This window comes from Scyliorhinus torazame, chromosome 16 (assembly GCF_047496885.1).
Source record: "Scyliorhinus torazame isolate Kashiwa2021f chromosome 16, sScyTor2.1, whole genome shotgun sequence".
Classification (NCBI taxonomy): domain Eukaryota; kingdom Metazoa; phylum Chordata; class Chondrichthyes; order Carcharhiniformes; family Scyliorhinidae; genus Scyliorhinus; species Scyliorhinus torazame.
The window spans coordinates 135,402,051-135,474,139 of record NC_092722.1 but is presented as its reverse complement, the minus strand read 5'-3'; positions in this window follow the sequence as shown (position 1 = coordinate 135,474,139).

The following is a 72,089-nucleotide window of genomic DNA, read 5'->3' as shown; positions in this document are numbered from 1 at the left end:
AGCACAAACATTACATTTCCAGTAATGTATTTGTAAGCTGCACTAATTTGAGTTGGTCGAGTTTGCAGAGCAGGTAATGAAAATGATAGGGTGGAATTCTCCCATCCTGCCCGTGGCTGGTTTGGTGGTGGCAGTTGTGGAGACTCTAGTGAGAGCCAAAATTCGGAAACCCGCCTGCGTAAAATCAGGTCCCAATGGCAGGTTAATGTCAGGTCGGTCTTCCCGCCGGTTGGTGGCGCAAATGCAATTTGCATTAATTTGCACCTCATGAATGCTCCTGAAAACAGCTGCCCATCGTTGTCCTGTCAGGCCATCCAACCTTGCGTCCCACCAGCGGGAAATCACATTGGTCTGAAACTCAATTGAGAAAAGCTGATGCGCACAACGTGGTCCTCCGTTCACAGGAGACTCAGAGGTGAGTGCACCATAAACTTTCTGCCATAGTTGTGCACTGCTCCAATGCACACCCCATTGCCAAGGATACAACAGCAAAACCGATTTCTAAGTTTGCGTTTTTAGAGGGTTAGGCACAACTCAATAGCTTCACGTCAAACTTGGAAAAGCCACACGGTGGCACATTGGTTAGCCCTGCTGCCTCACGGCGCCGTGTTCCAGGTTCGATCCCGGCTCTGGGTCACTGTCCGTGTGGAGTTTGCACATTCTCCCCGTGTTTGCGTGGGTTTTGCCCCCACAACCCAAAGATGTGCAGGGTAGGTGGATTGGTCACTCTAAAATTGCCCCTTAATTGGAAAAAAAAAATGAATTGGTTACTCTAAATTTATTTTAAAAAAGAAAGAAAATAAGTTGTTGTATAAAAAAGAAATTCAAATTATGTCTCATTTTTTTTGGTGTCCTATTTTGTTTTCATATGCCTTCATTTTTTAAGTGTGGCTAGGGGCCTCAAAAGCTGCAAGTGGCCTGGGCCTCCCTGGACCTCTGAGAGAGCCTGATATTTACTATGTACATCCTGTGTGTCAAACATATAACTGGAGATGTCCACTGTTTCCAGTCTCTCCGTGTACTTTGGTTGAAAGGCCTCATACAGTGCCTTTCCCCATTGCGCTTCTGTGGGAGGCACCTCAAGATTTAATGTGACCCTCAGAACATAGTCCAGTCTGCAACACTGTCATGGGCAACTGAAGGACCAGCAAGTTTCGGGCAGAGTAAAGAGCTTTCACTGAGTTGATGGTCAATTCTTGCCCCCTGCTGACTTGCTGGGGTTCTGTCGACAATGACATCTCACTCACTTAGTTGACATATTAGCCCAGATGGTGATTGTAACAGGACATTCAGTTGTTGGGCAGTGAGTTGCTTGGGGTCCTGTTCTCACCTCACGCCAATACGAGAACAGATGTCCTCATTTGTAGGTTCAGATCCACCAATGCAGAAAGACTGTGCAACCAGCAGAATGTCACATGGAGATTCATTCCATTTGCCCCATGCTCAGTTCACACTCTGTGGTAATGCTTGGCCTGAGTGAGCTGGATTTGTTTTCATTTGATAGCTGTTATTGGGCTTCTCCCTGTTACCTCTTGGGATTTTCCTCTGAAAGTGATGACAGGCAATCAAATCAATTGTCCATATTTGTATGGATGTATTAAAAAGCTATATTAATGAAGGAACAATGTCATCTAACATACAGATCTTCACTAACACCTGAGCTATGCTGAGTCTCAGGAATGTAATTGGTGGCATGGGGTAGGGCGAATTTTGAAGGGTTATGTCAATCATAATTTATGATCAGTTGCCTTGATCATAGTCGATACTTAAAAACTAGTAAATTTGAAAAGAAAAATAATACTCCTCTTGCGTAGACCTCAGCAGTGACATTCCACTGCCCCATAGTGTTGTACCAGTTCATGTATCCTGGAATTCTTCCATGACAGAGCCTGGTGTCAGCCCCCAGTTTCTAAATTATTCTGAGTGCGCGAATCAGACCACAGTCAAGTGGCATTCTGCTGATGATTCACTTCCCTTTGAGGTAAGGGAGGAAAATCTGCTCCAAAGGTGCTCAGATCTTAAATTGAACAGTGTATTTGACGCTAATAAAATGCAAATGAATTCCCAGTCTGTTTGCTAGAAATACCCTGTTCATCAGACTTACTCTGTTAAATGAGGTGATAAACACCAGTGAGTTTTAGGAGGCCAGCACTTAACGGTGAATTGCCAGATTTTTGATTGCCACAATCTGTTCTAGCTCTCGGAGAGCAATACCAATTTAGTTCCATTCCCTTGCCCTCGACCACACCTATTTTCTTTCTTTGTGAAATACGTATATAAAAGCTATATTCGACTCTGCATACACTATTATATAAAGCATGACAACTCTCTGTAAAAAATACTCTCCGAACAAAATCCTTTGATCTTCAGCAGATTATCTCAAATTTATGGCCTATTAGTTAATGACACACCGAACTGTGGTATTAAGTTTTCCCAATTCATCTTTTCAAAAGCCCATATCATTTTGAATATCAGGGATGGATTCTCAGCCATCCACCGCCGATCGTGGGGTTCCTGATCCAGTATCAGGCTAAAAACAGGATCGGATCCCCCACCTGCGCGACAGTGAGCTACATGCCCTGTGCTGGCGGAAAGATGCAAATGGCTGGATTGGTGCAGGTACTTTTAAGTGTGGCCCTGATGCGGGGCCCCTGATCAAGGGGTTAGTGTGTAACTTCAGATTAATCATCAGAGGGGCCCCCCTTCCTCCCACAACGCCAATCCTGCTCCCAACATGTCCGCCCCCATTGGACCCCCCATCAGACCCCCCAACAAACTCCCCCATCAGATCCCTCCATTTTTCACCCAACAGGCCCTCCATCAGACCTCACCATCAGTCCCCCACCAGAAACCCCCCCCATCAGATCCCAAATGACAGCTCCTCAAAAACAGTTAAGTCCTTCTTGCTGTGAAAAAGAGGAAGTCAAATCACTTAACGACATTTGATGTGGTGAGGAACTGTCAATCACGGCAAGTGTGTTTTTAGCCATTCTGGTTAGCATCAAAGCAGGGTAATGGAGATATATTCAAGCTTGAAGTGAAAGATCAATAGACTACCCACCAAGCAGGGTCTCTGGAGCAATAAAACTGTCAATAACGGGCTAATGCAATGTATTGCTGTGTAAAATTGAATGGAATGCTTTGTCAAGGGATTTCAAGCCTTTTGAGGTAAAAGGGGCTTTGGAGGAAGCCCCTGACACATGTAACAGCTGCTGCTTTGTACACCTCTGGCTGAGGCTGCAGATGTTAAGAAAGGGTAAGTGAAAATGTCCTGATTTTTCAACCTACTACCTAGACTACTCTTCAGCTTTCAAGCAGGAGTCTCTGATGAGGGGGGGGGGGGGGGGGGTTGGATGAGGGTCTCTAATGGGAGATTATGATGGGAAGCTCTCTTTTTGGATTCTGATGGGAGGAGTCCTTGTTGGGGGTCTGATGCGGAGGTCTCTATTAAATGTCTCTGGTGGGAGATCACTGTTGCGGATCTCTTTTGGTGGTCTGTTAGGTGGCTCTGTGTTGGGGGCCTGATGGGTGGGGAGCCTATTTTGAGGTGTGATGGAGGGGTGCTTATGCGAAGTGTGTGGGCTCACCCTCATATGTGCATGTTGTGGGGGGGGGGTGACCATATTTCCTGTGGTGATGGTGGTGGTGGGTGGGGGGAAGGATGCCCCTACTTGTCAGCGGGAGAGAAGGAGGGTAAGTGGGGGTTAGCCGCCAGACTTCAGTATCGGGCCACCCGCTCAAAATGGCAATGCGATACCAGGATTCCGAAAGAAGACCATGAGCGTCCCTCATGCATATATTTGCAAAGAGAAGGGGAGTCAATGGCTCCCAAGTGCCTCTCCTAGTGCCAGCAGAGACCAGGAGCGGTTAGACTCCAGAATGGAGAATCCAGCTCCAGATCTCCTCTTACTTTCTTTGCTATGATGGAAAGATCTATAACTTTTGGTATTTTCCCTCCCATAACTAAGAGGGACAGTCAAAAGGCTGCCTTCGAATGACGTCTTCAAAAAGTGGTGGGCGGGTGATGTTTTTTTGGTTCAGCGGCACCTGGTTGGCAGTGAGCTTCACCCCTGAAACAGACGGCAGAGTTCTCTGCTTCCCTGCTGGAGCTAAGCCTCTGGGGCCATCGTGTTCTTTACTCATTGTCAGATAGATATGCCTAAGCCCGGGAGACACAGTATTATTCACTCTTAACCATCCGTGTTTGCTGTCTGTCTATTGACATCTCTGGTAGTATTTTCCTGCTCCCGCTCATTCTCACCGATTAAATCATGTGGAAAAGGAGTTTTGGAAACACTGTAATAAAATTATACAATACTTCTGTGCATTTGATCTGGGGCGGGATTCTCCGTGAACCGGCAGGGCGGGCCACTCTGGCGGCGAGGAGTGGCGTGAACCACTCCGGCGTTGGGCCGCCCCGAAAGTGCGAAATCCTCCGCACCTTCAGGGGCTAGGCCGGGGCCGGAGTGGTTTGCGCCGCGCCGGCCGGCGCGGGAGGGGCTTGTCGCCACGCCAACCGGCACCGAAGGGCCTCCACCGGCCGGCGCGAGTTTGCGCATGCGCGGGAGTACCAGCGTGTGCTGGCATTATCCCAGTGCATGCGCAGGTGAGTTCATCTCCACGTCAGCCATCACGGACTGTTACAGCGGCTGACGCAGAGGAATAGAGTGCCCCCACGGCACAGGCCGGCCACGGAAAGGTGGGCTCCGATCGCGGGCCAGGCCACCAAGGGGGCAGGCCCCGGGACCAGATCCCCCCGTGCCCCCCCCCGAGGAACCCAGAGGCTGCCCGCAGAGCCAGGTCCCGCCGGTAAATACCTGTCGTAACATACGCCGGCGGGACCGGCCGAAAACGGGCGGCCACTTGGCCCATCTTGGGCCAGAGAATTGCCGGGGGGCCGCTGCCAATGGCCCCCGACCGGCGCGCCGCAAGTCCTGCCCCCGCCAAATCCCCGGCGCCGGAGAATTCGGCAACCGGTGGGGGCGGGATTCATGCCGCCCCCCCCCCCCCCCCCCCCCCCTGCTGATTCTCCGACCCGGCGGGAGGTCGGAGAATCCCACCCCAGATACCTCACGTGGAAGAAATTGCCTCCGCAAATAGTCAGCATGGCTTTGTGAGGGGCAGGTCATGCCTCACAAGCCTCATTGAATTCTTTGAGGATCTGACGGGAAACATTGATGAAAGTCGGGCAGTGGAAGTGGTGTATATGGATTTCAGTAAGGCATTTGTTAAGGTTTCCCATGGTAGGCTCATTCAGAAAGTTAGGGGGCATGGGATACAGGGAAATTTGGCTGTCTGGATACAGAATTGGCTGACCAAAAGGAGACAGCGAGTGGTAGTTGATGGAAAGTATTCCGCCTGGAGGTCGGTGACCAGTGGCGTCCCGCAAGGATCTGTTCTGGGACCTCTGCTCTTTTATAAATGACTTGGATGAGGAAGTGGAAGGGTGGTTAGTAAGTTTGCCGATAATACGAAGGTTGGGGGAGTTGTAGATAGTGTTGAGGGTTGTTGCAGGTTACACCAGGTTATTGACAGGATGCAGAGCTGGGCTGAGAAGTGGCAGATGGAGTTCAACCTTGATAACTGTGAAGTGATGCGTTTTGGAAGGTCGAATTTGAATGATGAATACAGGGTTAAAGGCAGGATTCTTGGAAGTGTGGAGGAACAAAGGGATCTTGGGGTCCACGTACATAGAGCCCTCAAAGTTGCCACCCAGGTTGCTAGGGTTGGTAAGAAGGCGTATGGTGTGTGGCTTTCATTAACGGGGGGATTGAGTTTAAGAGCCATGAGGTTTTGCTGCAGCTTTATAAAACCCTGGTTAGACCACACTTGGAATATTGTGTCTAGTTCTGGTCTCCTCATTATAGGAAGGATGTGGATGCTCTGGCGAGGGTATAGAGGAGATTTACCAGGATGCTGCCTGGAAGGGAGGGCATGTCTTATGAAGAAAGGTTCTAGCTCCCTCAACCTTTCTCACTGGAGCGAAGAAGTCAAAGAGGTGACTTGATAGAGGTGTTCAAGGTGATGAGAGGCATGGATAGAGTGGACGGCCAGAGACTTTTCCCCAGGGTGGAAATGGCTGTCACGAGGGGACATAATATTAAGGTGATTGGAGGAAGGTATAGGGGAGATTATCATAGAATTTACAGTGCAGAAGGAGGCCATTCGGCCCATCGAGTCTGCACCGGCTCTTGGAAAGAGCACCCTGCCCAAGATCCACACCTCCACCCTAACCCCATAACCCAGTAACCCCACCCTACACAAAGGGCAATTTTGGACACTATGGGCAATTTAGCATGGCCAATCCACCTAACCCGCACATCTTTGGACTGTGGGAGGAAACCGGAGCACCCGGAGGAAACCCACGCACACACGGGGAGGATGTGCAGACTCCGCACAGACAGTGACCCAAGCCGGAATCGAACCTGGGACCCTGGAGCTGTGAAGCATTTGTGCTATCCACAATGCTACCGTGCTGCCCTGTCAGAGGCAGGTTCTTCACACAGAGAGTGGTGGGTGTGTGGAATGCACTGGCAGCAGAGGTGGTGGAGTCAGAGTCATTAGGGACATTTAAGCGACTCTTAGACAGGCACATGGACAGCAGTAAATTGAAGGGATGTAGGTTAGGTTGGTCTTAGATTAGGATAAATGGTCGGCCCAACATCGTGGGCTGAAGAGCCTGTACTGTGCTGTACTGTTCTATGTTCTGTCGTGTTGTGTTCTCTGCTCCATAGTCGAACCAACACGGTTGCGGAAGGTACAACTCAGTTTCATTACTAACAATATTTACAATGATAAACTGGTTACTGGGGTTCGTTCATTACCCTTGAATCTGTGGACCTAACCCTAACACTATCTTGTAGAAGTACTCAGCACATGGTGAATGTCTGAGTGGCTTGCTGTGAGCTCTGTGCCCTGAGCTGTCTCCTGCTGGGATGGCCCGGAAGTGTCGTGTTCCCCCTTTTTATAGTGTGTATGCTTTTGCCTGTGATTGGCTGTGGTGTTGTGTGTGAATTGATTGGTCCGTTGATTTGTCCATCAGTGTGTATGTATGTTTGCACCATGATGTTTACCTGAATATCATGACATGTTCTATGTTCTATGTTCCGCTGTAATGCCCATTCAACATTGGAGAGTGCAATATTGGGAGTCAATTCCTTTGCAGATTCAGGAATGAATGTGTGCACCGGAGTAACCATTGAGTGCCATACTGAGTGGAAAATTAACATCAATTTCCAAATGAGCACGCTGAAAGTAGTAAAGAGAAATGTTCTCAAATTATTGGCAGGAATGATGTGTTGCTGCCAAAATAAACTTTTACTGCCAGCAGTTTCCAGGCTTGAGCAACCCACAGACACAACGCCTTTAGGTTTTCCAGGACTTAAATGTGAGATCCCTAAACAATGCAGGTTAATTTACAGTGGGGTGGATGTACACTTGCAGTGGATATTTCCACGAGGATAATATGTTGAACATTCCCCACCTGGAACAGAGGAGAAAGCAGGGCAGCTGCAAGTGGAAAAATGAATGGATAAGGGTTGCCTGCGGTAACCAAGTGTGGTATTCAGGGTTCAGGAGGCATCTCGCGGAGGAAGAGGTCTGAGACACTGGGGATCTGTACTTTCTTTTTTATTTTCCCTCTATTTTCTTTTAAAAAATAAATTTAGAATACTCAATTATTTCTTTTCCAATTAAGGGGCAATTTAGCGTGGCCAATCCACCTAACCTGCACATCTTTGGGTTGTGAGGGTGAGACCCACGCAAACACGGGGAGAATGTGCAAACTCCACACGGACAGTGACCCAGAGCCAGGATTAGGACCCGGGTCGTCAGCGGCGTAGGCAGCACTGCTAACCACTGTGCCATCATGCCCCAGGTCCTCGGCACCTTGAGGCAGCAGTGCTAATCACTGCGCCACCATGCCGCCCTCACGTCTGTACTTTCTTTGTGGGGGTGGGGTGAACATTATTGCTGCCCTCCTTGTCCCACAAAGAGAAGTTAAGAAACTTCCCCTTAGTGCATGGGTGATGTTCCAATCCTCTTTGACAGCCTCAGGCTGAGGTCAAAGTGCAGTTTGGGCCTGATGATATCATCGGTGCCTGATCTGCACATTCAAAGGAGGACCCTGTTGGCTTTGGGATGGATGGCTTTTAGCTGCCTGTTTAGAAGTTCTGGTAAAAATCAGAAACAACAAGATCTGGGCACAAACATCAGTGGGTAAATGATTCAATGAATTTTAACTCTAGGCCTGATTGGTTTCTGCTAGGATGTTACAATTTACCCAATGCCCTTTGATTCACGAAGTACAGTCAGGTCAAACTTTGCCAATGTTCCTAACTCAGGGATAAACAAGGTTTGAAGAGAACATTTCTCCAGCATCACAATGCCATTTTCTAGGAATAGTTTTTGACAAAACTCCGTTGAGACTGATGCCCAAGGCTGCCTTATCGGCTTGTTTATTAGAATAAAGTCAGATTGGCCAGGTAGTGGAAAAGCATTTTATATGAAAGGAAAAATAATTGATTTATCATTAAACAATTAATTTACTCAAAATGTTATATCTGATTATCATTTTTGTTAAAAAAATGTTCAGTTTGAGGCTGACTATAAGGCAATTAATCTGTGGCCACAACTATTTCTCACCACTTAAACACTCACAAACTAACCTTGCTGTTTCAGGGACATTTAATTTAAAAATTGTGACACTTGGGATAGTGAATCCTAGCGAAACATTTTAGGTCTAGACATTATTTTATTCTTGCACAGAATGTGAGAATCGCTGTCTAGGCCAAAATTTGTTTCCCATCACTAATTGCCCTTGAGAATGTGGTGGTGTTGGGCGGCATGATGGCACCGTGGTTAGCACTGCTGCCTACAGCACTGTGGACCGGGGTTCTAATCCTGGCCCTGGGTCACTGTCTGTGTGGAGTTTGCACATTATTAATGTTGACCATTTAATAACCAATATATTATTCAAGTGCATTCTCATGGGTAACGTGCCACGTCTCAGACGAGTGTTATTGCCAAGTATTCCAAACAAACTGCAAGGCCTGGACACTTTGCCTGAACCCTCGGGGCATTAACACCACAGAGGCAGCAGCCAGCAATCAAACACCCAATGGGTGGACTTCAGCACTGATGATATCCCTGCAATCAGAGGGCATGTATGTGGTCAGGGTGGGTACATGAGCATGGTCTCCCGAGTGTTTCCAGCAGGAGTCTAGGGTCCAGGGGCTCCTGCTGTGGCCAGGGTTAGTGTACAGAGCTGGGTTTTCCAGCACTACTGGCTCGGTGGATGGCACTCTGAAGACAGGTCACGTAAGGGTGGGGGAGGCCTGGGGGATTTGAGAGTCGTTGGGGGTAAGCACTTACTGATTGGTAGTCTGTCTCCTTCTCCAGTTACTTACAACAACCAAGATGGATGGTGTGGATGACCCTGCAGTGGCAGCCCACGTGCTGGTGGCAGCCCAGGCGGCCTGATGCCGGAGAAGGCGGCAGCTGCATTGACCAGTCTAGAGGCAGCACCCCATAAACAGGGGGCCGCCGTACACCCCGCAGACCCGGCTGCCCATCCAGACCCGGCTGCCCATCAGGCCGAGGAGGAACCCAGAGAAGGGCGTCGGCAACGGCCCAAGGTGTACAGGTGTCATTGCACATTTGAGGAGATGGCAGACAGCATGTGCCGCAGGGAGACTCCGTCTCAACAAGGAGACGGTGCAACACCTGTGCCAAGTTCACAGACGGACGCCCAATCCAGGTAGCCATGAAGGTTATCACAGCCATGAACCTCTAAGCAATGGGTTCATTCCAGTGCTCGAGCGGGAACTTGTGCAGCATTTCCCAAGCTGCAGCCCACAAGTGTATCTGCGAAGAAACAGGGCAGCACAGTAGCACAGTGGGTATCATTATTGCTTCACAGCTCCAAGGTGCCAGGTTCGATTCCCGTCTTGGGTCAGTGTCTGCGCGGATTCTGCACGTTCTTCCCATGTCTGCGTGGGTTTCCTCTGGGTGCTCCAGTTTCCTCCCACAAGTCCCGAAACACGTGCTTATTAGGTGAATTGGACATTCTGAATTCTCCCTCGGTATACACGAACAGGCGCCGGAATGTGGTGACGAGGGGCTTTTCACAATAACCATTGCAGTGTTAATGTAAGCCTACTTGTGACAATAAAGATTATTATTATTAGATGGCCTGTATGCCCAGGCAGCTGACTGTATCAATTTTGAGCTGGACCAAGCCCATCAAGTTATCCGGGCAGCAGGATTCTCCGCCATCACCGGGATGCCTCAGGCCCAGGGGCTAATCGATGGCACACATGTCGTCTTGCACACACTGGGGCATCTACATCAGCTCTGGGGCACCCTTACCCAGAGGCTCGGCATCTGACTGGGATTAATCTGAGTCCTGAGATCCAGCAGACCGCCGACTGCTGCCTCCCTTGGATGTTCCTGCCTCCACCTGATGTGCAGCAGCAACTGTGCCCCAGAAGCCTGTCCAGTAATGTCGCCCACCGAGGTGTGTATCTCTGCGCTGGTTGAGGGTGGGGACGATAGCTGTGACACTTGATGGTGGTCTTCTTGGAGACCCCTCCCTTGGGTGGTGAGAGGGGGAGACCCCGGATGGCCTGGCCTCATCAGGTGGAGATCATGCGAGAGAATGGACATGTGGTCAGTGAGAGGGAAGGATCATTTTGTCTGGCATGAACAACTCACTTGAGACAGGTCACGAGGATGAAGGGGCAGTGGATTCTCAGCTCTGCGGCACAGGCCAACCTTGCTGTTGGTGACTGCTCACTCCTCAGGCAACCCCACAATCTCCATGGCCCAATCCTCATAGGGGGTGAGGATTCTGAGGTCTGGAACCCCGCTGCCTGTCCGGCCCGGTGGAGGCCATTGGTCTTTATGCACTGTACGGCGGGCCTCCTGGTCACGCTGCCTGAAATGACTGCTGCTGCCCCTGCCTCCCAGGTGGCGTTGGCGGCCATGTTGCCCACCCTCCGCACCCCTTGGGGGAACAGGGTATCCCATCTCGCCTCCACGGCGCCCAGCAGCCTGGCCAAGTCGGCATCCCCGAACCGTGGAGCAGGTCTACGTGGTGCCATGGTCGTGTGCTGCCTGGGAGGTACTCCGGGGGGAGTGTTTATGAGCAACTCCCCTTTCTTAGCAGGGAGCTGCCGGGCGCGAATCGGCTGGCGGGCAGCCAGTTCCAGCATGAAACTTGTGGGGTATAATTTCCGGAAATAAGTGCCGTTAAATACAGGCTGCGGTCTGTATTTCATGGCACCCAGGAAGTTGCACCTGACATGCCACTTAGAACTTTCCGCCTTAAATCCCCTATGTTTCCAACTCCTTAGGTTTCTTCCTACCTCCCTAACTGCCTTGAAGTCTAAGGGTCGCTTTGTCTTCCTTTACCACTCATTTTAAATCAGCAGTTGATGGAATACTAAAGGTCTCAAGGGCATTCAAAATGCATGTCTCCTTGAGTGACCATCCTTATTGCACGAGTGCGGACAGTAGGCAGTGAGGGCTAACTATTTGACTCCCATCACAACTGACCCTGCAGGCTCCTTCTGCCAATAACCAAATGCACATCTTCACAGCTGTGATTACTGGACTCAGGAATTGGAACCCAGGCTGATTATTTCCCCTGCCAATAGATAAGCTAACTCAGCACAAACCAAGGACAGAACTCCCGTGAGAAACATGTACTCACACAGACATTTACCTCTTTTTCAAAAGGCATGTGATTTTTAAAATTATTTTAATTTTTATCTAACTTTCTCTCCCTTTTTTGCTGTTGTTTGACTTGCTCCATAATTTTGAGTGTGATAGTTTAGTTTGCTGCATCCCATTGATATTGTATGGTGATTAAATTAATTAATATTGTCACCTTGACGTAAGTCACCAGTATTGTATCTCACTGAGGTACATGCTGAATGTGCTGACTGTATATTCTTGCCTTTGGCAGCCCGATCCAATAGCCCAGGAGCAAAATCATAATGTCCCCTCACTTGGCATGACCCAAAAACGGTTGCTTTGGATACTTGCTGAAAGAATAATACTTTTCATAAGTATCATCCCAAAACCTGTAGTTTTTAAAATGATACAAAAAAAACCCCACACTGTATACTTCAGAGCATAATATGCAGTTTTTATCCCTTAAGTCTTTTTTCTATAATGTTACAGGCGCATGGGAGTGAGTTAGTCTTCAACAATATTGCAAAATGGGAAATGGTGAATTTTTTGCCTTTTTGACTTTCATGGAATCAGAGAATTTACAGTGCAGAAATGAAATGAAAATCACTTATTGTCACAAGTAGGCTTCAAATGAAGTTACTGTGAAAAGCCCCTAGTCGCCACATTCCGGCGCCTGTTCGGGGAGGCTGGTACAGGAATTGAACCGTGCTGCTGGCCTGCCTTGGTCTGCTTTAAAAGCCAGCGATTTAGCCCAGTGTGCTAAACCAGCCCCTAAGGAGGCCATTCGGTCCATCGAGTCTGCACCGGCCCTTGGAAAGAGCACCCTATCCAAGCCCACACATCCACCCCATCCCTGTAACCCAGTAATCCCACCTAACCTTTTTCTTTGTTTTGGACACTAAGGGCAATTTAGCACGGCCAGTCCACCTAATGTGCACATCATTGGACTGTGGGAGGAAACCGGAGAACCTGGAGGAAACCCACGCACACACGGGGAGAACGTGCAGACTCCGCATGGACAGTGGCCCAAGCCGGGAATCAAACCTGAAACCCTGGAGTGGTGAAGCAACTGTGCTAACCACTGTGAAGCAACTGTGCTAACCACTGTGGAGTTGTGCCCCCCTGAATTGCAGTGCAGGTGGGGGAAGATGCACAGTTTGTGGTAAATCCCAGGTAGAGGCATTTTTGTCCCATTTTCTTCCCATTGGAAATGATGAGCCTCCCTCCCATTGCCCCCCCTCCACCCCTCCCCTCAACAACCCACAACAACAGCTCTGACAATGGCGTCTGAAAGGGAATGATGTTTGCAGGAAATCCTGGGAAATGTACCCAGCCCAACCCTGTCCTATTAGCTGTTGCAGATTGCAGATTGCTGAGACCAGATTTAATTGTCAGCATGGGGCTTGCAAGGTCTCAACTAACTAAATGAGTCAAGGAAATCTGTCCCAGTGGGAGCAATTAGATTCTTGTAGCTCCAGCAATCTTCTTAAAGAGTGAAGGGAGCTACTTTTACTTAAATCTTTTGCTTCTACAAGTGTCCTGGATTTCCTCTTCAGAGTGTTTTTTTACTAGCGCAACATTACCTGCTGCATCTCTGTCAAAGCCAGCCACCCACCCCATTCTGAAAATATTGCCATTCCAGGAATGTGAGACAGGGTCACCAGCATGCCAAAATCCTGACTGGTCCAACTCACCATCTTCTGGTCCTGAGGATAGATCAGCAGAATCTCAGGTCCACCTACTTCTGCTGATTTCTGACATTTCATATGGTAAAATATACTACTTTTTAATGTGCATACACAGTGCTAATTTCCATCAGCAAGGTACTAAAATTATCTGGATAAATCAACATCATTGAATAGTTACAGAAAGAAGCCACAAGGTGGCAGCAAATGTCAATATTTAAAATTATTTGTCCCCACTATGCATTCTCAGAAATATTTTGCTCTTCCAAATAGAGCAGTAGAATTAGAAATTTTATAATCACCCAGATAAGCTGATCAATCTGGAGTAGGATCAGGACCATCTATGTGTGAGCTTGATCTTTGACAAAACAGTTTAGTTTTAGACTTGTCCCTTTTGAACAAGATGAAGCATATTGTCCACACAACTCCGATTTATAAATCCGGAGCTCTCTGCATTTACAAAGGTTCTGGTCCTTGGCTTGATAGTCACCTCTGAAGTATTGCTGGTTTAATTTCTGCTTTTAGTGTTCTACATTGATTGTTTTCCCCTTGTAACCTGGTGTGTCAGGTTCCAGAGTTAGGCCATCTCTTCCTCCTGCAATCAGTACGATCTAAAGCCATGAGGCCTGGATTGCAGATATCCATTTGAGTTTTTGCACGGATGTAGCTGAGCTGTTAGCATTCTGCAAGATCAAGACTGGAGCAGTAGCTCCAGGTCAGATATAACACGTGCCAGATGCAGAGTGACGATTCCGTACTCAGTCCTAACAGGACCTCAACCCAGCTTCAGAACAGCATCTCTCAGCACAGCTACACAAATTTCCCCACTACTGGCATAGGAACAGGAGTAGGCCATTCAGCCCCTCAAGCCTGTCCCACCATTCAATGAGATAATGACTGATTTGTGATCTAACTGCACGGGCTGGATTCTCCGATTCTGGATGCTATGTCCCCATGCTGGCATGGGAACGGTGGCGTTTTACGGCATAATAAATGGTGATAAGCGGCCACCGATTGCCTGTTTTGCTGGGGGCTAGCAGGACGGCAGCGTAGAGCACCCGGTTCTGGCTGCCGCTATGCCCCGGAGACTTGCCGGGTCCGTGGCCGCGCATGAGCAAGCTGGCGGCCTGCATCGGCTGCACAGTGCTACATGCCGGGGGCCGCTTGCGGACCTGGCCCGCGAAATAGTCCCCCCCTTCGATCGGCTTGCGCGCCCCGGACCATCCCCCCACAGTGTCCCCGAATAATGTCCCCCCTGCCCACAGATCGGCCCTCCCCTGACTGTGGCAGCCCCTCGCCGAGTTCCTGACGGTTGAGACCACAAGTGTCCCATGCCATTGGGAACTCGGCCGGTCGGGGAGCGGAGCTTCGGTGGGCAGGCCTCAGGCAATGTCCTGAGGCTGTTGATACGTGGCGCGGCCTACTCGGGGAGGGGGACATTACGAAAGCGGCGCCACCCCCGATTTGGTCAGAATCGGGTATTCTCCAGCCGATCGGCAAAAGCGATTTTGGCATCGGTGACCGGAGAATCCCACCCCATATACCTTCCTTTGGCCCATTTCCCTCACGATCTTGGCTTAACAAAAACCTATCGATCTCATATTTAAAATTAACGACTGTTTTACCTTCAGCTGCCGTTTGTGGGAGAGAGTTCCAAACCTCGACCACCCTCTGAGTGAAGACATGCTTCCTTTTAAAAAGATTTTTCCAATTAAGGGACAATTTAGCATGACCAATCCACCTAACTTGCATCTCTTTGGGTTGTGGGGGTGAGACCCACGCAAGCAATGTGTAAACTCCACACGGACAGTGTCCCGGAGCCAGGATCGATCCGGGGTCCTCTGCACCATGAGGCAGCAGTGCAAACCACTGCACCACCATGCCGTCCCAGAAGTCCTCCCTAACATGTCTCCTGAATGGGCTGACTCTAATTTTTAGACTACTCCCCTTAGTTTTAGAATCTCCAATAGTTTATCTTTATCTACCCTGTCTTTTCCAGTTAATGGGCGGGATTCTCCAGTTCCCCATCGCGTGACTATCGGTAGCCTGCCGTTTGCTGGTGCTGCGATTCCTTCTTTCCACCGATTGTCAATGGGATTTCCCACTCAAACCACCCCACACCACCAGAAACTCGTTAGTAGAGCTGGGCTGCCAGCGGGAAAAGTGAATCCCGACGACCAGAGAATTTTGGTCAATATCTTGAAGACTCGCCTTAACCTTCTAAATTCTAGCGACAACAGGCCTAATTTGTGTAATCTCGCCTCATAACCTAACCCCTGTGGTCCAGATATCATTTTTACAAACACACGTTGCACTCCCTCCAAGGCCAATATATCCTTCCTCAGATGTGGTGCCCAGAATTGCTCGCAGTGACTCCAAGTGGGGTCTAACCAGAATTTTGTATACCTCCAGCATAATCTCTCTGTGTTTTTGTACTCCAATCCTCTAGGCATAAAGGCTAGCATTCCATTAGCCTTTTTGATTATTTCTGCACTTGTTTGTGGCATTTTAAGGACATATGCACATGAACCCCCTGTCATAATATACACCAGTATATCATGGTGCAGACACACACTGATGGACACACAGCGGGACCAATCAACACACACAACACCGCAGCCAATCACCAGTGAGAGTCACGCACTATAAAGACAGGGGGCATCAGAGTTCCCGCTCATTCGAGCTGCAGCTAGCTAGTAGGACAGCGCTCACAGCCTGCAGCACAGACATTCACCATGTGCTGAGTGCATTGACTGGTTAGGACAAGGCAAAGCTCTTTAGTTAAAGCTAGTATCGTGTTAACCCACAGTGAGAGTATGTTAAACAGTTAATGATTCAATAAAATAGTGTTGCACTATTTCAAGTGTTGGTGACCTGTATGTGTTCCACGGACCCAGAGCGCCCAACACAACATGATACCAGGAGTTGAGGGATATTAGCACTGCTTAGACCTACCTGCAAGTGATCTGCCTTCCGCCAGTGTTCCGTCATCCTGCTAAGTGGACAATATCTCCGCATCGCCGGCAACCTAGGGGCCAACTGGGAGATATTCAAACAGCGCTTCCAACTCTTCCTTGAGGCCACAGACAGGGAGGACGCCTCGGATACCAGGAAGATTGCTCTCCTCCTATCCATGGCCGGGGACCATGCCATCCACATTTTCAATTCTCTCACCTTTGCGGATAATGAAGATAAAACAAAGTTCAAGACGGTCCTCCTCAAGTTTGACACTCACTGCAGCATAGAGGTGAATGAAAGTTTCGAACGCTACGTGTTCCAACAGCGTTTGCAGGGTAAGGATGAACCTTTCCAATCCTTTCTCACGCACCTCCGCATCCTTGCGCAGTCTTGCAGCTACGGCCCAAATCCGACTCCATGATATGCGACCAGATCGTTTTTGGTGTTCAGTCGGACCCCCTACGACAGCAGCTCCTCAAAGTAAAGCAGCTCACCCTAGCGACCGCCATTGAGACCTGTGTCCTACACATAAATGCCACGAGTCGGTATTCCCACATCCAAGCGGCTGAAACGGCGCAACAAGGTCCCCACGAGGCGGAATGGGTCCAAGCAATTGAGCAACTACAGGGCCTCAGCCTGGATGAGGGTGGCCATTTTGCGGCTTTTCGCAGACCCCAGCGTTTGTGTGCACCAAATGAGGGGACGGCGACGTCGAGGAACGTAATGCGCAGGCGCGCACCACGCATGACCACACCGCGCATGCGCGGTGGCGCAGCGAATGTGCTGATGCTACGACGTGCGGCAACTGTGGCTCCGCCCATTTAAAACGACAATGCCCTGCCAAATCTCGACAATGCCTAAGATGCGGCAGACTTGGCCACTATGCTGCCTTCTGCCGAGCAGCTCAGCCTGCCAATTCATATCACTTCAGCCAGACTCGCAGGAATGTCCGGGCAATTCAACCCACGGTCACCGAGTTCGATGCGGACCTCCCACACAGCAGTGACACCGAGGACCCGAAGGCGCCTTTTCGAGTCGGTATCGTGACAAAAAACAGGGTGCCCCATAGCAAAGACACCAGCCGCTGTCAGTATACAGCATCGATCCAGACGATGAGTGGTGTGCCACCCTGACGGTCAACCAAAATTCGTCGCCCACCTCAGAGACTTAATTTGTGAACTTTGTGGACTTATAGACTTTCTGAATTGTTCTGTTCTTCCGTTTGATCGTTTCCATGGTTTGTATATAGTGTTCATCTCGGTTATTCTTGTTGCATACTGTTTTTCTGCACCAGGCACCTTCCCATGTAAATAGCTTAGTTCTCATGTACATAGTCCTGTAAATATGTCTTTCGCACACACGTAGTTAGGGACATTCTCACCATACACTATTTATTGCCACACATGTACATTCTTTTATAAAAGGGGGATGTCATAATATACACCAGTATATCTTGGTGCAGACACACACTGATGGACACACAGTGGGACCAATCAACACACACAACACCACAGCCAATCACCAGTTAGAGCACACGCACTATAAAGACAGGGGGCATCAGAGTTCCCGCTCATTCGAGCTGCAGCTGGCTAGTAGGACAGAGCTCACAGCCTGCAGCACAGACATTCACCATGTGCTGAGTGCATCAACTGGTTAGGAGAAGGCAAAGGTCTATAGTTAAAGCTAGTATCGTGTTAACCCACAGTGAGAGTATGTTAAACAGTTAATGATTCAATAAAATAGTGTTGAACTATTTCAAGTGTTGCTGACCTGTATGTGTTCCACGGATCCAGAGCGTCCAACACAACACCCCCAAGTCTCTTTGGACTCCATTGTACCTCTTTCCACTTAGAATGTAATCTGCTCCATAATTGTTTGGTCCAAAACAGATAACCTCACACTTCCTTACATTAAATTCCATCTGCCACAATTTTGTCCATTCACCTAGTCTATCAATATCTCCTTGCAATTTTATGCTATCATCTCGGCTGTCTACAATGCCACCTAACTTTCTATCATCCACAGATTTGGAGAGATGACTTTCTATGTCATCATCCAAGTGATTAATGAATAGTGTGAATGCTTGAGACTCCAACACAGATCCGTGCCAATTAGACTAATTACCCACTATTTCCACTCTCTTGTCTGCCACTCAACCAATTTCCTAACCATATCAATAATTTGCCCTTGACTCCGTGGGCTTCCATTTTCATTAACAGTCTCTTATGTGGGACTTTATCAAATCCTTCTGAAAGTCCATGTAAATAACTTCCATAGACATTCCCCTGTCCGCCACCTTAGTCACCTCTTCAAAAAAATCAGTGAGATTTGGCAGGCATGTCCTTCCCTTCATAAATCCATGCTGGCTCTCCCTGATAGACCAAACTTTTTCAAAGTATTCAGTTCCCCTATCCCTGATTATAGACTCCAGCAATTCCCCCACCATAGATGTTAGGCTGACCCGTCTGTAATTCCCTGGTTCCCCCCTTTCACTCTTCTTTAAAAGTGGAGTGACATGCAATTTTCCAATCCAGAGGGACTACTCCTGTAGCCACCTGGGTTGGCCACTTCCCGGCTTAAAATGGAGAACCGCAAAGACTGAAGGGAAATTCAGCCAACACAGGCAAAGACAACAAGTGCAGAAATCATGTATATTGAAATTTGCAAAACAACCAGACAGCACTGAAACCAGCAACCATCGCATAGTAATGCAGCAGCCATCTGCATAGTGATGAGCGATTCCAAGGCACAATGGCAACAGTTAAGGTGAATAAAGGCAAGCCAGACTCGTCGGCGCCAGCAGGAGCCAAGACAAAGGAAGGCCAACGGACATTTAGGGACTGCCCAGTGATCAGGGAACAGCTCCAGCATTGGAGAAATTGATCCAAGTGATCGGAAAGTAGTCCAATCATTTGGAACCAGGTACGGGGTCCGCCCCGAAGGGCGGGAAGCCCCTGGGGACTATAAAGTAAAGCCCCCAAGTTCAAATCTTCCTTCTTTGGCAGGGTCACTCAGCAACTTGAACTAACCCTTGACAGTGACCTGCCTCGCTGCCGCCAACCAAGTAAGTCTCAAGTCAACGCTCGCTACGAGATAGGCGCTCCTAGCTATCAGTCCATACCAGCTTTTGAATCCTGCAGACTTAGGACCTGAACGAAAGGCCATTTGTTCCCCTGACCTGGTGGGCCAGTCCGAAGCTAGGTATAGGCCTTTTAGTAATAGGAATAGCCTAGAATTCCTCCTCTTGCACCAGGCTCAGTCTAATACAGTTCAAAGTTACTCACAGAGCGCATATGACAGGGGCGAGGTTGTGTAGGTTCTTTGGGGTGGAGGACAGATGTGGGAGGTGCTCGGGTACCCCGGCAAATCACGTCCATATGTTCTGGTCGTGCCCGGCACTGGATGGGTTTTGGAGGGGTTTTGCCAGGACTATGTCCAAGGTGGTGAAAGCCCGGGTCAAGCCGAGCTGGGGGTTGGCATTATTTGGGGTAGCGGACGAGCCGGGAGTGCAGGAGGTGAAAGAGGCCGTTATTCTGGCCTTTGCGTCCCTGGTAGCCCGGCGGAGGATTTTCCTATTATGGAAATATGCAAAGCCCCCTAGTGTGGAAGCTTGGATCAATGACATGGCAGGGTTCATCAAGTTGGAGAGGATAAAGTTTGCCTTGTGAGGGTCTGTGCAGGGGTTCCTCAGGCGGTGGCAACCGTTCCTAGACTATCTCGCGTAGCGTTAGGAGGAGGTCAGCAGCAGCCCAGGGGTGGGGGTGGGGGGGAGGGGGGGTTCTTTTGGGGGGGCGTTTGGGTGGGTGGGGTGGGGCTTCCCTATTGGTGCTTTTAAATGTCATATGGGGGGTTATTGTATATGGGGGAAATCCAATGTATAATTTCTGTATAATTTTTGATTGTTGGGTTCTTGTTTCTTTCTTTTTGTTGGGGGGGGGGGGTTTGTTGAAAATCTGTTGAAAAATTTGAATAAATATATATTTTTAAAAAAAGGAATAGCCTAGAAAGTAGAGTTTATGCATGAGTAGTGATTTACTGTGTATAATAAATGTGTTTTGATTTGAATCTTACTAAGTGGTGTGTTGAGTTATTGATCATTACTTGAACTTGAACCTCGTGGCGGTACCATAAAGATACCTGGCGACTCAAGAGCAAAGGTTAAACAAACAGAGCAAATTACGATTTAAGAGCCAACCAAAAGTTAGCAACATATTACTGGCGACTCTGGTGGGAGCCGACTTAGAAGTGGCTTAACCACTCCGGGAGAACCCAAAAATTTGAATTAGAATCCAATTGGGAACAGAAAAACCCCACAAGTGTTCAAGCAGTTCTGATCAATCCTCATAATTCGGAAGTGTGTTAATGCATGCGTAACTAACAGAGTTACAAGGTAAAACTGATAGATTTTTGTTGCGACAAACTGTCGGGAGTTTGTATTTCGGAAAATAGTGAAAGCCATACCCGTAATTACAGCACCGCCTTAATATCCCTGTCCCAAATTTTAAGAGAAATATTTAGCGAGGAAAGATGGCAATGCAGGCAATGCAACATCTCATGAACCCCGAAGAATTTGTGGTCACAGCGACCAGCAGCAGAGTAGGACCGTGTCCCGTTTGGGAAGAGGAAATCAGAAAGAACCTCAAAGGGAAAGGATGGCCCCTTTGGAGCGAATTCTGTGACAATGAGGAAACAGGTCCCGGAAGTATAGGACATACTTGGTGGGAGAACCTGAGCGAAATCCATAAGAAAAGCTTGGGAAAAGCTTGCAAGCCGATGGCAATCATGTCCTGTTTGGCACAATTGTGAGGCACAGAGGTGGCCATTCGGACGCTCCGTAAAGAGATAGAAGGAGTACATCGAATGAGCAAGGTCGATGTAAGTGAGGTTGAACATAGAATTGAGAAGGAAGTTAGCAGCAAAGGATGGAGAGGTGGATGATGCCAAGTGAGCACACCAGTCTTGTCTGGCACATTTAAGCAGCTTCCAGACACAGTACGAAAAGGCCTATCAGGACACGCAACGTGCAGTCCTGGTAAGAGAGGAAACAGAGAACAGGTAGAGGCATTGCAAAGGCAGTGTAGCGACCTGAAAGCAGCATTAAGAGCACTCCATACCACCACCACGGAGCACAGACAGAGCTCACTAGATCACACAAAGTGCCGGAAGCTGATTACAGAACTACAGTCTTTGCTTTCAGTTCAGAATGGATTCCAGAGCACTTTTGGATCCCAGTTAGATGTAGAAGATGGCTCGGATTGGGAAGAATTAAATGAGACCGCGCATAGATATGTTCAGGGAACATGTGCGCAAGGAAAGCCCCAGAAGAGAAAAGCGCCCCAACCACCCACATCGCAGATAGTTCAGGCACCAATGAATTCAGTAACCACCCACCGCACAGTCACATCGGAAGGAGACACGGGCCTCTTAACCGTGACCCAATTACGGGACGCGTGCGAGAAAATCACACCGTTCCTCCCCATCTCAGACCCCCCCCACTTCTTTGCCAGAGTAAAGCAGCTGGCGAGCATGTACAGCCTGGATGAGCGTGAGCACGTGAAGCTCACAGTTTTGAGTTTAGACCCTTCGGTCGTAGCAGCCCTTCCCGACCCACAGAATGTAGGAGGAGGCACCCTTACAGAGATGCACACAGCAATCCTAGATGCGATCGGCTACAACAGAGGTGACCCCGTAGAAGGCCTGAATAAGTGCAGGCAGAAAAAGACGGAACATCCCACAGCGTTTGCTGGACGCCTGTGGATCCATTTCACAGCAGTTTTCGGCAATTTAGAACGCGCCCATTTGTCCCAAGACAGTATGGCCAAATGGACCCACACCCTTATCTCCCATGCCACAGAGGCAGTCCAAAAAACCTGTACGGATTATGACCCCTCAGAGGAAGCCCACAATGAGAAATGGGTTTTAAAAAGATTGTCCCGCACCTGGGAGCAATCTGTACAAAACAAACCCGCAGTTAGGAAACCTGAGGAACAGCAGGCAGAAGCAGACATCCAAGCGGTGAAAACGCACCAGAACCCCGCATGGGTGAACGAAGGCAGGAACAGCCCCCCACAAAAGCCACAGGAGTGTTACAACTGTGGACAGTTAGGATACTTTGCACGAGAATGCAATGCCCCACGAAAGCCACAGAGAGCCCAGCAGGCAGGCACTCTGAATAAGAATAGAACAGGGCCCATACATAGTGTGAGCACCCGTTCAGAACAGACGGACCTGAACGGAACGGACTGACGGTGTTCGGGGTCCCCCAGTTGGGTCTGCGACACCCTTTGGGATAGGTCCGGATGACCAGTAGTTGCAGCAAAGATACGGGGACAGCCCATCGAATTTCTCTGGGACACAGAAGGGTCCCGCACCACAATCAATTCCTCCACCATATTCCAGAAAGACACGTGGCCCACTACAGCCACCATCACCCTCAGCGGCTTCACAGGCCACTCACAGCAGGGACACATCACAGCCCCTGTACCCATTCAGATTGGCAATATAATGACAAAGCACCCCATAGTTTTAGTCGATCTACCCCACACAGCAGAACACATTTTGGGAATTGATTTTATGAATTCCCACAACCTGTCCTTTGATCCAGTCAACCAATGTTTGGAGAATGGCAAAATCGGCAAGAGGCCCCCGCAACGCTTACAATAGGAGAATATGCAAACAAGATTAGCGCGGTCGGCGAATTTTGGTTTGACCCAACCACAATTAGCACAGACAAGCAGGTTAGGGCAGTTTTGCAGAAGCACAGGACAGCATTCGCGACTCACAAACACGACTGTGGCCGGATGACTGGTTCCGTTCAAATCACAGGACCTGACCCTAGACCCCAAAAGCAATACGGATTTCCCCAAGAGGCAGAGGGAGAAATCGCAAAAGTTATTAACAGGTTATTAGAGCAGGGCATACTCAGATCAGTAGCCTCCACTAATAATGCCCCGATTTGGCCAGTGGGAAAGCCTGATGAATCATGGCGACTGACCATCGATTACCGGGAACTCAACAAAGTCACCCCCGCAGCAGCCCCCACGGTAGCCACAAGTCCCGAGACCATGCTCAAACAGGGACTCAACTCACAATACTTTACGGTTTTGGATGTCAGTAATGGATTCTGGTCCATTCCATTGGCAAAGGCGTGCCAGTACAAATTTGCCTTCACTTTTAAAGGTCAGCAGTACACGTGGACATGCCTTCCACAAGGATTCCACAACTCCCCCTCCATTTTCCACCGACAGCTGGTAAATGGTTTGTCAAAATATTCTCGCCCTGACTGTCTGGTCCAGTATGTGGACGACCTATTACTGCAGACAGACACCAAGGCAGAGCACATCGAACTCCTGGAACTCTTACATTCAATTTGATGCAAAGTAAACCCCAAAAAGGCCCAGATTTTGGAAAACAAAGTGATATATTTGGGTACAATTATCACGCACGGTAAACGCGAGATCGAGCACAAAAGAATTGACTCGATTGCCAAATTGCCCCTTCCCCAGAATGTTTCAGCCCTCCGGTCATTTTTAGGACTGGTTGGCTATTGCCGGAACCATATTGACGGTTTCGCCAGCAAGGCAGCACCCCTCTCGGAACTCCTAAAGAAAGGAGCCCCTTGGGAATGGCTTCCGCAGCATACAGACGCTGTGGATGCTTTGAAAAGAGCCCTCATTGCAGCCCCCGCACTACAAGTTCCAGACCCGCTTTCCCCCTACGCTATAGAGATAGCTAGCACAGACCGCACCCTTTCGGCCGTGCTCCTCCAGGAACGGCATGAACAGTTAAGACCCGTGGCTTATGCATCCAGACTTTTTGATCCTGTGGAGCAGGGATTTTCGGCCTGTGAAAGGCATCTGCTCGCAGTTTTCTTGGCTGTTCAGTTTTTTTCCTACATAACCAGACTAAACCCCATCACAATCCTCACAGAACACACCCCCACCCAACTTTTACTTGACGGACGACTCAAGGACGGTACAGTTAGTCAGATTAGAGCAGCTAAATGGACCCTTCTTTTGCAGGGACGGGACATCACTGTTAAACGGACCAAGACCCACACTTTCTTAGCAGATAACCTTCAGTACCCAGGCACTCCCCATGAATGTGAAATCATCTCACCGCACCACAACACAGGCCCCTTTATTGCGAAAACCCCCCCCAGAAAGATAGGTAGTTCACCCCAGAGCCCCCAGCACACAGACACGTGCGCACCTTTAAGTATATATGTGGATGGTTCTTCCACTATATTAGAAGGGAAGCGCATTACAGGATGCGGCATTTATGTCGAGGATGCGCAGGGACGCGCCCTGGAAGAAATATCACTAAAGCTACCAGGCCACTTAGGCGCGCAGGTGGCAGAATTAGCAGCCGTGGCGTACATTATAGATCACCCAGATTCCTTCCCCAGCCCAGCAGACATATACTCGGACAGCCTCTATGTCTGCAATAGCCTTACAGAATTCCTACCCCTGTGGAAAGCAAGAGGATTTGTTTCCGCAGACGGAAAACCCCTCCCTTCAGCCCCATTGTTCCACCACATTTTAGAAAAAGCACAGAACAGGACATTCGGAATCGTTAAAATTCGTAGTCACCACCGTTCCTCCCCACCTGAAAATGTAAAAGCCGACGCACTGGCAAAAGCAGGTTCCAGGTACGGATAATTTTGGACACCCCCCGAAAATGCCCCAGTGAATGCAGATCAGGTCTCGCAGACTAATATCGAGGATTTAGTGCAGGCCCAGAAGCAGGATAGCAATCTCAGGGAGATTTTGAAAGGAAAATTTACAGCACCCTATGATAGATTTAAAAATGCACTGACCACACATGACGGTGTGGTGTTAAAAGACACCCTTTATGTGGTTCCTGAACAAGACAGGAATCAACTTATTTGTTTATTCCATGACAGTCATGGACATCAGGGAATTGATCCCACTACAGCCCACCTCAGGCAGCTCTGTTGGTGGCCAAGTTTAAAAGAAGATGTAACGCACTACGTTGAGAATTGCCTTATCTGTGCCCAGAACAATCCGGACAGATACGCAAAGAAAGCTTTACTTATTCACACCCGCCCCGTTAACGGCCCCTGGGCTAACCTCCAGATCGATTTTATAGGACCATTGCTCCCTTGCAGGAATGGTTACAAATATGTATTAGTCGTCATAGACACTTTTACAAAATGGGTAGAGGCATTCCCATCCAGAACTAACACGGCAAAGACCACAGCCAAGGTCTTAACCCACCACATCTTTACGAGATGGGGACTCCCCCGCAGCATTGAATCCGACCAAGGTTCCCATTTTACGGGACGTGTCATGAAGAACGTCCTCACGGTATTTGGCATTACCCAAAATTTCGCATACCACCCCCAGTCAAGTGGTATCGTGGAGCGCATGAATCGGACCCTAAAATCAACCCTCCGAAAAATGGTCCAACAAAACAACACCACTTGGGATTCAGTCCTTCCTTTTGCGCTGATGTTTTTGAGAAATACTGTCTCAACATCCACAGGTTACACCCCACACACTCTCATGACCGGACGCCCCATGCAAGGCACAGAATTTTTATTAGGATTGGACTTGACCAGCCCCGAAGTGACGGCCCTCACACACGAGAACGCAGTAAAACAACTAGTTGAGAATGTAAAAACGGCTCAGCTAGCAGCCACAGTAAGATTAGGCACACGGAAGAAACAGAGCAAGGTCTGTTTTGATAAGACAGTGCATGCAACTGAGTTTGATGTAGGACAGCAGGTCATGCTCTCAATTTACAACCCCAGCACATTCCTGTCACCGAAGTATTCGGGTCCGTACTCCATTACGGACAAAGTAAGCCCCTCCGTGTATAAGATTAAGTACCCCAACGGAAAGACTGCGTGGTTCCATATTAACCAGCTTAAGGCATATGGCCCACAGTCCAACCACGCACATCATGTCATGCACGACGCAGCAGACCACACCCCGCCCACAGCCAACGTATCCCTACCCCCCCCCAACACGCCCACCACATCCACGGACTTGCCCTCGACTCCACCCCCGAACTCTAGACTCCGCCCCGGAACGCCCACAGACAGCAGCAGCAGCGACAGCGACTGTGACTCAGACAATAGCCACAGCACGCCTCCCTACTGTCCCCATGCAACAGGACCCACACCCAGCGAATCTGACCACGATTCGAGTGATCCCTTCCTCATCACTTTCCTCAACAAACCCCACCAAACACCACCGCCCTACGATGACGATTCCGTCCCCACAGAACTAGACACCACCTTTTGGCACCGAGATAACTCATACAGGCTCGTCCGGAATGACGAGATGGACCCCAAATTGTACCATGCAGCCCTATCAGCCCTTATACATTCGAGAGTATGGCATCCGGGAGAAGATGACGACTTTGAGTCTGACTCCCAAAGCGAGAACCCCTTTGCGACCCTGTTCGCAACCGATAACTGAGGTGTCCAGATGATGTTTTAAAAGGAACCGCTTGGGAGAAACGGTGTCCTTTCTGATGGAACCTGCAGCATGTTTAATGTTGTTTGTAGTGGTATTGTTAAATGTTGTTTGCAAGATCGGAAATTTTTTCCACGGCCCCACGCCTTATTGTCTGCAGAAACCTATGAGAACTTGCCAGCATGCTCATCGGCAGAAACCGCTGAGAGCTTGCCAGCCCCCATTCATAACTGCTCTTCTGGTTCGAAGGTAGAACCTTTACGGCAACCCCCCCACGATGATTACATTTTTTGCCCGTTCTTGTCGGTTGCTCAGGCAGTGGAGAAACGGCTTGGGACCCGCCCTGCCTGAGGACCCCCCCCCTCTGGTCAACTACACTCGGGTAGAGCACACACGGCATTGGTCGCCGTCCTACCCGGGGATTCCATCCACTTCTTACCCGTCGCGGCCCATACGCACCTCATTTCGGCACTTCTGGTTCAAAAAGTTTTGTTTTGTTTTCAGGCGACCCTTAGGTTGCCATCCCTATGCTATTTACATCCTCAAACATTTGGATGGTAAATCGCACAGCCTGCGAGACGGCTCGCACTGTTTCAGTATTTTTAAGTGTGTCTTGTCCTGAATATTCGGTTTAAAAAAAAAATGAGGGAGTCACACATGATGACAAATTGTAAAGGGAGAATTGGCACTGAAGGACAGACATACCAACAGACGAGATATTAAACCAAGATAGTAACAGAAACTATGCTTGATCCCACAGAACCCCAGAAGCTCCAGGAAAAGAGACGAAACGGAAAGGAAGAGAAGAGAAGAGAAAGAAGACAACAATGAAGACGGCATCAGTGTTTTTCGTTATTGCAATGTGTACCCGGTTGCGCATGAACGCGAATCCCCTGACCCCAACCCCCCCCCCCCCCCCCCCCCCCCCAGCCGCTAATGATTCACTTCCCCATAGCACCCAGAGCCCAGTAAAGGCAACACCACACCATCATGGAGTGATAAGCTCATAACATGGTACTCCCTTTCCTACGTAGACGAATCCCTATTAGCGTTGGCGATACTCTGCAGCATCGTGCAGACTATCCGCATGAGGAAATGGAGAAGGAGAGCCTACCGCGCTCGCACCCCGGTATACAGAATGAGATCCCCTATTTTCGGTTTTCACCAGGCCCCCAAACCCGTGGATCTATAATAAAGGACATTCGTTTGCGTTTCTCTGTAAATAAAGAAATGGAAATATTGTACACCCCTGAGCTTGACTGCCAAGCCAGGAAAAATGTAAATGCTGCTATTATTTTTGTATTGTTAAGGAAGTTAATATGACTGAATGTTTTAGTGAGTGTAGTGTATTGAGGATAGTTAGAGGTACCGTTTTTTTTATTTTGTAATGCATGTCCCTGTTTTGACATAGCGCCAGATAGAATGTTAGTTAAAATTTTTCTTGCATAGTTATGGTCAGTGTAGAGGCCATAGAAGAGTGCTTGCCCATCTGCATAGTAATGCAGCAGCCATCTGCATAGTAATGAGCAATTCCAAGGCACAATGGCAACAGTTAAGGTGAATAAAGCCAAGCCAGACTCCTCGGCGTCAGCAGGAGCCAAGACAAAGGAAGGCCAACGGACATTTAGGGACCGCCCAGTGATCAGGGAACTGCTCCATCATTGGAGAAATTGATCCAAGTGATCGGAAAGTAGTCCAATCATTTGGAACCAGGTACGGGGTCCAGCCCGAAGGGCGGGAAGCCCCTGGGGACTATAAAGTAAAGCCCCCAAGTTCAAATCTTCCTTCTTTGGCAGGGTCACTCAGCAACCTGAACCAACCCTTGACAGTGACCTACCTCGCTGCCGCCAACCAAGTAAGTCTCAAGTCAATGCTCGCTACGAGATAGGCGCTCCTAGCTACCAGTCCATACCAGCTTTGGAATCCTGCAGACTCAGGACCTGAACGAAAGGCCATTTGTTCCCCTGACCTGGTGGGCCAGTCCGAAGCTAAGTATAGGCCTTTTAGTGATAGGAATAGCCTAGAAAGTAGAGTTTATGCATGAGTAGTGCTTTACTGTGTATAATAAATGTGTTTTGATTTGAATCTTACTGAATGGTGTGTTGAGTTATTGATCATTACTTGAACTTGAACCTCGTGGCGGTATCATAAAGATACCTGGTGACTCAAGAGCAAAGGTTAAACAAACAGAGCAAATTACGATTTAAGAGCCAACCAAAAGTTAGCAACACTCCCGAATCCAGGAAACTCTGAAAGATTATAGTTAGGGCATCGACAATGTGTTCCCTTACTTCCTTTAACATCCTCGGATGGAAACCGTCAGGTCCTGGGGATTTGTCCATTAATTTCCCAGTTACAGATGCTGTATTTATGTTAAGTGTATTAAGTCCCTGTCCTTCATCAACTTATTGATTTTTTTCGGGACCTCCGGCAAGTTATCCTCCTTTTCAACTGTAAATGCTGAGGCAAAATAATTGTTCGACATGTCTGTCACTTCCCATTTTACTGACAATATCTCCATTTTCAGCTTTTAGTTGGCCTACATTTCTCTTGACCACCCGCTTTCCCTTTAAACTACAACATTTCTTCTTATTGATTTTAATGCCCCGTGCAAGTTTCCTTTCATAATCCCTTCTAGTAGCTCTTATAAGTTGCTTTGTGATCCTTTGCAGGTCTTGTATCTATCCCATTCATCCAGATCTGTGCTGGGTTTTGCATTTTTGTAAGCCCTTTTTGTTTTATGCTGCTCTTAACCCCTTTTGTTGTCCATTGCTGTTTTCTTTTGTGAAGTGGAGCCTTTTCCTCTCAGGGGTACATATTCGCTAAGTATTTCATTAAATGTTTCTTTAAATATTCTCCACTGTTTTTCAGTCATTTAACCCATTCACAGATCTTCCCAGTTTACCGTGGACAGTCTGTCTCATCCCGTTAAAGACAGCTTTACCTGTACCCAAGTGTAAAATGCTAGTAGCTGATTAGCCATTGCTGCGGGTTGCACGGCAGCCACCTTGCTGTGCATCCACTGACCATCCACCTTGGCCCCATGATCTGCAGAGTGACACCAGTCATATGGGTGACCCCATCCCTCCTCCCCATCCTCTGCCACAACCCCCCCCAGCCGGTTGCCACCTGCCAGCGGCTCACCCAGGGCAATGGCCACATAAGCCCCTATGGGAATGCGGCGCTGGGCCGTGGAGCGTACCCCTGGCAAGGGCAGTACCAGCTGACAGTACCCCTGACATCAGGGCAGACACCAGGGCCAAAGGCCCCCACGGTGCCGGCCACTGACGAGGCCAGGGGTGCGGTAATGGCGGGGGTAGGGGGGACATGCGCGGGCAGATCCTGCAGTGCCAACCGAGGTTACCGTGTAGCCCATTGGACCTGGTTGGGCATGGGGGCATGCACCCTGCTAACATGTTGGCCTTTCACCCTCTGCAGACAATGGATATTGGGATTCAACCAGCAATGGTGGCCTTCCTGCTAGTCGCCGCAGTCCTGGGGGATGCCCTGCGAGCTGCTCAAGGAGGAGGAATGTACACCAGCAGAGTGTGCTGCAGCGGAGTGTACTGCAGCGGAGTGTGCTGCAACGGAGTGTGCTGCAGCGGAGTGTGCTGCAGTGGAGTGCGCTGCAGCGGAGCACGCTGCAGCGGAGCACGCTGCAGTGGAGCACGCTGCAGCAGAGCGTGCTGCAGCAGAGCGTGCTGCAGCGGAGTGTGATGCAGCGGAGTGTGCTGCAGCGGAGCGTGCTGCAGCAGAGCATGCTGAGGTGGAGCGTGCTGCAGTGGAGCCTGCTGCAGTGGAGCGTGCTGCAGTGGAGTGTGCTGCGGCGGAGTGTGCCTCAGAGGAACAGGGGGCAGCTGCCCCGGTTGGAGAACCAGCCGCTCAACAGGACGAGGAGGAAGAGGTGCCAAGGAGGTGCTGCTTGAGGCCTCGAGTGTACTGACTCCGCCTGTCATTCGAGGACTGAAGACTCCGGCTGAGCAAAGAGACAGTGCGACTTATCTAGCAGATGGTAGCACACCTGGCACCACGGGGCTATGGGGGAGGACACCTGCTCCCGGTAGCCGTCAAGGTGACGGTCGCCCTGAACATTTACGTCACGGGGTCCTTCCAGGCGCCGAGTGGGGACCTGCCCGGCCTCTCACAGACCTCGGTGCATAGGTGAATCTGTGCCGTCGCGCATGACCAAAATGCGCAGGCAGCTCAATACATCCATTTCAATGTGGATTGAGATCACTAGGGTGCCCAGACAGTGGGGTTCGCAACCATCGCCAGGATGCCCCGGGACCAGCAGGGGATGTACGGCATGAATGTCACCCTACAAGCAGCTGCAGATGACAGGCCGCTCTACACCAACTGAAAGGGGTACCACTCAATGAACATGCAGCTGATATGTGACTATCAGCTGCCCATCATACAGGTCTGTACCTGATACCGACTTAGTGTGCATGACACCTTCATCCTGGCGCACTCGACGACTCCTGACATGTTCGAGATGTCCCCCCAACTGGGAGGTTGGCGCCTGGGCGAAGGGCTATTTGCTGTGGCCGTGGCTGATGACACCTATCCGGAGGCCGCAGACCGTTGCAGAGACCCGCTACGACACCCATACAGCAACCAGGCGCATGATCGAGTGGTGCTTCGACCTCCTGAAGATGCGGTTCAGATGCCTGGACTGCTCTGGGGGACCCTCCATTATGACTCAAAGAGGGTTGCCTGCATTGTGGCAGCTTGCTGTGTCCTCCACAACACTGCGCAGCAGAGGGATGACGTGCTGGAGGAGGAGGAGGAATGGCAGGCCTCGTCAGAAGAGGATGGGCAGGACATGGGATCCAGATACGTCATGTGGCACGGGAGGCCACATTGCATGTGCGACAGGGCCAACTCGCACGGGACGCTCTGATCGCCTCCAGGTTCACCACCTGGGGGCGGGGGTGCACTGACCAAGGGCATGGACACCGCATCCCACCCCTGCTGTTGCTCGGGTGTCCCAGGTGGCGTGGTGTCACCCTGTTCTGCCTGCTGCCCACCAGGGACTGGGGGGGAGGAGTGCGAGTCCAAGGTGCTGCTGTGTTCCGGCACAACCCCTCGACAGTCACCGCACAGGCCCCATCAGCTCCTCCTCCCTCGGGGTGCCCGATGGCCCCCGGGCAACTCCATGGGGAGCTAACCCCTGAGGCTTCCCCGCCACCTGGTGCTGCCAGTCCTGGATGTCCGTTCTGGTCTCAACCAGGGTCCACACGCTCATGGCCATGGAGCATAGGGAATGGACCATCTCCGTCTGGGACTGCGCCACATCACTCATTGAATGCGCCACCTTCTGGGTTTGTGTCACATCAGCCAGTGACTGTGCCATCTCCTTCTGAGTCTGGGTCACCTCACTCTGTGTTTGAGCCACAACGGTCAGCGCCTGGGCAATGCCACCAACCTTCCCAGCCATGGCCTGCTGTGACTGGGCCAGACTCAGGAGTGCCGCTGTGATGTCCAGGTGCCTCTGGCACAGCATATAGAACTCTTACTTGGGGTAGGCCTAACCTGTCCTTCAGCACTGATGCTTTATTTGCTTGTTTATTATTTCTCTCTTCTGGTTCAACCAGTGTACGTCACGTAGTTTTGCCGTTGCCTGCAATTCCTGAAGTAGAGGTCCTGCCTATTCCTTTACTCTTTGCCCTGCTATTTATTTTTGCAACTATATTGACTTCCGCCCCCCCCCCCCCCCATTTACTAATTTAAAGATCTTATGATCACCCTTACCTTGGTGGGCAAATGTGAGGTACCCTCAATAATGACGCTTAGATTGTAAACGGTAAAGAAGGCCTTAATAGACTAAGAACTATGCTAGAGCTGAGACATGTGCTAACTGCTGCACAGCCCACAAGGCAGCCCCTTATATATGACTCACAGATGGGCGGAGCCAGAGGCGGAGTCCCCAGGGTTCCAAGCCGGTCTTAAAAGGGACATCACCTTACATGATGACAAGGCAGTAACCATTCATCACATTCACCCCCTGTTTAAAAAGAGTCCGGCGGGGGTGAAGTGCCATCATAGGTCCATCCGTCTCGGTGGCCGGATCATCCTCATCGACCTCCTCAGTTCGGGCGGTGGTGCGGCGGGCACGGATGTCCCGGTTGAGGGTACATCTGGGAGCACAGCGGTCGGAGCTTCTGTCCGGGTCGGGGCAGGGGGACTAGGCAGGGCCAAGGGTAGCGGTGCCGGCGCCGGCGGGGTGTGTAAAGGGGGGGGGCGCGGTAGATGCTCACCAACGGGGGGTAGGGCCGGAAGGGGGTGTGTTGTAGGGGGCGCCGGGTCCTGCAGGGGAGCGGCACGGGAAGGGGAGTCTGTAGTGGGGGATCCAGCGGGTGTCAGATCCCGGAGGGAAACCGTATCTTGCCTGCCGTCGGGGTACTCAACGTAGGCGTAACTGGGGTTGGTGTGGAGCAGTCGGACCTTTTCAACCAGGGGGTCCGTTTTATGGCTCTTCGTGTGCCGCCGGAGAAGAACAGGTCCCGGAGCCATCAGCCAAGGTGGAAACGAGACCCCGGAGGTAGACTTCCTGGGGAAGACAAACAATCGGTTGTGAGGGGTCTCATTCGTGGCCGTGCAGAGGAATGACCTAATGGAGTGTAGGGCATCAGGTAGGACCTCCTGCCAGCGGGTAGTTGGGAGACTCCTCGACCGCAGGGCCAGAAGGACAGCCTTCCACACTGTCGCGTTCTCCCTCTCCACTTGCCCGTTTCCCGCGGGTTATAACTGGTCGTTCTGCTCAAGGCGATGCCTGTGCTGAGCAGATACTGACGCAGTTCATCGCTCATGAACGATGTACCCCGGTCGCTGTGGATATAAGCGGGGAAACCAAACAGAGTGAAGATGCTGTGCAGTGCCTTAATCACGGTGGCTGAGGTCACGTCGGGGCAGGGAATGGCAAATGGAAAATGGGAGAACTCATCGATAACGGTGAGGAAGTAGGCATAACGATTGGGGGATGGGAGGGGCCCCTTGAAGTCCACGCTCAGCTGCTCAAAGGGACCCGAGGCCTTCACGAGCCCAACCGTGTCTGGCTGGTAGAAGTGCGGTTTGCACTCCGCACAGATCTGGCAGGCCCTGACCATGGCCTTGACCTCCTTGGTTGAGTAAGGTAGGTTGCGGGACTTGATAAAATGGATGAGCCGGGTAACCCCCGGGGGGCAGAGGTCATTGTGGACGGCATGCAGGCGGTGTCCTGCGCGTTGGCACATGTGCCGCGGGACAGGGCATCTGGGGGCTCGTTGAGCTCCCCTGGACGATACTTGATATCGTACGTGTAAGTGGAGAGTTCGATCCTCCACCTCAAAATTTTATAATTTTTTATTTTGCTCCGTTGCGTGTTATCGAACATATAGGCGACTGACCATTGGTCGGTGACGAGGGTAAACCTCCTACCGGCGAGGTAGTGTCTCCAGCGCCGCACAGCCACCACAATGGCTTGTGCCTCCTTTTCAACTGCAGAGTGTCGCACCTCGGAGGCGATGAGGGTTCGGGGGAAGAACGCTACTGGTCTGCCTGCCTGATTGAGGGTAGCAGCCAGGGCGATGTCTGATGCATCGCTGTCTACCTGGAAAGGGATGGTTTCGTCCACCGCGTGCATAGCGGCCTTGATGATGTCGGCCTTGATGCGGTTGAAGGCAAATTGAGCCTCAGCCGAGAGGGGAAAAATGGTGGTCTTTATGAGTGGGCGGGCTTTGTCCGCATACTTGGGGACCCACTGGGCGTAATAAGAGAAAAGCCCCAAGCACCGTTTGAGGGCCTTGAGGCTGCGGGGGAGAGAGAGTTCCTTAAGGGGGCGCATGCGGTCGGGGTCGGGACCTAGGACCCCGTCTTCCACGACATAGCCGAGGATGGCCAGCCGGGTGGTGTGGAAAACGCATTTGCCCTCGTTATAGGTCAGGTTAAGGGCTCGGGTGGTCTGGAGGAACTTTTCGAGGTCCGTTCATCACAAAATGACAATTTAGGCTGAATTGTTGGCAGTTCTGTTTCATATACAACACTGCAGTAGTTGGAATAAATCCTTTCCATGTCTTGTGACAGATGTTGTCAGCTTGGAGATTGAGACAGCACATGCACAGATCTGAACAGTGTACACAATGCATTAAAGTCAGTTTTATCAAACACAAGCATTTTGCTGACCTTTTCTTCTTCTGAACTTGTGAACAGTAGGGAACATAAGCTTCAAGTAAAGCTGTTACAGTCATCAGAAAGTACTCCATAAGTTCAATTAAAGCGAGTCCCTGCATTACCTTACCTTGCACAGCTCCCTAATCCACGGAAGGTAACAAATAAAAGGAATGGAACTTCAGGTATTGGGTCATCTGGAGTCCACTTCAGGGGCCTGGGCTCAAAACAACATTAACTTACATTTGTATGGTGCCTTTAACACAGTGACACGTCTGAAGGAGCTTCACAGGTGTGTCATCAGACAAAACTAAGCTCAGACCGATGTAAAATATTTTGCCTTTGTACCCCTCATGCTGTCTCTTACATTTCACACCAGGTGTGCTTTCAGCAGGAAGGCACATAAAATATGTCAGGTGCCTCGCTTGCTGCCTTTGTGCCCTACCCCGATCCACTCCCCATCATACACCCACTAGCCCACCCACCCTTAGCTTTATTGAGGCCCCTAAGTGGCCAATTATTGCCCATATAAGGCTCTCACCACGTCCACTGCCTTTATACGCTGGGTTGGCAGGCCTGAGTGGGAAGGCCATTTTAAAAGTAACTTTGATGAAATGGTGAGTGAGCACATCATTCAGGGGTGGCTTCGAGGGTGCCGACCCAAGATGTTACCCACCCCTCACTTTACACCTCCCTGCCTGACCTCCAAAACCCAACTCCCACTCCCTGACGTGACCGATCCCTCCCCATCATAAGCGCCAAGGATGTACCCGGGCCCAGTTTCTATCTTTGATCTCCATGGACCTCCTTACAGCCTCAGCTACTGAGTTCTGGTGCTGCCGGGACTGCTAACGCTGATGCCCAATCAGGTTGGTCAGCAACTCTTGGGGGCAGATATCCGACCCTCAGCTTGTTTAGACTGATTCCAGCACATTATCGCTGTGAGGCAGCCTTCTCCACGAACCAACTTTCCTTCCGTTGGAGTGAGCAGTACAAATTCCCCCCCTCCAATCCAATAAAATCCAGCCCCCTGCCTGGTCCATTCCCTGGGCCAGATAGCATTCCTGGGGTAATATGACAGGCAGATAAAAGAACACAAAGCATTAATATACTGTGTACAATTACCTGGGTGTAAATGACATTTTACACTCTTATTATAATAACAGAAGTGTAGAATTGTAATGGAAAGGATAATGCTATAAATGGGAGATTATACAAACCAGTTTAAGGAGGAGATAGGTAGGTTTTAAATTAGTAGCTGGAAGAAGAGTTATGGAGAATGGGCAGGAAGGTGGAGATGAGGCCCAGATGATATCAGCCATGATCATATTGAATGACGGAGCAGGCTCGAGGGGCTGAATTATCTACTCCCACTTCTGGTTCTTATGTTTACATGACTAGCAAGAAATACTGAACAGGAAGGAGATCTGTGATCAAATAGTGGTCTTTCAAGCCATGAAGAGGTTTGACAAACATGAATTAGAGAGGATGGGCAGACTTTTCTTGAAAGATAGCACAGTGTCAGGTTCTGACTGAAAACCGACATGTTTCGTCAGGTTTCAAAGCAATGACGTTCTTTGGAAACTGTCGCCACTGTCATAAAAAGCAGGGGGCGTGTCAGTCTGGTGGAGCAGGGCCTCACAGAATCAGTTAGCCCAGCTCTACAGAGATCATGGGCGAAATTCTCCCCCAACGGCGCGATGTCCGCCGACTGGCGCCAAAAACGGCGCCAATCAGACGGGCATCGCGCCAGGCCAAAGGTGCGGAATGCTCCGCATCTTTGGGGGCCGAGCCCCAACATTGAGGGGCTAGGCCGGCGCCGGAGGGATTTCCGCCCCGCCAGCTGGCGGAAATGGCGTTTGTTGCCCCGCCAGCTGGCGCGGAAATGCGGCGCATGCGCGGGAGCGTCAGCGGCCGCCGACAGTTTCCCGCGCATGCGCAGTGGGGAGAGTCTCTTCTGCCTCCGCTATAGTGGAGGCCGTGGCGGAGGCAGAAGGGAAAGAGTGCCCCCACGGCACAGGCCCGCCCGCGGATCGGTGGGTCCCGATCGCGGGCCAGGCCACCGTGGGGGCACCCCCCGGGGTCAGATCGCCCCGCGCCCCCCCCCAGGACCCCGGAGCCCGCCCACGCCGCCTGGTCCCGCTGGTAAATACCAGCTTTGATTTATGCTGGCGGGACAGGCAATTTCTGGTCGGGACTTCGGCCCATCCGGGCCGGAGAATTGAGCGGGGGGGGGCCCGCCAGCCGGCGCGGCCCGATTCCTGCCCCCGCCCAATCTCCGGTACCGGAGACTTCGGCGGGGGCGGGGGCGGGATTCACGGTGGCCAACGGCCATTCTCCGACCCGGCGGGGGGTCGGAGAATGACGCCCAAGAGCTTTTTTAAAGAACGCCTCCATCTCAAAGTGAAAGTAAGGACCCTCTCCCTACCCCCACCATTGCCACCATCGGGGCTTCAGTGCCTCTCTGCATGAGCATCGGTGGCATTGGGTAGGCTTCAATGCCCCCCCCTGCCCAACATTGCCCCCATCTCCATGGGGTTCCCTGGAGGCCCTGCTCCCAGCACTGCCAACCTGGTAGCGCCGGCCTGCTCCGTCAGCAGGGCGGGGTGGGGACATTTGACGCCCTAGAAGCAATGGCGTTAAGCCATTTAAGCCATTTAATTTAAATTTATGAAAATCAATTCACGGCCAGAGAGGGCATGAACCTGATTATGTCAGCGGGGAAGCCCAGGAACATTGCGTTCTGACCTCTCGCTGGCACAAATCCTGTTATGAGTCACTCACGAAAGTTAGCGGCCCTAACGGGATTTGCACCCACAGCGAACAGGCCCAGGTTTCCACCCACCCCTCCCCCGGCAACTGGTGCACATGTGGGGCAGGTCCACACTAGGGGCTCAAATCCTGGACTGTGCTGACCAAAGGCCTCATCTGAACCAGTGCCTGTCTCCTGAACCCCTCTGTCAGCACAGCCATTCATACCCCATCCTTCCCTACGAAAGATCAGAGGGTATAAGAGCTTGGGGGGGCATTGAAGCCTACCCAATGCCAACATTACTAAAGACCAGTGGGCTGACCATTCACTTTAGTAGCTCCAGTGTTTGGAATATTGACACAGCATTCAACAGCTTTGTGTTCTTTCATGAACTTTTATGTTTTCTGTTCCTCCATATTTCATACTTTCTCTTTCAATGGCAATATTTATTGACAAGGGCACAATGGAATGTGAGAGAAAACCCGGGGGATTGAATGTAATAAAAGGTAACATTAATATCATTGGAATGCAGCTGATATGCCAGGAGTTTTGAAGATAGAATGCAGGGAATATATCAAGGAATTTTGATTTGACATTCCTCCTGGAGATTGCACTCCCAGGGACAGTGAATTTTCTAGTGAAGGAAATGAAATTGCGCTGAAGAATGAGTGAAGAATAAATCAGAGGCCTTACCTTGACGGTTGCAACAAAAACAGTTCATATGATTTCCTGTGTACCTGATAAAAATTAATTTTCTAGAAAATGTTCCATTTTAAGGGAATCTATTTTGAGTGCGACAAATAAAATACATTAAAAAAACACTTTGGTGCTGAAAATCTGAAATTGAGGCAGAAACGGCATATCGGATCCCTTCAGCCTCTGTAAAAAGGAATGGGAAATAAATGTTTTGGGGGTGGATCTGCTTTCTTTAGCATTGGAGACTAAAACTGAAAGCAACAGTGCCTTTCAGGAGTTAAAGTGCTTTCAAAGCAATGACGTTCTTTGGGAACATGTCCTTGTTGTAATATAAGACAGGTGGTAACCATTTTGAACACGATAACTATTTGGATTTATAAAGTGCTTTTAACATTGGAAAATGTTCCAGACCACTTCACAGGAGTGTAGCCTGACAAAAATCTACTCCAAACCAAAGAACAAGTTATTCGAGTTGCTTGAGAGCTTGGTCAATGAGGTGGATTTTGCAGTCATGGGGCCCGCAGGAAACCAGGCATATAGGCTAGGCCCGGATCTTGATCCTCCATGGCATGCTTTAGACGCGCCTACTTGAATTTTCAAAGCTGCAACCAATTGACAGCCAGGGAGTTGGCATTGTTCAATCAGGAATGGAAAGTGGGTTCCTGATGCTGGAGGAAATGGGAAGCTCTCCACTTGGTAATCTGCCAAGATGGGTGCTGGCAATCTGAAAGTGTTCAGAGAGAGGAAGGAGGCCAGGTAAGCTTTTCTTGCTGTTTAAGAAAGACAGAGGTTCCTGGCCTTAATGCTGGCTGGGTAACCTCAGCATCGCAACCACACACACACATCCCCGCCCTCCCCCGGTGTACCCCAGGGGATACCCAGCTGTGGCATGGTATCTTGGTATCTGTTATGGGTTTTGAGTTATTATCTTGCATGATCCTGGGCCCAACTGTCTTCAACTGCTTTATCAATTACCTTCCCTCCATCATGAGGTCAGAGTGCGGATGTTCGCTTTTGATTTCACAAAATGTTCAGCACCATTAGGACTCCTTAGATATCGAAGTAGGCGGTGCCCAAATGTAGCAAGGCCTGAAAGAAATTCAGGCTAGGGCTGATATATGGTAAGTAACATGCGTGCCACACAAGTGTTCGGCAATGACTGTCTCCAACAAAATAAATCAAACCATCGTCCCATGACATTCAATAGCATTACAATCGCTGAACGCCCACTAGCAACATCCTGGGGTTACCGTAGACCAGAAACTGAACTGCACCAGCCATGTAAGTACGGTGGTCACAAGAGCAGGTCAGAGGCTGGGAATTCAGTGGAAGGCAACTCACCTCCTGACTCCTAAAAGCCTGTCCACCGTCTAAAAGGCACAAGACAGGAGTTGGATGGGATACTCTCCACTTGCCTGGATGGGTCCAGCTCCAACACCACTCAAGCAACTGGACACCATCTAGGACAAAGCAACCAACTTCTTTGACACCCCATCCACCTTACTAAGCCTTATTAATGCACAGTAGTGCCAGTGTGTACCATCTACAAAATGCACTGCAGCAACTCACCAAGGTTCTTTCAACGGTATTTTCCAAAACCACGACCTCTACCACCTAGAAGAATAAGGGCAGCAGATGCATGGGAATAAAACCCACCTGCAAGTTCCCTTCCAAGTCACATATCATCCTGACTAGGAACTATTTAGTCGTTCCTTCACTGTTGCTGGGTCAAAATCCTGAAACTCCCTTCTGAATACCAGTGTGGGTGTGCCTACAACACATGCACTGCAATGGTTCAAGATGACGGCTCACCATGACATTCTCAAGGGCAAATAGGGATGGGCAATAAATGCTGGCCTCGCCAGCGACACTCACATCCCACAAAATAATAAAATCAATTGCCTCCCTCTTCACTTTCCACTCTGAGCCCACCATGTTGGCCATTTATTGGCCATCTAAGGACCTCACTTGGTCCACAGGTGAGTGGCTTTCCCAATGCCTTTCCTGTCACCACTTATAACATTTCAGCAGGGGCGGGTGGGTAGGCACTGGGATTAGCACCACTGACGTGGCATCCAATTTTACAGCTTCCCCCTCCTGCCATCTAGCCCCGGGGGTTGGGGGCTGTAGAATTTAGCCCCTTGGCTCCAGCGCTAAAATGCCAAAGCAAAACTGGTAACAGGTTTTGTTCAATGCTAATGAGAGCATATTGGGGCAATGTAAACTCACAAAGGTAACGTGAGGATGGCTCATTCACGTAAAACAGAAACTGAAATAGAGGCTTTGTATTTTAAATCCCGTAAGTGGAAATGCGAGACTAAGCTTAATTGAGGAATGCAATCGGTGCCATATTTTAAATTGGAATTATAAATAATAGAATCTTCGAATGGTTACAACACAGAAGGATGCCATTTGCCCATTGTATTTATGCTGACTCTCTGTATGTGTAACTCAGCTAGTTCCACATTTTCCCGATAGCCCTACAACTTATTTTCTTCAGGTGCTTATCCAATTCCCTTTTAAAAGACTCGATTGAATCTACCTCCAACACACTGTCGAGCAGTGTATTCCAGAACCAAATACTTACCTATTGTGTACTTCTGGCCTCCTCACGGCGTGTTTATCGGTGGCGGGTGATGACCCACTTTGGCCGGGGGTGGGATCTTCTGGTCCTCCCACTGTCTATAGGATTTCCTATTGAATCCACCCCATGCTGTCAGGAAACCCGTGGCAGGGAAGCGCCATTGGCGAGACCGGAAAGTCCCACAGGTGTGAACAGCCAGATCTCACCTCATATCGGTGTTCTCTGATTCTCGACCCTTGTGCCAATGGGAACAGTTTCTGTCTCGACCCTTCATGATTTCGAACATGAGATAATCGGTGAAGAGTTTTCAGTGGTGGAGGTTTTTGTTTTTGGGCTGTTACTAAGGTATATCCAATCAAGACAGACTGTATGGAATTCTCATTCGTCGTGCTATTGAGCTTTCCTTTTTAAATTCCAGAACCTGTCCATGGCCTGCCCTAAGCCAATCCGACCTAATGCAATTAATTCCGCAACTAAACATTTTCAGATTGGGAATGTTGTTTAGCGGAAAGCTCCACAGACAGGCAGGAATTGTGACATGCCCAGCTGCATCATGGGTATAACTTGCAGACTCTTTGAACATTGAATGCTAGGATACAATAATAATAATAATCTTTATTGCAACTTGTGTAGAGTGAGTGTCAGCTTGGTTTTGAACCAATAATGGGGTCAGGTGCAGTGTATCCTTTGGCTCAGATAGTTCGAGGAAGTTGAAACAAACGAGACAACAGGAACACTTAATTCTTCCGATAACAATTTTGAGAATTCAAACTCTAGTGCTAGCTGAGGCAACGGGTCTCTCAGGATAAAGCATTAAGTTTTTAAGGACAGCACAGTGGCGGAGTGGTTAGCAATGCTGCCTCATGGCGCCAAGGACCCTCGTTCGATCCGGGCCCTGGGTCACTGTCCGTGTAGAGTTTGCATGTTCTCCCCATGGCTGCGCGGGCCTCACCCCCACAACCCAAAGATGTGCAAGGTAGGTGGATTGGCCACGTTAAATTGCCCCTTAACTGGAAAAAGAGAATTGGGTAATCTAAATTTATTTAAAAAAAGGTTTTGAAGGAGGCACTGTGTCTAATTTCCATTCTCTTGATTATGTTGCAATATTTGGATTTTTGTACTGTTCAATATCTTCTCCTTCCCTAAGACAATTTCTGACTCTGTTCTCAAGAGGAGAAAGTGGCCGTGAATTAATGGAAAAGTTTCTAATTGTGGTAGCGAGCGGGAACTGCCGTGAGCCTCCCACGCTCAGCCCGGTGAGGCCATCGCAGCTAGAAAACATTAATTGGACCACATAACGAGGCTCCATGGGCTTCACGCCACAAATGACTGCCCCACCGGCTGATTCCCGGGATCGTGCTTGCCAGCCCCCTGCTAATCAGGGAGAGCAGCACTTAAACCACTCCTGCACAGGCAACACAACACAGCCTGCAGACATGTCACAGAGGAGACCAGCCTCATGATTCAGGATTGTCTTCACCCCCCCCACTACTCCCACCCCCAATACTCCCCAACACCCACATACTCCCCACCCCACAATACTCTCCATCAACCCCAATACGTCTCCCCTCCACACCGAAACCCCTCCCACCCTTTTGATGAACGACATGTGCAGCTCACAATGCCCCTCTGTATACGCATAGGAAAAGTTGGCCAATAACAGCTAGGAGAGGGCCCAGACGGGCGGCGGGGTGCCGGATATCGAAGTCCTCATTGCCTATGAGAGACAGGTGGTAGACGCCTGGGGGTGGGTGAGGACAGATCTGTCACCGACAAAGAGGTTGGCCTACGGCTCAGATGTTTGGTTACATTGGCCACCACCCAGATGACTTGTCACTTGTGCGTTGTTAATGCCAAACCTCCCATTCCTCTCACTGACCTCGTGTCCATTCTCCTGCAGGATCCTCATCCGATGGTGCCGGCCCGTCTGGGATAGTTCCCCGCAACCCCCCCACCTCCCATGGGAACACCTTGAGGGGGGCTCCGAGGGGGCTACTGTATTTGCAGCACAGCTGTCATCCCCACTCTCCACCAGTGCAGAGACACACACCTTATTGAGCGACAGTAGTGGACAGGCTTCTGGGGCACATTCTGGTGAGCACCACACAGCTTCTGATACACATCAGGTGGAGGCAGGGACGCCCAGGCGAGAGAGCAGCCGGAGGCCTGCTGGATCCCAGGTCCCAGCTGGGTCCCAGTCAGCTGCTGAGCCTCTGGAGTAGGTTTATCCAGAGCTGATGCAAATGCTAGAGTGCGGCCATGATATTCAGTGGGGGATGCCAGCGAGGCCAACACGGCTAGGGTGGCAACCGCAGTGGAGCCTGGTGCATGATGTCAGCGGCATGATGGAGGTGTCCAAGACATGGCTCAGTCAGTGCCAGCCATGGCAGAACACCTCGACAGCATGTCCCAGTTGCTGGGGGACGTGACCCAGTACCAGATGGACCTTGATGAGGAGCTGGGGAGTATGTCCCAGTCTCAGGTGGGCATTGCCGTGGCACTGCGCAGCATGTCCTAGTCACTGAGGAACTTCACCAAGGAGATCAACACCGCAGGGCATGTGCCACCAGCAAGTGCAGTGTGACCCTCTGGCCCCAGGGCTCCCAGCGGACACTTGCCAGGGCATCGAAGGCCACAAGATGCAGTAGGCAGCAGGCTGCCTCCACCTCTGATGTGCATCCTGGGGACACACCTAGGCGGAGTGGTAGAGCACAGAAGTCACAGAAGCACGTTGAGGATCACTGAGAGGGCACTGGGGATGGAGGGGGGTTGGGGGAGGGTGCGATCTTCTGCCGCCTCTGTTGGATGATCTTTCTCCTGTTTGTCACCAGATGGGTTCTTCGGCTACCCATAGTACAGTAAAGATGACTGAGTTGACTTCTCCCAGAATCCTCTTCTACCACCTCTACTGGATGTGGTAACCTCGACTGAGGTAACCAAGACATCTGGATTTGTCCCCTTTGCTTTGGGAGATCTTTGGCAAGCACCGTTCAGTACTTGTCCCCAGATGGATGGCACTCGTGGGCGTCTCCAAGTGGATTGGAGGCCCTCAGGTGCTTGCCCTCTGGGTTCCCTTCTTGGTGAGTAGGACTTTTGGAGGGATTCGGGAGTGGTGTCCAGGGGTCCAGAAATTTTAATATGGCGTCTCGATCTCCCCCTGCACTGAGGACTTTTGGCGAGCGGGGTTCATCTAAGTGCGGCCTTGGCCGCTCGTTCCCCGCTGAGGCCCCGTACCTTTCTTTAAAATAAATTTAGCGTACCAAATGGTTTTTTTCCAATAAAGGGGCGATTTAATGTGGCCAATCCACCTACCCTGCACATCTTTGGGTTGTAGGGGTGAAACCCATACAGACACGGGGACAGTGACCCGGAGCCGTGCTAACCACTGTGCCACTGTGCCGCACCTGAGACCCCGTATCTAACTGAAGTCACGTTAGATAGCGTTGTGTTTCTCAGTGCTGTGAGGCCTGGAAGCACACCGCTAAATGCGCTCGGTATTGGACACAGCTCCCATTTGCATTCGATCGTGTTCATATAATCATAGAGAAGGAGGCCATTTGGCCCATTGAAGCTGCACCAACCCTCCAAAAAAGCACTCTACCGAGGCCCACTCCCCCAACCGATCCCTGTAACCTGGTAACGCCACCTAACCTTTTGGACACTAAGGGGCAATTTAGCATCCACCTAACGATCATTTCATTTTAGATATGATTGAAATCAGAAGGGCCAAATTGCCTCAGCTCCAGTGGTAGCCCAATGACAGAAGCACAAAAGAACACTTTTGTTATATTAATGGCTTTATTTTGTTTCCCACAATTAATTATCTGGCTCTTTTTATTGCCAGATATAATAGTATTTTAAATGGACAAGTGCCCAATGATAATTTATAATATATAGATTAAGGGAGGACAGAGGAGCAGAAAATTGAAAACTGTCTAAGTTCACAACCTTATTGAAGTTATTTTGAGGACATGAGAAAATCACATTTAATTATGTAGATAATGGGCGGGATTCTCTGCTTCCCCAGCCTGGTGCGTGTTCCTCGGCTGTGCACCATTTGCTGGCGGCGGGATTCTACCTTCCTGCCGCTTGTCAATGGGATTGTCCATTGTAACCACCCAATGCCGTTTGGAAACCTGCGGGTGGGGGTTCGCTGCTGGCGGGAAAAGTGAATCGCAATGACCGGAGAATTCCGGCGAATATCCTTTATACATGGGAAAGTTGGAGAATGGTTACTTTTTATTTAAGTTATAAGGCAATAACACAATCTATGTGGGTTTCTTCAGGTTCCTCCGCATTCCCCCCACAGTCCAAAGATGTGCGGTTTAGGTGGATCCGGGTACCTGGGTGGGGGTGTGCCCAGGTTGGGTGCTCTTTCAGAAGGTCGGCGCAGACCCGATGGACTGAGCAGCCTGCTTCCGCACTGTGGGGATTCTATGAAACCACCGGACAGTTTAAAGTTTATTACAGCCAATGAAATACATTTGAAGTGCAGGCATTGTTGTAGGTAAGTCCCAGGTGACCATGGGCCCCTGCTTTGAAGGGAAGAACTGACAGCACGGTAGCACAATGGTTAGCATGGTTGCTTCACAGCACCAGGGTCCCAGGTTCGATTCCCAGCTTGGATCACTATCTCCCCGTGTCTGCGTGGGTATCTTACGGGTGCTCCGGTTTCCTCGCACAGTCCTAAGGCCGATGGAAACCTGCCAGAGTTAAATCTTAATGTTAGGCTAAAATGTAAGGCTTCCAATCATTTTGATATTCAAATTGCCAGACTCAGCTCCTGGGAGCGGGTTGGCTTCTCTCCCATGACCCTTCTCTGTTTAACCCGCATGTGGCTGGTTGGACGCAGGCAAGGTCGGATTTGAGGGTTTTACTTTTAACATCTCCTCTGACCTCGATTGTCTGTTTTTGAGGGGGTGGTCGTTGTGTTTAAGATGACGTGCTTTGTCCTCAATGCAATTTTAAAGTGATTCAAAATTCAACGTCAGTAGAAATATTTAGCTGAAGCAATGTAGGACAACAAGCGCGTGGCATCAGCTACACTGTGAGTGCCCCTGCCAAGAAGCATGGGTTGTAAACCTTACCTGAGAATATTTAATTACGATAGCTCCCTGTTCTGGCATTTAAATACTGACGACTGAGAAAGAATTGAGTTCCTCAACTCTTTTCTACCATTAAGGGATTTGATTTCCAGCCAGAAGCCTATGAGTCATACTTGGTTGTAACACTAAAGGACATCTGGACAAAGTTCTCCTGTTCCCCAGTCACTCTGACAGGAATGGGCAGTGCAACTAACTACATTCTTGAAATACTTAAGAATGCTCAATACTGTCATGTAAACCATATCGTGATTTTTCATCGTTTCCTGCAGTTAAAATGAGTGCTGTGTGATGGTGCAAAGGCATCAACCACTTTATGGTACAGGATTGCATCATAGGTTCCTCAAAAAAAATCCCTGATTTCTATTTTAAATGTTATTTCATTACCTTTTACGTCAGAATGCCTCCTGACAGTAAAATACAGTTTATGATAAATGTAATTTTGCAGCAAAATATATCTCGGTACCAAAGCCTCATCTTTAAAAAGCTTCTTCCTATAATTATTCACTAACATTTGAGATGAACTGCTCTGCATTCACTAACTACTGTAACTGCCATGCCAGCAAATTCCTTAGCCTGACATTATTGTACGTGTCTTTCCTGGGTTTCTGTTCAAAAATGTGTTACTGGGAGATAACCAAAGTATCTAATTTAGGTATCAGTGAAGAAGGAAGCATAGCGATAGCCTTTGCAGGTTCATTGCCCTTGCCAGAGCTCATCAACTGCCAGATATTTTGTTCTGAACAAGAATAGCTTGTGCCACTGGTACTGCTGAAACATGAAGGGGACTGATATGGGCGACAGTATTCTTAGCCGCATGGGGTCTAAACCTTCATCAGCGCCGACAACAAAACAAGCGTTGAATAATGGGCGAAAGGAAAATATTAGGCAGGAACTCAAATTTAAAGTGGCATTGTGCTTCCAAAGTGACTTGCTTACTATTTTACTCCACAGAAGTGAGCACTGAAATCCCTTATCGATCGGTGACATTTTATAATTGCTAGTTCAATTTTAAATAGAAATAACACAAGTGTAAGATTCTCCGGGCAAGTAACACGGTGGCTCTGAAGTGGAATTTTTATCATTCGCACTTTTCACCGTTTCAGTGTCGAAAAACCCTCCAGAAACGTGCCGATGTAAACTGAAATGTGATTTTTTTGGGGGCAGTATTTGTACCAGGAGATACCACAATTAGCAATGAGATAAATGATCAGTTCATTTGGTGCTTGTTTCCGGGAGAGGAATATTGGTCCGTCACCCCAATATCTTTAAAATAACGTGACACCACTTTTAGCTTTTAACAACAGGAATGAAAGAAACTAATAGACATAGAACATACAGTGCAGAAGGAAGCCATTCGGCCCATCGAGTCTGCACTGACCCACTTAAGCCCTCACCTCCACCCTATCCCCGTAACCCAATAACCCCTCCTAACCTTTTTGGTCACTAAGGGCAATTTATCATGGCCAATCCACCTAACCTGCACATCTTTGGACTGTGGGAGGAAACTGGAGCACCCGGAGAAAACCCACGCAGACACGGGGAGAATGTGCAAACTCCGCACAGACAGTGACCCAGCGGGGAATCGAACCTGGGACCCTGGCGCTGTGAAGCCACAGTGCTATCCACTTGTGCTACTGTGCTTCCCATATTAACTTATATTATTATTAACTTATATTAACTTGTTACCTGGAGAACTGTGCCTCCAGTAAGGCACATTCCCTCCATACACTCCGTAAACCTCAGCCTAAATTCTGGGCTCAAGTCCTGAACTAGAGCCTGAATTCCTCAAGAGGTGAGAATGTTATGAACATAGGTAGCAATGTAGGAATAAGATTAGGCCATTGAGCTCCCCAATCCTGTTCCACCATTCAATTAGATTATGGTTGATCTGAGCCGAACTACAGAGGGATTTTATACCCCCGTTTTCTGGTGGGGGGTCAGGCATGGCAGAGGGGGTGACAAATCGAGCAGCAGTCCCAAAATCGCTATTATGCCGGTGGGATTTCCCCACTCGATCGTCTCCACCTCCCTCCAATGGTCTAACGAAGATGCCAACTTTTAAAGTCGGGAGCCCACTTTACATCTAACTGATTATGCGTATCAGGCGTTAGATGTTGGCCCTGGCAGTGGGCAGTGCTGGGGCCAGTGCCAGGGCAGTACTGGGGGTAAATAAATTGGGTACTCTAAATTTAAAAAAAGGTATTCATAATGAATAGCCCTTAGTGAAATGTCAAAGAACTCGATTGAAACTTCTCAGACAGATGTTAAACCAGTTAGCCTGTCAATCAAAGCAGTCAATCAAACTTTAAAAAGAACTGGCAGCTGAGGTCGTTTTTAACACATTTTAGATCATGACAATTAAACAGACCATGTTCACTAGTTCCGGGGAATAGTGCTGGTGTGGGGAGAGTTTTTATTTTTTATTTTTTTTAATTGCCGCCCCAATCTTTTAAAAACTTAAGTTGCTGGCGGGGTGGGCCTGCATGACATCGTGGAACTCGCCCCTTCCATTTCTTTTCTCCAAATGTTAAAGGAATACGATGGGAAAAGCCGACACGGCAACCGACGGGCTTCCCTTCACATTTCCCGCACAAGGCACCACTTTGAAAAAAAATCGGAAAACTCTACCTTACATTTATGCTCCTTCATTTCGTTGCCTTTTAAAAAATAAATTTAGAGTACCCAATTCATTTTTTCCATTAAGGGGCAATTTAGCGTGGCCAATCCACCTACCCTGCACATCTTTGGGTTGTGACGGTGGAACACACACAAACACAGGGAGAATGTGCAAACTCCACATGGACAGTGACCCAGTGCCGGGATTGAACCTGGGATCACGGCGCCATGAGGCAGCAGTGGTAAATACTGCTCCACCTTGCTGCCCTTTCATATCGTTGCCGAAAAAAGATCTATCATTCAGGTTTGAAATTTTCAACTGAACTAACCTCAACAGGTTTTAGAGAGTTCCTGATTCCACCACCCTTTGCTGCCAACTGAGTCAGAACTCACATTTAAAAAATAGCCAGAAAGGAGGAACACATGTGAGCCACACTGGAATCACCCCCAATAATAATGGCTTAACCAGCATATGGGTGATGTTTTCACTTTTTTGCATTTTTCATTTTGCATGAATGCCTGAGAATTAAGCGAATATAGTTAAACTGGAGAATAGCCAATGTTGTTCCTCTGTTTAAGAAGGGTAGCAAGGATAATCCAGGGAACTACAGGCCGGTGAGCCTTATGTCAGTGGTAGGGAAATTACTGGAGAGAATTCTGCGAGACAGGATCTACTCCCATTTGGAAGCAAATGGACGTATTAGTGAGAGGCAGCATGGTTTTGTGAAGGGGAGGTCGTGTCTCACTAACTTGATAGAGTTTTTCGAGGAGGTCACAAAGATGATAGATGCAGGTAGAGCAGTGGATGTTGTCTATATGGACTTCAGTAAGGCCTTTGACAAGGTCCCGCATGGTAGACTAGTACAAAAAGTGAAGTCACACGGGATCAGGGGTGAGCTGGCAAGGTGGATACAGAACTGGCTAGGTCATAGAAGGCAGAGAGGGGTAATGGAAGGATGCGTTTCTAATTGGAGGGCTGTGAATAGTGGTGTTCCGCAGGGATCAGTGCTGGGATCTTTGCTGTTTGTAGTATATATAAATGATTTGGAGTAAAAGGTAATTGGTCTGATTAGTAAGTTTGCAGACGACACAAAGGTTGGTGGAATTGCGGATAGCGATGAGGACTGTCAGAGGATGCAGCAGGATTTAGATTGTGAGGAGACTTGGGCGGAGAGATGGCAGATGGAGTTTAATCCGGACAAATGTGAGGTAATGCATTTTGGAAGGTCTAATGCAGGTAGAGAATATACAGTGAATGGTAGAACCCTCAGGAGTATTGAAAGTCAGAGAGATCTAGGTTTGCAGGTCCACAGGTCACTTAAAGGGGCAACACAGGTGGAGAAGGTAGTCAAGAAGGCATATGGCATGCTTGCCTTCATTGGCTGGGGCATTGAGTATAAGAATTGGCAAGTCATGTTGCAGCTGTATAGAACCTTAGTTAGGCCACACTTGATGTATAGTGTTCAATTCTGGTCACCACACTACCAGAAGGATGTGGAGGCTTTAGAGAAGGTGCAGAAGAAAGTTACCAGAATGTTGCCTGGAATGGAGGGCACTAGCTATGAGGAGCGGTTGAATAAACTCGGTTTGTGCTCACTGGAACGAAGGAGGTTGAGGGGCGACCTGATAGAGGTCTACAAAATTATGAGGGGCATAGACAGAGTGGATAGTCAGAGGCTTTTCCCCAGGGTAGAGGGGTCAATTACTAGGGGGCATAGGTTTAAGGTGCGAGGGGCAAGGTTTACAGTAGATGTACGAGGCAAGTTTTTTACACAGAGGGTAGTGGGTGCCTGGAACTTGCTACCGGAGGAGGTGGTGGAAGCAGGGACGATAGTGACATTTAAGGGGCATCTTGGCAAATACATGAATAGGATGGGAATAGAGGGATACGGACCCAGGAAGTGTAGAAGATTGTAGTTTAGTCGGGCAGCATGGTCGGCACGGGCTTGGAGGGCCGAAGGGCCTGTTCCTGCGCTGTACTTTTCTTTGTTCTTTGTTGTTTATTAGATTGTATTGTGTATTTCTCACCTTCAATGGCTGAACAGCGACTCTCCGCGGTCGCTAGCCCCAAGCAGGAATGACGAGGGCCCGTTGAACCGGGTGTGAGGATCAAAACAGGATTTACACCGGGCAGCACACCCGTTGCGTGTCTCCCGGCCTGCTCCACTGGCCCCGATCAAGTTCCCGCTGGCCTCAATCAAGTTCTCGCCCAGAGCTGGTGAGAACATGCTAACTCTTAACTTACATTCATTTGAATGTAATTATCAGACAGGAAGTCTTATCCACTGGCCTCTTGCATGATCCATTACCTCGGAAGTGCTTCCTCTTTTGAGCAGCTGTTGCTTCCAAACATAGTTTTTTAAAGAGACTGATTCTTTGTTCTCAAGTGTACTGCACTTTCTAGGAAGCACTTCAGAGTTAATGGGACTGTGAAGAGCTATATAAACAAACAAAGTCAAAACCCTCCTTTGAAATAGCCTGGACCTGTCGATCAAGAGGCTTGTAAGAGGTAATGGACTGTGAAATTGAATGTAAGCAATGGAGTTCACAGCTTTTAAACATGACAGCATGTCCAGAGGCTAGAAAAAGTTAAAAGCTAATTAAAATGACTGTGAAAAAAGAAATTCAAAGGTTTCCAAAAGATCTTAGGGAACACTTTTACCTTCATTTGACAGATCATTGAACTTGACATGTAGGGAGAGACATCAAAGGGTTCCAAAACTTAGAAAGAAAACTTTTAACTACAACTTGTCATGCTGAAAGACATCTAAATGATTTTTAAAGCTCCAGAGGGAAGATCTGCTCCACGGCCCCCTCCCATCCCGGGAAAGATTCTCATCCTGAGACCCTCCAGCCGAGCCCATGTCCCCCTGACTCCCAGCTCTCTTGAAGGACCCCCTCTATACCCTGGAAGTAAGTGTAGACAGGATACTCACTCCTTTGCCCCCCTCGGAGTGTATGGCACCAGGTTGGCACTGCCAAGGCATGGGACCTGAAAAGGGGGACTGAGTAGGGGACATTGAAGGGGGACTGAGGTGGGGGAGCTTCGAGGGTGACAGAGTGGGATCTGAAGGGGGCAGCATTTGGCAAGCCCACAACGCGTTTCCCTCACATGGGGGGTGGCCCTTGCTAATGTTTGGGGGTGGGGTGGGGTTGCACATTATTCTGAGATCGAGGTGCTCTTTAAACATAGCTCCCTGATCTTTGAGAAGCGGTGCCTGTTAGTGAGTTTAGGCCCAGCCCCTTTCAAGGCCAGCGCAAAATCTGCCACTGCTGATTTCATCTCTGGGAAGTGCACCCATCTCCAGCTCCTCAGAAACCACGTTAGGGAACTGGAGCTGGAGTTGGATGAACTTCGGATCATTCGGGAGGCAGAGGTGGTCATAGATAGAAGCTTCAGGGATGTAGTTACTCCGAAGAATAAAGATAGATGGTTGACAGTGAGAGAGGCTGGGAGGAAGCAGTCAGTACAGGGGTCCCCTGTGGTCGTTCCCCTTAGTAACAAGTATACCACTTTGGATACTGTAGGGGGGGGGGACTTACCAAGTGTAAGCCATGGGGTACAGGTCTCTGGCACAGCGTCTGTCCCTGTTGCTCAGAAGGGAAGGGGGGAGAGGCGTAGTGCATTAGTCATTGGAGACTCCATAGTTAGGGGGATAGATAGGAGATTCTGTGGGAACGAGAGAGACTCGCAGTTGGTGTGTTGCCTCCCAGGTACCATGGTGCGTGATGTCTCGGATCGTGTTTTCGGGATCCTGAAGGGGGAGGGGGAGCAGCCCCAAAGTCATGGTCCACAATGAGGTATTAGCAATTCTGGAAAGTGTGAAAATAGATAAGCCCCCTGGGCCGGATGGGATTTATCCTAGGATTCTCTGGGAAGCTAGGGAAGAGATTGCTGAGCCTTTGGCTTTGATCTTTAAGTCATCTTTGTCTACAGGAATAGTGCCAGAAGACTGGAGGAAAGCAAATGTTGTCCCCTTGTTCAAGAAGGGGAGTAGAGACAACCCCGGTAACTATAGACCAGTGAGCCTTACTTCTGTTGTGGGCAAAATCTTGGAAAGGTTTATGATAGGATGTATAATCATCTGGAAAGGAATAATTTGATTAGAGATAGTCAACACGGTTTTGTGAAGGGTAGGTCGTGCCTCACAAACCTTATTGAGTTCTTTGAGAAGTTGACGAAACAGGTGGATGAGGGTAAAGCAGTTGATGTGGTGGAGATGGATGTCAGTAAAGCGTTTGATAAGGTTCCCCACGGTAGGCTACTGCAGAAATACGGAGGCATGGGATTCAGGGTGATTTAGCAGTTTGGATCAGAAATTGGCTAGCTGGAAGAAGACAAAGGGTGGTGGTTGATGAGAAATGTTCAGACTGGAGCCCAGTTACTAGTGGTGTACCACAAGGATCTGTTTTGGGGCCACTGCTGTTTGTCATTTTTATAAATGACCTGGAGGAAGGCGTAGAAGGATGGGTGAGTAAATTTGCAGATGACACTAAAGTCGGTGGAGTTGTGGACAGTGCGGAAGGATATTACAAGTTACAGAGGGACATAGATAAGCTGCAGCACTGAGCTGAGAGGTGGCAAATGGAGTTTAATGCAGAAAAGAGTGAGGTGATTCATTTTGGAAGGAATAACAGGAAGACAGAGTACTGGGCTAATGGTAAGATTCTTGGCAGTGTGGATGAGCAGAGAGATCTCGGAGTCCATGTACATATATCCCTGAAAGTTGCCACTCAGGTTGAGAGGGTTGTTAAGAAGGCGTACGGTGTGTTAGCTTTTATTGGTAGAGGGATTGAGTTTCGGAGCCATGAGGTCATGTTGCAGCTGTACAAAACTCTGGTGCGGCTGCATTTGGAGTATTGCGTGCAATTCTAGTCGCCGCATTATAGGAAGGATGTGGAAGCATTGGAAAGGGTGCAGAGGAGATTTACCAGAATGTTGCCTGGTATGGAGGGAAGATCTTATGAGGAAAGGCTGAGGGATTTGAGGCTGTTTTCGTTAGAGAGAAGAAGGTCAAGAGGTGACTTAATTGAGGCATACAAGATGATCAGAGGATTGGATAGGGTGGACAGTGAGAGCCTTCTTCCTCGGATGGTGATGTCTAGTACGAGGGGACATGGCTTTAAACTGAGGGGAGATAGATATAAGACAGATGTCAGAGGTAGGTTCTTTACTCAGAGAGTAGTAAGGGCATGGAATGCCCTGCCTGTAACAGTAGTGGACTCGCCAACACTAAAGGCATTCAACTGGTCATTGGATAGACATATGGACGATAAGGGAATAGTGGAGATGGGCTTTAGAGTGGTTTCACAGGTCGGCGCAACATCGAGGGCCGAAGGGCCTGTACTGCGCTGTAATGTTCTATGTTCTATGTTCTCCAAAAGGTTTCTAGGTCGGATTGAATCCCACCTCAGCAGCACGGCCAATGCCAGCGGGAAACACCCCGGTTTTCCCACTGGCAGCAGTACTTAGGATCAAATCGGGAGAAGGGTCCTGGTAAATCCTTTTGCACCTTAGTCCTGTTTTGGAGTGTTAGATTGACCTATTGGATGGAGATCAATTGTCCCATCCATACTGAACTCTGAGGGCTCTTTGCCACTGAACATTTTTTGGTATTTTGAATATAGAACATGATGCAAGAATGTTGCCCTCTGCTTATTACAAATTCTGTGCACTTGTGTTGTGGAAGCTTCACACATTTGAATAAGTTCATTTAATTTATTTCTCACATTGAATTTCTAGGGCTAATAGAATGTAATGTGTGGAACTAAATGTAATTGGTGCATGGAACAAACGTGATGCAGCATCCTATAATCCATAAAGCATTTCCTTGTGCTGCCTTCAAACTGGTCTAAAATGAAATGTCTTCCTGAGACTGATTAATATTGTGCCCAGATTGAGGATTTTATTATATTTACATTGCAAATCAGAAGCTGGATTTAGTTCGAAAACAACTCTCCAACCATAAACAACCACATTTAATCATGTATTAATTCGTAGACTTCGCATTTGATTAGAAATTGAAATAATTTCCTCAAATTCAATTTGCTAGGTTCTTTAAAATGGATTATTGTCCACAGTAGATGAGTATTTTTCCTTTGCTGAATCTGGCTGTGTTCTTCAGACTGTCCTTTATTAAGTAGCGACGAATATAACATTGACAATATCATTCTTTGATTTATAAATTAAATTTACTGTGTTCTCACTTCTTTTGATGTTTTCAAAAGTTTCAAGCAGCAAGAGAATGGGCGCAATCTTCCCAAAAGGGAACAAAGTCCCCTAGCGAGCGTGTTTAGCCATTTGTTTCCCGGCACTCGCGCTGAATAAGGGGCCAAAACGGGGAATGCGCGGCTGAGGCTGGACATAGCCCCGTTTTTTGCTACGGGGAGCTCTGCTTGCAGGAACTCCCTGCTGCAACGAGAGATCAGGGCGCCATTTTTAAATGGTGTCCCAATCTCCAAGGCCCACAAAAAAAATCCCCAACCTCCCCGCCCAGCCCGAAAGCAACATGGGAAGGTTCCCCCCACCCCCCCGCCACATGGGAGGGTGTCATCGTTGTTTCCCACCCCCAAGAGCTAGTCATTCTCTTCTGCCTGTCCCTTTCTAAAATACTGGGTCAAGAACAACAGGATAATCTTGCTCAGCCCACCTAGGTTTTCAATAATAACTGCTGTACGGTAGCAGATGGCTTATGTTCTCTTCTGCTGGTTAATTTGAGTGACAAGTTAATCATGTATGTAAACATTGGTGCAATATGTGTGGAGAGTGCTCACTAACTGTGATAAATTTCCATTATATCCGCTACATATTTTTATTAGATTTATAGATCTGCATTGTATGATTTAAAATGTCCATATGGAAATAAATTTATGTAGTCTTTTGCGAAGGAAAGGGTACAAACGTTCAGGATCAGTAAGAATTTTGTTTCACAGAATCCCTACAGTACAGAAGGAGGCCATTCAGCCCATTGAGCCTGCACTGACCCTCTGAAAGAGTACCCTATCTAGGCCCACGCAGCCTCCCTATTCCTGTAACCTGACCTAACTTTTTGGACACGAAGGGGCAATTTTGCATCACCAATCCCCTTAACCCACACATGTTTGGACTGTGGGAGGAAACCGGAGACCTGGATGAAATCCACGCAGACACGGGGAGAAAGAGCAAAGTCCACACAGTCCCCCAAAGTCAGAATTGAACCCGGGTCCCTGACACTGTGAGGCAGCAGTGATAGCCACTGTGCCTCTGTGGTGATGTGCATCAATGTAAATGCATGTAGGCTAGCTAGACACTAGAGGGAGCACCAAAGACATCACACACACACACACTCAACCAATAGATCAGTTAGATAGGATACGACAAATGGACATTCACGATACACAAGGAGGTGACACGACCACAGAGGGGCATTACACGAACCCATATATAAAGGACACCACACACATGATCTGCCTCTTTCCAGTGGAGACAGTCTGTGAGTACAGACACAGGGTTGATTCAATATTACACCCACCACGTGGATTGCAGCAGCTGGTTAGTCAGTCTGGGTAGCTATAGTAGGTTTAGCAGTAGTGTCAAACCCGAGTAATAGAAGTGTAAATAGTTTAATAAACGTGTTGAAGTTATCGCCACGTCTGAATCTTCCTTTGTCAAGTGCACCACAAGGAAGCCGCTTATGTTACACCTACAACATAACAAATCAGCCTCCGTGCTACCCTTGTTTTGTGCCATGTAAATAAAGAAAACTTTTATTTATAGGTAAAAATCCCTCATCAGGTTCAGCTTATTCAGCCAGCTATAAGAGGAGTGTGATATACTAATATGTGTAAGGGTGCAACAGCAAGATCAAACATGTTGAAACACTGAATAGAAACCTGCTCAGAGCTACATCCTCTCTGTCACTATAACTTTACAAGAACTGTGGTGGAACCAGCGGCCTAGGGCTTCCTGTTCTGCTAACTTTGAGGCTATCATTGCTTGCCATTATTCATTTGTAAAACTGACAGCAACCTCTGACAATCAGATTGAGAACATGTGAAAGGAGCTATCAGTGATACCCTGCTCTTTCACAGGTGGTGCAGTTGGAGACTTTGCCAATCTATATAGAGATCATTGTCATTGCATTAACTTAAGCTGATAACCCAATACAATTGCACTAAAGAAGAATGCAAAACATAAGCCTTGTTTATGGAGGAACAACTGATTGTTTTACTGGCAGAGTAAGTGTAATTAATGCTGAACAACTTCTCTGACAACAATTTTTATTTACAAGTGTGGAATTTTCGGAATGTCCAGAAAATAATGTCGCCGATTTTAAAAATAGTTTTTGCATAGAGTTTTCACGTTTTGCTCTTTCATGGCTTTCACTTAATTATATTTGTGCAAACAAATCTTTATTTTACTTCATGTACAACAATTTCAATGTGATTTATATTTTCTTGTTTTTACTATCTGCTTTTGTCTGAGCCAGACGAAAACACAACAAAATCAGTAATAAAAAATTGATGGAGATGCAGTGAGAAAGTACAGGAAATGGAAAAGAGCATGAACAATGGGAACGTGATCAGAAGGAAGGAAGAGCAGAAAGGACCATGAGTATGGAGAAGGTATGGGAGGATTGAGAGAGAAAAGTGGAATCCAACAAATAATTCAAAAATAGTAAAATAAAAGAATGTATGGATCCGAGGCAGACAATTTGCAATTTTGGGGTTGAGGTTGACCTCAATATGAGCTTCCAACCATATGCCCTCCAGGATTGTCCTGGATTGTCCAGGAATTGAAGATCAATCTTCAGGACGCAGTTGCATGTTCAATTCTGGTGAAAAATCACAGGGACATTGTTTTTAAACTTTCTTTGAACATTCCTGTTTGTTAAATATAAAAATATTGAAACTGATACCGCTCCATTGCCATTGTCCGAAACATTGCCCAACTCTGACCTGCCTCAACCCATCCATTGTTGAAAACCTCATCCCAGCCTGTATTACCTCTAGACTTGACTATTTCAATGGCTGATCTCCCAAATTCTACCCTACATGGACTCATCCGAAATTCTGCTGCCTGTATTTTCACTTGCATCAAGCCTCATTCACCCTGTGCGTATTGACACACACTGGCTATTGATCTGACTGTGCATCAATTTTAAGCTCTTCAAATTGTTTACAAATTTCTCCGTGACTTTTCCCCTCTCCATTTCTGTAAACCTTTCCAGCTTCAGAAGCTTTTGAGATAATAATAATCTTGTCACAAATAGGCTTACATTAGCACTGCAATGAAGTTACTGTGAAAAGCCACATTCTGGTACCTGTTCGGGTACATTGAGGGAGAATTCAGAATGTCCAAATTACCTAACAGCACGTCTTTCGGGACTTGTGGGATGGAACTGGAGCACCCGGAGGAAACCCACGCCGACAAGGGGAGAATGTGCAGACTCCGCACAGACAGTGACCCAAGCCGGGAATCTAACCTGGGACCCTGGAGCTGTGAAGCAACAGTGCTACCCACTGTTCTACCATGCTGCCTACAGATATCTATGCTCCATCAATTCTGACATCTTTGGCATCCTGGATTATAATTGCTTTACCATTGATGGTTGTGTCTCGGCTCTGGGTCACTGTCCGTATGGAGTTTGCACATTCTCCCCATGTTTGCGAGGGTTTCGCCCCTGATGCTTGATCAATAACTCCAGAAGCGAGATTGGAGACAATTGAAGGCTTTATTACACTAGATGTTTCCCCCAGCAGCGCAGGTACAGAAGGCAGCTGCTGGGGAGATACGGGCTCTTATACTCCGCCTCACTGGGCGGAACCAGCAGGCAGGCATAACCAATGAAAACAGTACCTCCTACACCAATGGTCTTACAGCATTACAGGGTACCGTAATACCTCTAATACCGTCTACCACAGCCCCCACAACCCAAAGATGTGCAGGGTAGGTGGATTGGGCACGCTAAATTGCCTCTTAATTGGAAAAATGAATTGGGTACTCTAAATGTATTAAAAAAAAGGAAGAGAGAAGTACAATTTTAAAAAATTTCATGAACAATACTGATAGCAAAGAGAGGAATATACTCAAAGATAGGGGGCACGATTCACCATCGAATGACACCGGAACCGTGAACTCTGATTGGGCGCAGAATCGGGCAGCAGCCAAAAAGCAAGGTTGGTGTCCGGTGCCCAATGGAGCGCCATGCTCTGGTGTCTTGATGGCAGCATCAAGCTCCACACCCCGTGGCGACATGGGCAGGTAAAATGTACAGTAGTATTCGTTAACGGGCCTGACCCGCTAGTTTCTGGCCTCCCGCGATGCCTCGCCTCTGCCAGGCAGAAGTGACACTGGCGCGGTTCATTTGTGGTATCTATAAACAGGAACCGGGGACTGTGGCTGCTGAGGGAGAGAGAGGGGATAAGAAATGTTTCCAAAGGCGCAACGGCTGGGTGACATCTGTCAGGGCCGGGGGGGGTGGGTAGCAGTGGGTGACCAGGAGATGGGCCGTGGGTTCGGGATGTTCCACCCACCCCCGGATCGGGGTGGCTGGGCACGGACCGCAATTGCCGCGGCCTGCAAGGCAACTATCTGGCAGCGCACTCCGGCGACTGCCCACTGTGTCCTGTAAATGTGAGAGCTCCACTGGCTTTACGGATGCCGCTCCCCATCCCCCAGGCCACCCCTTAGGAACACTCAATCCCCAGCCATCCCCACAGGATAGGTGTGATGGTCCAGTGCAGCCAGTGGTCCCCTAGGTGCGTCCATCCGAGGAGGCACACCCTCACCCTGGCTTCCTTGGGGAGTTTGCCCACCCTCATCCAGCACTGCCTAAAGTCCACCTGGTGGGGGCCACATAGGGGGGAGGTGGAGGGGGGCAGGCTAAGGGTTACAGGAGTGTAGGATGGGGTTGGTGCCAGCAACATGGAGCTGGTAACTCACTCTGGCCGCCCTTCGGAGGTTGTGCAGCTTCTTCCAGCACTGCTCTCTGGTTCACACGGTGAGGCCTATGGCACTCACAGCCTCTGCTGCCTTCACCCATGCCCAGTTGACATCGACAGGTGGCAGCCTCCTTCCCACCCCAGGGAATGGGATGTCCCGTCTCTCCTTCATGGCATCCAACAATATCTCTAGTTCTGCATCCGCAAACCTTGGGGCCGCTCTCCGGGTGCCATCATCTTGGCTGGAATGAGAGTGCGTGGGGAATGAAGTGTTTATGTACAGCTGCAGCTCATCAGGCACTCGAGCACGATTCCCAAACCCAGGGAATCACACACCGGCGTGCGTTTCAAGGTCACTTGTTCCATGTGGTACGATGCTGGCCTGTTAACATGTCCTGATTGGATCCAGTTTTCACACCCCCTTCAGCAGCATGGTAGCACAGAGGTTAGCACAGTTTCTTCACAGCTGCAGGGTCCCAGGTTCAATTCCCAGCTTGGGCCTCTGTCTGTGTGGAATCTGCATGTTCTCCCCGTGTGTGCGTGGGTTTCCTCCGGGTGCTTCCGTTTCCTCCCACAGTCCAAAGATGTGCAGGTTAGGTGGATTGGCCATGATAAAATGCCCTTAATGTCCAAAAAGGTTGGGTGGGGTTACTGAGTTATGGGGTTACGGGGATAGGGTGAAGGCGTGGGCTTAAGTGGGGTGCTCTTTCCAAGGGCCGGCGCAGACTCAATGGGCCGAATGGCCTCCTTCTGCACTGTAAATTCTATGATTCTATGATTTGGGACTGTGGAACTCTCCCGTCCCCCCACATTCAGTCCCGTCATCAGCACTTAGTCTCTCAAATGCCTACTGCATTCAAAGGAAATAAAGACACAACACTACTTTACATATCACATAGACCCTTCAAAAATATCTCACTGATGCTCTTGAATGTTCAGTTACCATATGAGTGGGTTTTAAATTTACAATTTGCCCTAATTGAACAGCTTAGTTGGACTGACGTATTAATTGCAATTAAAGAAAATGTGAATTCCCCATGCAACTGAACCAATTCCATAAACTGTAAAACTAATATGATTTCTCCTGCCTCGAGCTGCACAAAGTGTAGGCAGTTCTTGTCCTGTAATTTTGTTTTTATGGTTACAGAGGAGTATAATTGAGTTACTCACCATCTCCTGTTATGTTATCATCTTCCCTTCATGAGCTGTCTCTTTGGCACCCTGTAATTGTCTTGCCTTTAAACAATCAAATTAGATTATCAATTCCAATACAAAACCTTCTTGCCAGGATATAGTTCCCCTGATGGTGTGTGATATTTATTTTGTTAATAGTTGAGCCAGTACAAACAAGGAGTATCCCAAGTGTAATCCTCACTCTGTACTGAATTAGCTAATGTCAGTAGCAGTGGCGTAGCAGTGGGAATGATATAATTGCCATTCGTCATTCTGGACTGGAGAGGGAAAATCTGTCACGGCTTCTGCTAATAATCATTATCCAGAGGCCCCTACTGGAATAATACGTTTAACCAGTGGCAGGATTAGCAGCAATGGTGCACTCTGTGTTGAATAGCGATGCAAAAGTCAAAGCTGTTGTGACTTGTATGGGAATGATAGTGGAAGCTAACTAGTACCCATCAACCGCACCTGATCAAGGAACCTTGAGTAAGGAACAGCAAAAAAAAAACAAATCACAATAAATCTTTCAATACACCCCTCTATTTCCCACATACTAAATAGGTGGGGGAAAACAAAGATATACAAAGTTTATTTAGCATATAGAATTCCTAAAACTCAGTCTAACAATTTCACAGACATAGCAGCCATTTTAAATTTGATTAGGTACTGTTGCTCTATTTATTTATCTCGGTGAACCACAAGCCTTCCCTTATATCGATCAAATGACCACACAACCAGTTAGTTAGTTCAAAAGATGGTTTATTTACATACACAAGCGTTATCTCAACATGCAAACACAATATCTACTATGAATTAAACTACACCTATCAGCTACAATAACCTATGCTTAACTTCAGGGCGACCGGCACTGTGCAAATGGATAAGGCCTTTATCTGGAATTCACTTGGCTGGATCAAAGAAAGTTGCTCTGTCTCTGCTGGGCTCATTCGTTAGATAGCAATCGTTGGTCTTGAACTTGACTGGCTGTTCCTGCTACAATTGGGTTGGCACAGGCCGGATCCAAAAGAGACAGAACACATGGCTGTGTCCTCTTTTATCCCTCTGGGATTTCGCGCTCTTTGGGGCAGTCCTTAACCTTGGACCCAATAGTTCGACAGGGCTCTGATTACTGTCTTCGAATTCGGCCAATAAAGGGGCGGGTGAGTTGGTGGCTGGGCGGGTCCTTAGCGGTCATTGACCTTGGCAGTTCGGCTTTCTGAGTAAGGGGAGTGGCGCCGATCAGTCTGTGGCTGTACCGGTTGCTTGATTGGAGTTCTATTGTCCTGGGAAAATGGGCCATTGAAATGCAAACGAGTGGGGGTTTCGATCAGGTCTGGTTATCTGCGTTTCAGATACACATAGGCTCTGTATCTGTCTGAGTCCTGGGTTGGCCATAATTCCCATGGTCCTTTGCAGGTGGCCTGTCCAAAGTCCGGTAATAATAGCTTCATTGAAAATTTGGAGGCAGTTTCTCCAACACTTCAGGTTGGGGGCAGGGTCAAGGGAAATGCTGATTCGGGGGAACCACAGATTTGAGCCAGGGAGGTGGGATGGAAATTTTCAGAAATGGGAGGAGAAGGGGATTAAGACACTGAAAGATTTGTTTCTTAGGGGTCGGTTTGCAGGATTAAAGGAGCTGGAAGTGAAGTATGGGCTGGAGCAGGGGGAAATGTTTAGATATATGCAGTTTCGAGATTTTGCCAGAAAGGAGATACAGAACTTCCCGGAGGAGCCGGCCTCCACATTGCTGGAAGAGGTGTTGACGACAGGGGGACTGGAGAAGGGGGCAGTGTCAGCGGTCTACAGAGCTATTTTGGAAGAGGAGAAGGCACCATTGGAAGGGATCAAAGCAAAGTGGGAGGCAGAGTTGGGAGAGGATATAGAGGAGGGGTTCTAGCGTGAGGTGCTCAGGAGAATGAATGCCTCCACCACGTGCGCGAGGTTGGAGCTGAGACAGCTGAAGGTGGTATACAGAGCGCACCTCACGAGGGAGAGGATGAGCCGATTCTTTGAAGGAGTAGAAGATGTGTGTGAACGTTGTGCGGGGGGAGGGGGGGGGGGTGCGCTAATCACGTTCATATGTTTTGGTCCTGTCTAAAGCTAGGGATTGGATTGGATTGGATTGGATTTGTTTATTGTCACGTGTACCGAGGTACAGTGAAAAGTATTTTTCTGTGAGCAGCTCAAAAGATCATTAAGTACATGAGAAGAAAAGGGAATAAAAGAAAATACATAATAGGGCAACACAACATATACAATGTAACTACATAAGCACTGGCATCGGATGAAGCATACAGGGTGTAGTGTTAATGAGGTCAGTCCATAAGAGGGTCATTTAGGAGTCTGGTGACAGTGGGGAAGAAGCTGTTTTTGAGTCTGTTCGTGTGTGTTCTCAGACTCCTGTATCTCCTGCCCGATGGAAGAAGTTGGAAGAGTGAGTAAGCCGGATGGGAGAACATAAGAACATAAGAACTAGGAACAGGAGTAGGCCATCTGGCCCCTCGAATCTGCTCCACCATTCAATGGGATCATGGCTGATCTTTGTGGACTCAGCTCCACTCTCCGGCCCGTACACCATATCCCCAAATCCCTTTACTCTTTAGAAAGGTATCTATCTTTTTCTTAAAAACGTTTAAAGAAGGAGCCTCAACTGCTTCACTGGGCAAGGAATTCCAGAGATTCACAACCCTTTGGGTGAAGAAGTTCCTCCTAAACTCGGTCCTAAATCTACTTCCCCTTATTTTGAGGCTATGCCCCCTAGTTCTGCTTTCCCCGACCAGTGGAAACAACCTGCTCGCATCTATCCTATCCATTCCCTTCATAATTTTATATGTTTCAATAAGATCCCCCCGCATCCTTCTAAACTCCAATGAGTACAGTCCCAGTCTACTCAACCTCTCGTCATAATCTAATCCCCTCAACTCTGGGATCAACCTAGTGAACCTCCTCTGCACTCCCTCCAGTGCCAGTACGTCCTTTCTCAGGTAAGGAGACCAAAACTGAACACAATACTCCAGATGTGGCCTCACCAACACCTTATACAATTGCAGCATAACCTCCCTAGTCTTGAACTCCATCCCTCTAGCAATGAAAGACAAAACTCGATAAGCCTTCTTAATCACCTGTTGCACCTGCACACCAACTTTTTGCGACTCGTGCACCGGCACACCCAGGTCCCTCTGCACAGCAGCATGTTTTAACATCTTACCGTATAAATAATAATCCATTCTGCTGTTATTCCTCCCAAAATGGATAGCCTCACACTTGGCAACATTGAATTCCATCTGCCAGACCCTAGCCCATTCACCTAACCTATTAAAATCCTTCTGCAGACTTCCGGTATCCTCTACACTCTCTGCTTTACCACTCATCTTAGTGTCGTCTGCAAACTTTGCCACATTGCACTTGGTCCCCAACTCCAAATCATCGATGCAAATTGTGAACAACTGCGGGCCCAACACTGATCCTTGAGGGACCCCACTAGTTACAGGTTGCCAACCAGTGAAACACCCATTTATCCCCACTCTCTGCTTTCTGTTAGTTAACCAATCCTCTACCCATGCTACCACTTTATCCTCAATGCCATGCATCTTTAGTTTATGCAGCAACCTTTTGTGTGGCACCTTGTCAAAAGCTTTCTGGAAATCCAGATATACCACATCCATTGGCTCCCCGTTATCTACTTCACTGGTAACGTCCTCAAACAATTCTACCAAATTAGTCAGACACGACCTACCCTTTATGAACCCATGCTGCGTCTGCCCAATGGGACAATTTCCCTCCAGGTGCCCCACTATTTCCTCCCTAATGATAGATTCCAGCATTTTCCCTACAACCGAAGTCAAGCTTACCGGCCTATAATTACCTGCTTTCTGCCGACCTCCTTTTTTAAACAGTGGTGTTAAGTTTGCTACTTTCCAATCCTCTGGGACCACCCCAGAGTCTAGTGAATTTTGATAAATTATCACTAGTGCGTTTACAATTTCCCTAGCCATCTCTTTTAAAACTCTGGGATGCATCCCATCAGGGCCAGGAGACTTGTCTACCTTTAGCCCCATTAGCTTGCCCAATACTGCCTCCTTAGTGATTACAATCATCTCAAGGTCCTCACCTATCATATCTTTATTTCCATCAGTCACTGGCATGTTATTTGTGTCTTCCACTGTGACGACTGACCCAAAAAACCTGTTCAGCTCCTCAGCCATTTCCCCGTCTCCTATTAAATCTCCCTTCTCATCTTCCAAAGGACCAATATTTACCTTTGCCACTCTTTTTTGTCTTATATATTTGTAGAAGCTTTTACTATCTGCTTTTATGTTCTGAGCAAGTTTACTTTCATAGTCTACCTTACTCTTCTTTATAGCTTTTTTTAGTAGCTTTCTGTTGTCCCCTAAAGACTTCCCAGTCCTCTAGTCTCCCACTAATTTTTGCCACTTTGTATATGTTTTCCTTCAATTTGATACTCTCCCTCACCTCCTTAGATATCCACGGTCGATTTTTCCCCTTTCTAACGTCTTTCTTTTTTGTCGGTATGAACCTTTCCTGAACACTGTGAAAGATCGCTCGGAAGGTTCTCCACTGTTTCTCAACTGCTTCACCATGAAGTCTTTGCTCCCAGTCTACCTTAGCTAGTTCTTCTCTCATCCCATTGTAATCGCCTTTGTTTAAGCACAAAACACTAGTGTTTGATTTTACCTTGTCATCCTCCAACTGTATTCTAAATTCCACCATATTGTGGTCACTCCTTCCAAGAGGATCCTGAACTATGAGATCATTAATCAATCCTGCCTCATTACACAGGACCAGATCTAGGACCGCTTGTTCCTTTGTAGGTTCCATTACATACTGTTCCAGGAAATTATCCCGGACACATTCTATAAACTCCTCCTCAAGGCTGCCTTTACCAACCTGGTTAAACCAATCGACATGCAGATTAAAATCTCCCATGATAACCGCTGTACCATTTCTACATGCATCCGTTATTTCTTTGCTTATTGCCTGCCCTACCATCCTGTTACTATTTGGTGGCCTATAGACTACTCCTATCAGTGACCATTTCGCCTTACTATTCCTGATTTCCACCCAAATTGATTCAACCTTGTCCTCCATAGCACCAATATCATCCCTTACTATTGCCCGGATGCCATCCTTAAACAACAAAGCTACACCACCGCCCTTACCGTCCATTCTATCCTTTCATATAGTCTGATACTCTTGGATATTTAACTCCCAGTCGTGACCATCTTTTAACCATGTTTCAGTAATGGCCACTAAATCATAGTCATTCACGATGATTTGCACCATCAACTCATTCACCTTATTCTGTATACTACGAACATTCAAGTAACGTACACTTATGCTGTTTTTTATGTCTTTGTTATGAATCCTAACACCTTGATCAGTAACTTTTCGCAAATTATTTTTCCTCTTACCCTTTCTCCTAATTTCCCTTGTCTTTGAACCCATATCTCTACATAATAACCTGTCACGTAACCTGCTGCCTTGCTCTCCATTAACCATTATACTGTCCATAGCTTTACCCTTCCCTTCCCCCCAACTTGATAGTTTAAAGTCCTTGTGACCAACCTATTTATCCTATTCGCTAGAACACAGGTCCCAGAATGGTTCAGGTGAAGACCGTCCCAACGGTACAGGTCCCTCCTGCCCCAGTACTGATGCCAATGCCCCATGAAATGGAATCCCTCTTTCCCGCACCACAGTGATCTTTGATTATGCTGCCCGCTTTCCCCAGGCAGCGGGCGGTGTAGATGGAGTCAATGGATGGGAGACAGGTTCGAGTGATGGACTGGGCGGTGTTCACGACTCTCTGAAGTTTCTTGCGGTCCTGGGCCGAGCCGTTGCCATACCAGGCTGTGATACAGCCCGATAGGATGCTTTCTATGGTGCATCTGTAAAAGTTGGTAAGGGTTAATGTGGACATGCCAAATTTCCTTAGTTTCCTGAGGAAGTATAGGCGCTGTTGTGCTTTCTTGGTGGTAGCGTCGACCTGGGTGGACCAGGACAGATTTTTGGAGATATGCACCCCTAGGAATTTGGAACTGCTAACCATCTCCACCTCGGCCCCGCTGATGCTGACAGGGGTGTGTACAGTACTTTGCTTCCTGAAGTCAATTACCAGGTCCCCACCTGCTTCAAGAAGACCACCATCATACCGGTACCAAAGAAGAACCAGGCAACGGGGACTACTGGAATTCTAGGGGATTACTGGAAGGAGGTTTTTAGGGTAATTTCTAAAGTGGTGCACGTGAAACTGGAGCCGGGCTCCCGGGAGGCCATATTCGGGGTGTCGGACCAGCCAGGGTTGGAAACGGGTGTGGAGGCAGATGTTGTATCCTTCGCCTTGTTGATCGCCCGAAGGCGGATCCTGATGGGATGGAGGGCAGCTTCTCCACCCTGTGCCCTGGCGTGGCGGGGGGACCTGTTGGAATTCTTGACTCTTGAGAAAGTTAAGTTTGAACTGAGGGGAAGGATGGAGGGGTTCTACAATTCATGGGCATTATTCATTATGCACTTTCAAGAACTGGATAACATCGAACATTAGTTGGGGCGGGTGGGAGGGTTGGGGGAAGGGGGGTGGTGTGTGTTAATGGTGACTATGGGTGATTCCTGATTCCTTTTTGTCAGTTGTTTATGTGAATATGCGGGCTAATGTTTGGTGGGAGGATGGGATCATTATTATTGATTTGGGGATTGACATATTTGTTACTGATTATTGTTCATTCCTGGTGGGTGTAAATTTGGGGAAAATGTGAAAAAGGAGGAGAATAAAGGAATGTTTTTAAAAAAAGAATTACCTGTCCAGATGTTCCCAGAAATCATTTTTTATTTACCTTAGAACAAGTTTAAAATTAATTTATAGCATTAAAATTCTCTGCATTACCAGATATCCAGTACAAAATAATACACTGAAGCTCAAGATTATTATGGCACATGACATCATTGCGTGGCAATACATTCCATATCAAAGGAGTCCATACATAACTGCATCCAAGGATAGTTTTCTGCACTGCATGAGGAGCTCATGTGGACTTGATCTGATTTAAACCTGCTACTCTGAGTGACTTTTTCAGTCCAACAGCTTGCTCCATCCCTTTAGCTCTACTCCAATTGATTGCAACAGAAACCTGGGCCTGACATTTCTCAACAGTCACATCTTATTCAAACTTCAACAATCAGAATGACAGTCCAGGATGAGTGACTGATGAAAAATTCCGCGGAAAATTAAATGGAATGAATTTCAAAATGAGCGCCACTCCAATGAATAATTCCTGACGCTCATTTAATCCAATCAGGATTTTGAACACTATGGGTGGTATTTAATGTAGGCGATGGGGGGGGGGGGGGGGGGGGGGGGGGGGGGGAGGGGAGGGGCGGGGGGGGGGGGGTCTCGCCCGCTGTCTGGGCAGTTCACCAGAGCTCTGCATCACCTCCCTTGGGGAAGGCCCACCCAATTGAGTGGCCAACAGTGGGCCTGCCCTGGGATCAAGGGGAACCTGGGACATAGGTCCGTCCCCTGGGAGCTGCTGGTCAATCAGATGGTGGCAGCTGTGTGCTGCAGACAGCGCCACCAGGGCAGTGGTGGCTGCTGTGTAGCACGGTAGCATAGTGGTTAGCACTGTGGCGTCACAGCACCAGGGTCCCAGGTTCGATTCCCTGCTGGGTCACTGTCTGTGTGGAGTCTGCATGTTCCCCCCGTGTGTGCGTGGGTTTCCTCCGGGTGCTCCGGTTTCCTCCCACAGTCCAAAGACGTGCAGGTTAGGTGGATTGGCCATGATAAATTGCCCTTAGTGTCCAAAAAAAGGTTAGGAGGGGTTATTTACGGGGATAGGGTGGAAGTGAGGCCTTAAGTGGGCCGGTGCAGACTCGATGGACCAAATGGTCTCCTTCTGCGCTGTATGTTCTATGTTTTATGTGAGCACTGCACCCACCTAAGATGAATTAACCTCAGGTGAATAAGGGCAAAGTGGGGGTTGCAGGAATAGGAGTAAGGGGGCTGGCAGCAATGGCAAAGGGGTGGCTCACAGCAGCAACCCCCCCACCCCTACGTCCGCCCCCAACTCCTTCCCAATACTGGAACCTTTCATCAGGCACTGAGTGCCTTTGAATGAGGGACCCTCCTGGAACCCCACAACCAACTCCATCAGTGTTTGTTTTTATGGCTTCCCATGTGGTGATTGCGCCACCCACCGCTGGTTGAATATCACTGCTGGCAGAATGGGGAACTAAGGTTGACATTAATTGCACATGTGTGATTATACAGTCAATTTGGGAAAATTACCCAGACCAGAATACTATCTCTGCATCAGTTTATTTTATGTATCCGGGTCCCTTTCACAATTTAAAAAGATTAGCTGTCCTCAAGACTCCAGTCCTGTGCCTCATCGATAGTTGCTGGATGCTTTAAAAAAGCCTAGGTTAGTTCACCCCACCTCAGAACACTGTGCAGGTGCAGTCAATGTGTGCTATGTCTGTCGAGGCTAAGCTTTGTCCATTGTGCTGGATAGAGCATTGGGCTGGAGCAAACTCCTGCGTTTAGACTTTCTGGCTGCTGTTTAGAAAGCAGTGGGAAGCTTCAACTTCAAGGTAAACAAGTAACTGGAAAGAAAAGTGGGCCACTTGGTTTCCAGCCTTGCTGCCAGGCCTCAACCAGACCATGTGGTTGGGAGCCCCCAACTGCCTCAATGCTGCTCATTGTTGAGAAGACTGAAGTCATTGTTTTAGACCCATTCCAAAAATTCTAAACCCTCACCATCAATTCCATCCTTGTTCTCAGCCCCAACCTGTATCTCAGGCTTAGCAACACTGTTTGCAACTTTAACATCTGTTCAACGCTGAGCTGAGTTACAAAAATCCTGGGCTGGATTCTCCGCACCCCGACCCCGAAACCGTGCCTGGCGCCGAGGCGGAGAATCCATTTCCCTGCATGGAATCGGGACCGGCGCCAGTTTCCCGATCCTGCGGGCCCCGAAAATCTAACACGGTACTGTCAGTTGGTATACTAGCATGGAGGCTGCGGACTCAGTCTGCGGCCTTCCTGATCGGGGTGGGCCGATCGGAGGGCAGGGGGGGTGGGGGGGTGGGGCCATATACTGGACCGGGCAATTTTTGGGCGGGCGGTGCGGGTCGGGCGCGCGGCCGATCGGGGACACTATGTTTAAGGTCAAGCTCCGTGGTCTGAGTCTGCCATGGAGCACGGCGCGGCCGCTGGATGTGTGGGGGCCCATATCTGCAAAAAAGCTGCTAGTTTTACGATGCTATCCCCCTGCAGGGCTATGAATATGTGGCCCTTTCACACCAGAAAAGCTGACGTGAAAGTCCACAGTTTTTACAATGGCGTGGGGACATAGTCCCAAAAACAGAGAATCCAACCCCCTATTCTTACAGCTTACCTCAGGAACATTTCTCATCTGTCCTACTTTAATCCATTTGTTGCCATAAGCCTTATATTTGCCTTTGTTCAGTGCCAGACTCAAGTTCTCCAAAGCTCTTTTTGATGGCCTTGCATCCACCGCCCTCTAAGTATTCAAACTTGACTAAATATCACCACCCACATCCCAGCTTGCAATAAACCCCACCTGACTGTCACTCCTTACTGACCTAAATGAGATAATTCCACTGCAATCGCTCAGGGAAAAAGGTTCACCATCACTTTAACAAGGCAACTAGCGGTGGGCAATATGTGTGCCCTTGTCAGCATTTCCCATGTCACAAGAACAAAATAAACAATTGGCTCACTGGTCCCCAATATTATAAATGTAAAATTCCTTTCCTTGCCTAAAAATCTCTTTGCATTCTCACTCTCCCGACTGTTGCAATCCCCTCCAGCCAGTATATCGCCCCAATGGACTGTTTATTCTACTCTGGTCTGTTGCATCAACTCTGCTGTCAGGCCAACAATGATAGCAGAACATTCAGTCTTCTAGATCCTAATTTTCGGAATTTGGTCCCCGGTTTCTTTGACTACCTTTGCTCTTTGGGCAGAATTATCCCAAGTCCCCGCCAGCCTATTCGATGATGGACGTGTGGGAAGAATACGGTGGCAGGACCACAAATCGGTTTCACGTGAAACAGGTTCAGAACAACCTGGTGGTGTGCAGATTTTGGGACTCACCCCAATGCAGGGGGCTCTCTCTGGAGTGCAGAATGGAGGCCGGTCGCATCCCTGGAATACCACAGCAGAGAGTGCATTGCAGGTGGATCTCCCAGGTTTGGTGCCCTGAAGGGTGTCCATCTTCCAGTCTCAGAATGCCCCTGCAGATGCATCATTGTTCTCTGGAGATCCATCTTCTGGTCTCACGGTTTCAGGAGGTCCACTGTCTTTCTTCAATGATGGCCAGTGATATTGAATGCCTTTTCAATAAAGCACCTGGCCATGACACCCATCCAGACATGCCCCGCCATTGAATGCGGCATAAAACACCTGGGTGTAGAATTAATAATGTTGAGGCTGGAAAATTTGGCATGTTTTCCCGTCAGCCTGAGCAGCGGTGCAGAGATTTTCCAGCCCTTCCCACCGACAGGATCTTCTGATCCAGCCGAAGGTGCCCCCCCCCCACATGGCCGGTTCCCCGGCGGTGCAGCCAGTGAGCAATGCAAATGGCAATTAACTACGGTCGGACCGGAAGATCCCGCCGGTGGCCAATGGCTAACCACATCCGCCGGGGAAAAACATACTGTGAGGAGGCCGGAAAATCTCAGACTTTGGGCCGGATTCTCCATTGCAGAGACGCTGACGCTGGGACTGAATTGGGTGAGTTTTATGGCCCCGATTCAGGACATCCTAATGGGCTAGCACCGGCACCATGTGAAACTAGTGCAATTCCAACAAACGCGGGCGGGGTCGGGAGCGGCACTGGAGGGCCTGAAAAGCAGGAGCTGCTTATAGGCACTCCACTGCCCACACACCCTCATCCCAGCCAAGAAGGTGGCATTGGTTGCGCTGGAGCACGCCCATCATGTTGTGAGGTCAGCTGCGGCCAGAGGGTACATTGGGGGGTGGCCTGGGGAGGCACTAATATGACCCATGGCGCTAGGTTCCCAGTGGGCAGTCAGCAGCATGCACAGCTGCATAGCTGCCCTGCAGGCCGTGGAAATGGTGGTCCGTGCCCATCCGCCCCAACCCCAAGGACCACCTTCTGGCTACCTTCCGTTACTTCCCCTGGCCCTGGCAGCAGCCCCCGGCCAGCAGCACAACTATCAGCAAGCATAAATTCTAGGATTCTATAGTGATGTTGGACCCTTTTCACACCCCTCTCTCTCTCTCAGCAGCCACGGTGCCTGTTC